Source organism: Chelmon rostratus, chromosome 12 (assembly GCF_017976325.1).
Source record: "Chelmon rostratus isolate fCheRos1 chromosome 12, fCheRos1.pri, whole genome shotgun sequence".
In the NCBI taxonomy this organism is placed as follows: Eukaryota; Metazoa; Chordata; class Actinopteri; order Chaetodontiformes; family Chaetodontidae; genus Chelmon; species Chelmon rostratus.
This window is the reverse complement of record NC_055669.1, coordinates 13524429-13583144: the sequence shown is the minus strand read 5'-3', so window position 1 is coordinate 13583144 and position 58716 is coordinate 13524429. Positions and strand designations below refer to the sequence as shown.

At 40.6% G+C, this 58716-nt stretch overlaps 2 protein-coding genes across 4 annotated transcripts; one reads left to right on the top strand and one right to left on the bottom strand.

Moving 5' to 3' along the window:
* Positions 1 to 1362: 1362 nt before the first annotated feature.
* On the bottom strand, positions 1363 to 40926 carry tnn (tenascin N). 3 transcript variants are annotated; one of them, XM_041948803.1, is made up of 19 exons: positions 40790 to 40926; positions 32960 to 33157; positions 32286 to 32486; positions 31621 to 31995; positions 25531 to 25664; positions 25300 to 25429; positions 23130 to 23312; positions 22573 to 22662; positions 14111 to 14374; positions 11719 to 11982; positions 11134 to 11397; positions 9033 to 9296; positions 6392 to 6522; positions 5522 to 5660; positions 5247 to 5398; positions 4745 to 4841; positions 4469 to 4633; positions 3405 to 3568; positions 1363 to 2100 (listed from the first exon to the last, which is right to left on the bottom strand). In XM_041948803.1, the coding sequence occupies exons 2-19, from the start codon at positions 33153 to 33155 to the stop codon at positions 1951 to 1953; spliced, it is 3363 nt and encodes a 1120-aa protein (XP_041804737.1). In that variant the 5' UTR covers positions 33156 to 33157; positions 40790 to 40926; the 3' UTR covers positions 1363 to 1950. The 3 variants fall into 3 exon arrangements, with proteins under 3 accessions (XP_041804737.1, XP_041804738.1, XP_041804739.1); XM_041948804.1 differs by lacking the exon at positions 11134 to 11397; XM_041948805.1 differs by lacking the exons at positions 9033 to 9296; positions 11134 to 11397; positions 11719 to 11982.
* A 15399-nt stretch (positions 40927 to 56325) lies between these two features.
* mrps14 (mitochondrial ribosomal protein S14) lies at positions 56326 to 58397 on the top strand. The gene is made up of 3 exons (XM_041949050.1): positions 56326 to 56424; positions 57179 to 57343; positions 57849 to 58397. The coding sequence occupies exons 1-3, from the start codon at positions 56356 to 56358 to the stop codon at positions 58029 to 58031; spliced, it is 417 nt and encodes a 138-aa protein (XP_041804984.1). The 5' UTR covers positions 56326 to 56355; the 3' UTR covers positions 58032 to 58397.
* The last annotated feature ends 319 nt before the right edge of the window (positions 58398 to 58716 follow it).

The following is a 58716-nucleotide window of genomic DNA, read 5'->3' as shown; positions in this document are numbered from 1 at the left end:
GCCGTAAAAGAGCAGTTGGCATGGCGCGCCATTTTTGGAGGTGGGATAACTCCGAGGATGAGGACGAAACTGGTGCGTCTTTGTTTCACAGTCTAACCAAGACAATACAGGTGTAGCTCACAGGTAAGAACACTAGTTGTTGCTGCCCTCTGGTGGCCGGGTATTTTAATAAGTCAGCGTTAATGGGTACAATTGGAGATAAACTCTTTTATGCCTGTCCCACACTGAGCCAAAGCAGCACTAAAACAACCCAGCTCGTTGTGCTTTAATAAGGAAACTGAAGCAGACATTTAAAAGCAATGCAAAGGTTAGTTTCCCTAATAACCAATTACCTTTATCTGCAGGAATTGGTAAATTGGTAAAAAAACAAACAAACAAACAAACAAAGTTATCATCATTATAGTCATCTGCAAGCATTTATTTGCCAAAAGACATTCAGGCAGTAGAAAAAAAACCTTCAAACTTCTAACATCAGCATGATGAGTTCGTCATCGTTAAAAATGTTTACCGGCTCTTTAAGAGATATCTTATGCATGCTGATGTTAGCATTTAGCTCAAAGCCTTACAGAGCTGCTAGCATGGCTGGAGACTTGTTAATTCTAGAAGGATCAACACAGTGATACGCTAACAAAGCACCACAGCTAAAATATATAAAACCTCTCCCATAGTAAACAACTTCCACTGCTTCTGTTTATTCATTGAGTGATTGTGTTGCATGAATATGAATGATAAGATAATACTGGTTTGACACATGACTGATAGAATTAGTTAAAAAGTAGTAAGTCATTTCTGACCTTGAAAACACAGATTGGGGCCTTGTTGGAATATGAAACCTTACGGGCCATGAAGGCTTAAAAAGACATTTCAGTGAATGCAAAATTTGTGAGGAGCAGGGGCTGCAAATCAATTCTGGCAGATTAGCAGAAAGGTTGATTGATGTGCTCTGTCCTTGTCACATAAAGCAACGGTTTGTAATAAAAGTGCAAAAAAAATGTAATTATGTAATAAAGTCAAAGTCAAAGCAGTATTAATAACCTTTGTCAGCTTTTGAGATTGAAAACAAGAGTTTGGTCATTAAGTTCCTGAGGACGAGGCAAACAAGCCTCACTCTGATTGGCATTCGATATGAGCACATCACAGTGATTGATATGCGCTGTCCGTTTCGTATGAATGTAAAGCAGGAGCAATATGGTGTTATTCTCTGGCTTGTCCCACACAAACTAATGTGATGTGACAGAGTTGGCAGCACACTGGCAACTTAATGTGACACAGCTTCAGCTTCATAATCAATAAACTCAGAGCACTAACAGAATGTCCACACTTGAGCTTAAAACAAAACACACTTGACACAAGCTTCTTTTTTAACATTTATGTTATTGTGACAGTACTACTATACACAAAACAGTTGCTACTCAAATTCTTCATAGGACATAAAATAAACAAATATAATACAAATAACCTCGGCTGCTGCCCTGAGGTTTTTTTTTTTTTTTTTAAAAGTTAAAATGAATGCAGTAATAGGAGAAAAACTGGATTTCTTGGTTCCAAATTAAATCTACTGTTTCCTGATTTATAATTAAGGTTACCAGAATCAGTGAAACAGGAGTTGTTAAAATTACAATTGCATTATATCTGATAGAGTAAACACGTTAATGTTCAACTTCAGTTCACTTCAAAACAACTCCAAGGCAGTTTTCTTCTCGCCGCTTTCCCACAATCACACTAAACCTCGCAATTTCTGATGAAACACATAATAAGTTACTATTGCATATGAGCTTTGCCCCAAAAGTGTACACGCTGTCCCAAAGTTGAGACACGAACAAGCATGTGGACCAGTGGGAAGCGTTGCACGGTCAAAGCACCAACACACGTGTGTGTACGTATGCAATCTAGCGTGACGGCGGGTAAATGGGACTGATGACTGCTGGGGTTTTAGCGGGGGCTGCTCCGTTACTTCTTCTGGAGGTTTGCGGTTCTGCTCTTCGGCCTGGCCATCAACGATCGCCTCTTCCTGCTGGACAGGGCTCCCAATGGCCGGATCTTCATCTCGGTGAAGTCGAGGGACGTCAGGTGGCCCTTCCACGGTTTCCAGTTCACTCCCTGACAGCAGGACAGCGAATTGAGCCAGAAAGATTGAGATTCAGCGAGGAACCAAGAAAAAAAGCAAAGCACGGTTGGAAGGAGATGTTGGGGGTGATGAGGGAGAGGGGAAATGAGGGAGGCAAGAAAAAGGGTGAGAGACAGAGAGGAGAGAGATGGAGTCAGAGAGGGCTCTTCTGGCGTGACAGACAGGTGGAATGACAAACACTAATAAATACCAGCCTCTGGCTTCATTTCATGTGAGTACAAACTTGTTTTGACTGTTATTGCATTTCGCCAACAAACATTGCGGGAGACATCTGCAGCAGCAAAATTATGGATGAAATCTCGACAAGAGCAGAGATCTCCCCTGGCATTTCCTTCAGTATCAGTCTCCCTTAGACATAATAACTGTTGTTGTTACTCTCTCAGCCTGGTAAAAAAAAACACTTATGGTTTATAGCTGGTGTGAGAAATGTGTTTTCTCATCACTGCTGATGGATTTAGGCCACTTCTGCTTCACCGCAACAATCCAAAACAAAACAACTTGAAGTGGGCTGGAGTGAAGCTGTCTTTGATTGCTGACTGGGGAACCGCCTCCTGGTCAGCGCTCTTTTTTTTTCTTTTTTCTTTTGGTGTATCGTCACATTGTGACAGGAGAAGCGGTTGGTCGCGAGAGGTCATTGTAGAACTACCTGTAATCGTTCTAAAAAGCAAAGAAAAAACAGCAAAACTCTTCCGAACTTTGAAACTAAAGCTGAGTGTTGAATCCTCCAATAACTGCTGAATTAATGAAGAACAACAGTGACATTCTGAGATGAAGGGGATTCAAGAAGGCAAACACAGAAAATAAAACAGGTTTTGGTTCAGGTGGAGTATGAAAGATCAATATTTGGACAGAGAATATAGCCTAACTTCATTTAGCAGATCTGAATGCTAGAACTTCACACAAAGTTGGAGAATAAAATCATTTACTGGGAAGGATGAAGTGAGGGCAAAATGTTCGACAGCCTCATTTTGGTAACTGGTAACTCAGGTTAGTATAAATCTCCCGTCTCATAGTACTGTCAGTGCCACCTGTTGGTGTGAAGGCACATTACAGAAGAAGACTTCAGTGCTTTGTCCTCTATGCTAAACCATCAAAACTTTTATGTTTGATCAGAGTGTAATGAACAGCGTGATTTAATACACAAATGTTTATTACTAATTTTGTGCATGTATGCAGAAGTTGGCAGATGTTTAACTTTCTGTTCTTTTTAATGCACGTTGGCAGGTTCAGAGGAATCACAGGACAATATGCACATATGATCCGGTGCAGAACTCACCATACTGTGCCTGTTGTCTCCCCAGTTTCCGTTGAGGTTGGCCAGGTGACAGTTTTTGTACCACCAGGCGCCACGGTGGGTCAGGGCACAGTTACTGAGGGCGATGTCATTGTCTGAGTCAACGGTAGTCCAGGGCCGGCCTTGATGGTAGGTCATAGCATCACCTGGGGATCATCAACAATAATTAACAAAATTATAGTTGTGGTAGTAGTAGTAGTTAATAATATAGTGTTTTTGTCATCCAGATGTGTATATGTTGTGATTTTTTGCTGATCTGTACACATCTGATCCCTCCTCTGTTGCAGCTCCTGAGATTTTTTGCCTTTTCTCCCTGTTAAAAGGTTTTTTGGGCAGTTTTTCCTTCTCCTGATCAGGGGTGTAAGGACAGAGGGTGCTGTATGCTGCACAGATTGTGAAGTCCCCTGAGGCAAATTGTGATTTGTGCTTCTGGGCTGTGTAAATAAAACTGACTTGACTTACAGACTAATTTATTTAAATTTCAAAAACTGTTTAAAGACAGGCTGTATTCAGTCCAACCTTCCTCTATCCACAATATATTCACACAGACTTTATGTTGCTCACTCTTCTTTCTTTCATGCGCTCCCTGAGGGAAGAAATTTAATAAAATGCCAAATATAGAGCGATACAGTATATGTTGTTTCGGCACACTGCGGTCTGTGTAGACACAGCGTCCCACTTGCTGTGTATCTGTCTGGCTTCAAAGCCCACTAAAACCCTGCCTTCGTCAGATACAGTCTTCCCTATATAGCTTCTGTCTATAACTCACTGAACAGGAGTTTCTGAAACAAATATCCCACCTACTGTTGGTGTGTATTTGCTTTCTCAGCACCCCACAGAAAGATGGGTCGGGGTGCCTACAGCTTGAAACCCCTGTATTCCCACCCTCTGTCTCATTGGCCTCTCCTCTTTTCTATGACTCCTTCTATTTGAGCAAAGTGTCAGAGTGAAAATTCAAGCTCTGAAAGGTGCTCCTGTTGTCTTCTCAGTGTCAGATCTTTATATTGTCGGTAGTTTGGAAAATATTTTTGAAGCAAAAGGCCCACCTGCTGTCCCGCTGTATTTGCCGACAGTGAGTTTGAACTTCTGCTTGACAGATGCAATCTTAAAGTTGTCATACACGGCGTAGACTCTCTCCGAGCCCAGGCCCAAGTCAAACCGCAGCTCATACTGAGTAGGAGTGTTGGTGAGCTCGTATATCTTTTCCAGACCTGTGGGAACAGCCAGGGAGAAAATGTGTAAGCAAAAAGAAATACTCGATTACTATTCAAACGTGCATGCATCAATGTCTGCAGAAAACAAACAGAACATTGGCAGCTCACCAATCCAGAACTCCTCTGTCATGTTGCCAAAACCTGCTATGTACTGCCTCCAGCGTTTCATAAAGTCCAGCCTGCCGATGGTACGTCGCTGGAGCACCTGGAAGCAGCGAGCGCACGAGTTTCACTGACAGCTGTTACACAAATGTCAGTTTGCTTTGGGTTGTTGGTCACCAGTCCCACCACTAAAATTCCAGCAGCAATAACCTTCAACTACTATCATCAAAGAGGAGAATTATTACAGCATTTCCATAAAGCTGGAGGACAGAAAGAAGCATTCAAAAAAGGTGGGTCAAAATAAAAGCATCTTGTTCTGAGATGTCTTGATTTAGGTCCAACATTACCCATAAGGCAACTCAACAGCATGTGAGTATCATCATGACGAGTGAGTTCAAATCTGTGGAATGCTCCTTTAATGTTTACTGGTATAAATTCTGTACACATAATGAACACTACCTTAAATGAAAAAATATTTTATCAATTATTTATTATCAATAATCTATACCAGCCAGCCGCCTCCGTCAGTGTCCATGTCGCAGTAAACCTCCAGTGGTTTGGAGCGGTCGTTGTTAATGTAGATGGTGTAGATACCACTCTTCTTATTGCCATTCTTCATGATCTGAAGGCAGTCCATGGGGAAGGGGTACAGGAGACCAACTAGGAAGGAGGATGTGACATTATTAATGCTTCATACTCACAATGTGATATGTCGCAAAAAACAAAACAAAACATATGAGGCCCTGCAGAAGACAGTAGTGACTCAGTAGGCGGAGTGCAGACCTGTTTTGAAGATGGTCTGCACCACCTTGCTCCTCTTGTTCCCCCTGTAGGCGATGATGGTGACGATGTATCTCTTCGACATCTCCAAACCAGATACAGAGAAACTGCTCTCGCCGGCTCCGAGCTGCTTTTCAACCGTCTGGCCACAATAAACAGCAATTACAGTTAATCTCACTGAACGCTACAATTAGAAAGTAATGTAGCTGTCCTGTAAAATGTGTGGCATATAATGTGGCCTTTAGATCAATTTCACCGTGTGAGTGATGGTGCTGTCTTGAGCATCAATTAGCGACAGGCATTAAATGGGATCTTCAATTCTTATAAAATCTTAAAAAGGTCTCAAAGAAAAGATGAATCACCTCATCCAAGTGCTTAAAATTGCTTTTAGTGGATTCATTTTATTTTTGACCACAAGAGGTCAGCGTTCTACAGAGCTTCAATTAAACACACACTTACTGTAGCCCCAGCCAGTTCCAAACAGTGAGGAAATTGTTTTCCATGTAGTATTTGCATGCTTGTAAAAACAGTAATAGGATTTAAAATCCAGCATTGTACAGCTCAACATTTGGCCACAGGATGCTCAAAGTAACTGCAGCTCTGCTTTTACCCACTGCAGAATAAAAGGCTTTTGCATCCTCTGACACACTCAAACTCAGTTTTCCATATGATGGCTTGCTCTTTGCAATTTAATGCTACAGTTGTTTATGAAAGAGATGTAAATGTACCCTAAAGTGCTTATATCTGTAGTTACAAACTGTGACAAAGACTTTAATACCTCACTTGTGGTATTATTATACTGCACTGGAAAAAGCCTGTGTGACTGGAAATTTTGGTGGCATCGCATTGTCAGTGCATGTCATGGCTTGGTACCTCCACGTTGCCATCCTCATCTCTGTAGGTGAGGATGTACCCCTCAATGTCAGCGAGAGGAGCAATCCAGGACAAAACAGCAGAGTCCAGCGTCACGTCTGTGGCCTTCAGGTCCGTAGGGCCATCAATGTCTGTGGATTGAAGTGCATGTCAAAGGGGATTACAGCGCAAGATCAATGTGATGTCTACTGTACGTCCATTAACACACTGTATAAACTCAGGTCTGGATTTCAATTCACTAAAACTGGGGAAAATAATCACCTGTGAGTGACATCAAGAGAAGAGGAGGTTTTCTTTGATTTAAAAGATGGTTTCAATGTTTTTAGTAAATCATAATTTTTATCGACTATCTAATATATGTACATTTTATTTTTGCTTCACTGTTTACAAACCGTTTCTCGTACTCACATGTGAATTGTTTCTCAAACACACAACTTTCTTCCTTTCTTCCCTCTATCTCCTGCAGTGATATGTGCAGCATTAATGTATGTGACACTGCAGCCTCTCCCCACCTGAAGCACAACACCAGAGATGACTACCATCCGCCTGCAGAGTTACAAATTGCCTCCGCAGATAAACTGGCACTTATCCTCCGCCTTATTTAAATGCCGTGGAGCTTTGACCTGAAGCAGGCGCTGAAAGAATCTGTCTGACATGAAGACACCAGCTGTAACAGTAGGAGCCTTAACCTCCTGTGGCTCAAGAGATTAGAGGAAGCGCATGTCACCATGACGTACAAAATCAGCCCCAACAATCCATTATTTATTCAAGTCAAGAGTCATAATTTCAGTCCTCTACTTCTTCTGTTTATATGAAGGAATCATCTAATTGTCAGTTTTACTATCACCGGAAAAAATTAAACTGCCTTCTTGGTAATTAAATTGTAATAGGAAAACCAGTGTGACAAATTCAGAAGCACAATTGGTATCATTAGCCTGTGAAACGCAGTGATGCTGGCTTGAGACAGTTTAAACTGACATATTAATGGTGCTTGTTACTAGGTTCAATAAAGCCACAAATGTAATAACACATGCTTTTATGTATCCCAGATGATATCTTTTGACACAATGGCTTTTTTAACTGAACCCAGCACCACGTTGGTCTGCAGCCACCGATGGTTTCTAATGAGTTACGACGAAGACAAGTTTATAATCCAAAACTCGGCCATTTGCTGCCTAATTGAAAAAGATCCAGCTTTCACTTAGAGGTCCCGGGTGATTTTACCGATCATCTGGCTCACACAAAGATGCCCCTGTTGTAACCCGTTCACCATGTGCTGCCTCTGCTATTTTTACCCCATACTAAGTTACGAGACATACCCAGTGACCTGGCCGGACCTGTGGGGGACATTTCCCTCCAGAGCACAAATTCTGGTGCTTCCTGGTAGTTCTGAAGTTCAGCGTAAACAAATGTAGACTTTTTAAAAAAGGTTAATAAATCAAAGGTCATACGGCGAGAGAGTTGATGGATTACTGTTTTGTGTGTGCATAAATCAAAAGCATCATTATTAGTGAATGACTAAATAAAGCAATTTCCTAGTTCACTTGGTTTGCAGACGTCTACAAAATGTGGTAGATTATTGTTGCTGTTTTTGAAACTATCAGCAATTTTAAAGGTTATACTGATATATTAAAAAGGCACAATTACAGTCTGATAGGTCTCACAGATGACGTAAGCAGTTCAGATTCCCTAAGAAACAACCCAGACGTATTCCCTGACTTCTCAAACCTAACCTTTGACCCCTGTGATCACCAGTGTATCCAGTATTATCACATAAAACATCACTAAAGAAGTAAAATACACCCACAATTGATGGAATCCACAACCCAATTCAGAGCTGCTTTTCTGCATAAATCCAAATATAACATTCTTATCAACTCTCCAGGGATGAAGTTACTGTAGTTATTGGCAGTGATTTTCCTTCAAATATATATACAGAAATATTGCTTGAAGTTACTGCTTTTGTAGAACCAATATTCCCCCAAACTAGGGCCACATGTAGCAGACCCTGACTGAGTGGAAATTCAATCAGCAATCTTTGACTAAGGCCTTTGTTTTTAACAGTAACAGAGCAGTAACCTGTTTGAGTTTGTATATGCAAAGAAACCTGGAAATGAAAGACAGCTTTGTGCTGTGATCACAGCACTTTTGAAGCATCACAGCTGTGGTGCCGTAAGAATATTTAAAAAAAACAATCCAGAATCTGTCTGTCTTCCTTTTGTCTGGTGTACCGGTGTACCCATATACGTGCTCCTCATTCATTGCTCAGACAGGCTACAGACAATGTGAGGTAACTTAAAAATCCATATTTTTAGATTTCATCCAGTTTCGTTTGAGTGTGTTTCAACCTCATGTGGATTAAAAAATCTAATTGATTGATTTAAGTATGAACAGGTGGCTCATAAAAGCATCAGATTAAGGCCTTCCTTAACTGGGGAGGACTATTTTGAGATAACATTCATTGGTAAATGTTTCTACATGTGAAGTGCTGCTTTGCTTGTGCGTATCAATATCTGTGAGAAGAGAAATCTAGACTGACAAAATTACCTTTTTTAAATGTTAAACGATGAAGTGGCATTTCAAGAGAAAGGGGAGCTTTTTATTACCAAGAGTAAACCCTGCCTGTTCGCAGCGTATTAACCTGTCTCAGCTGTTGTTGAAATCTTCCTGGTGGCTTTGTCCCCTTTGATGGCCCAGATGTAGACAGTGTAGAAGACCCCAGGCCTCAGGCCAGTCAGCATGTAAGTGGTGCTGCCAGACCCAACTGGGATTTCCTCACTTGAGCCCTCAGAAGAGCTGTAGGTTAGGATGTAGCCATCAATGTCTGCCTGGACCGGATCCCATGACACACTGAAGCTGGACTCTGTTTCATCTCGGGCTAAGAGGTTAGCAGGAGCATCCAGTTCTAGAGGGAGATGTTAGTGGTTGTGGTTAATACACTACTGATGCAAACTTCAAGAACTACTGATGCAAACTATGTTTTGTTTCATTTTTCACTCGAGGGTGAACAAATGAACTCCTTTGGCATGCATTGTACTAAAAATATTAGTAATATGCAGATAAAAAGGAGAAAAAAATACTCATACATTGCATCATAAAAAATAAGACACCCTTGATATATACATGAGACATGATATATGTTTAAACCTTCCTGCAAGTTTGTCCCCCTCACTGACCAAAAGTAGCTGATGTAACAACACGAGGACCGAGGCAGTAAGCTTGGAGGAGACAGCATGGGATCCCATAGGTGTCTCTGTACTACATCCACTCTTCATCAGAACTGTAGCTAAATGTATGTATACTGATTTTGGACTGTATCCTGTCTAACGACATGCTGATGATCGGCCAAGAGATTAGTTGGAGAGCCCAGTTATGCATATGGTGTCATGGTTCAAGCAACAATTAAGAGAACGCCAGGAGGCAGGCCTGCGGCTGAGTGATCCACGAAAGCAAATGGTGCAGACTGAGCACACTTTGGGAGTGTGAAACAGAAAGACTAAAGCTGACTCTTTGAATGTGCATCACTTCAGGAGAGACAGAGTCTGATCTAATGCTTCATCTAATTATCCATCCCATTCAGGAATTGGGTCTTTTCCTTGTTCATCTGCATGTTGCAGGGAGGAAAACCAAGGCCAGTCAGAACATTTGGCCTTCTGGGTTTGGTGGAAATGCCTGGTATCCATTCACAGGTGCTGCACATAATGCACTTTGTTCAACATCTCTATCATGGAAGCAGCTGCAAGGACCTGTGGTTAGAAGGTGAAAAGTGCTTGTCATTGGGACACCCAAGAAACTGGTAGAGGGCAGCTGGATTGAAGAAGGCTGTCAAACTGAGAAAGGAGTCCTTCAAGACCTTCCATTGTCCTCTTGTAGTAAAAGATGTCTTGTTCTATTCAGATAAGTAGGCAGCTGCTCCAAGGATCCAGGTAAATTGGGATTTTACACATGAGTTAGAACGCAGGAGAAAGACAAAACATTAGGAGGATTGGGTGTAGTGAAGCAGACATTATATCAGACCATGCTAGAAAAGAGACACCTGAGCCAAAAGAAATGAATTTCCAGAGTCTCAATCTTCAGTCTATTTATCTGTGGTCACAAACACTGGGTAGTGCAGTTCATGCAACTGAAATGATCATATTGTTGGATACAAGAGGCTGAGATGAGGTTCCCAAACATGTTGGCTGACCTTGGTCTCCATGAAAGATGAAAAGCTCTATTGATCTGAGAGGAACTATGAATAGCCTTGTTGCTTGTCCAGAGTAGCAGGTAGAGGTGTTTTGGTCGCTTGGAAAGAATGGGCCTGACTGCCTCCTTATGCTCCTTACATGACTGACTGAGAGGAGACTGCAGGGTAAGCCCAGGACACACTGGACAGACTGCACCTCTGAGCTGGCATGGAGCTGCTCAGGAAGAGATGAAGCAAGTTACTGGGGAAAATGATGTCTGGGCTGCTTTGTTCACCGTGACCCGCATAAGAAGTTGGCAAGTAGATGGATGAACTGATGGATGAATACATTGGAAAACTCCCTTAAACAAACAAGCGGATTCTGATTAGTCTACCATGTGAGAAGCAAATTTTTCTTTTGGGGTTTGCAAGGGAGTTGTTCTGTCAAAATAACTAAGATGAAGATATGATGAATTAAACATGGCCCACCGAAAGAATATGTGAGGTGAGCATTTCAATTGATGCATTGGCTTTAATTGTTGAGGTAATTGGGTTTAACAGAAAATAGATTTGAGACCTGTCTCAGCTTGTGTTGAGATCTTCTTGCTGGTTTTGCTTCCTTTCACGGCCCAGATGTAGACAGTGTAGAGGACCCCAGGCCTCAAGCTAGTCAGCATGTAAGAGGTGCTGCCAGACCCCAATGGGATCTCCCCACTAGAGCCCTCAGAGGAGCTGTAAGTTAGGATGTAACCATCAATTTCAGCCTGAGTTGGATCCCAGGACACGCTGAAGCTGGACTCTGTCACATCTCGAGCTGAGAGGTTAGCAGGAGCATCCAGTTCTAGAGAGAGACGTTAGTAGAGGATATTAATACCTTACTGATGTAAACTGCAAACTACAGATGAGCTGTAGCTCAGTCAGTATATCTTACTTATCCCAAGATCTGGTCTTGTGACATGCAGAACCATGCCTTTCACATTTCAGCACGTTTCACCTTTGGCCAAGAACTCAGTAGGATCTAGTTCTACACATAGAGCTGTGTATTTTATAATATACTGATTACATGTGTGCATGTAGATGAGCATTTAACATAAAAATGTGGCATTAGCTGGTCAGATGATTAAGAACTTTGGCTTTGAACAGAAAGTTGTAGATTTGAGACCTGTCTCAGCTTGTGTTGAGATCTTCCTGCTTGCTTTGCTCCCCTTGATGGCCCAGATGTAGACAGTGTAGAGGACCCCAGGCCTCAGGCCAGTCAGCAAGTATGAAGAGCTGTCAGACCCGACTGGGATTTCCTCACTCGAGCCCTCAGAGGAGCTGTAGGTTAGGATGTATCCGTCAATGTCTGCCCGGGTGTGGTCCCAGGACACCCTGAAGCTGGACTCTGTTTCATCTCGGGCCAAGATATTAGTAGGAGCATCCAGCTCTGCATGGGGAGTTCTGGTTAGTAGAGACTACTAAAAGACATCACTACATCTAGTGCAAACATAACAACTATAGCACAGCTGATGTGGACCAGCACAGCTGTTCCACATCAGTATAATATAGTTACCTCTTACACATAACCTTCTGTCACTGTGTAAGAGGTTAGAAACATCAAACTTGGATCAAGAGTTTGGAGGGGTTTGATTAAGGTTTGTATTTGTTTCGTGCTCTAAAACTTTTTTAGAAATGATGAATGATTTAGTTATTACCCAGGAAACCCTATGCCACACTCACTACACAGTTTTGGGTAAGGTTAAGGTTTTGAATCCAAGTTTGATGTCATATCACACTGTTAAGTAAGCAGGGATACTTTGAGTATACTATGAGCTATGTTAAATAAAGTACATGCAAACCACGATAGCAAACAATAGATGATGACAGAACACTGTTATAGTTAAGAGAAATCTGAAGCACTGAGGTGGTGTGATACAATGTCACTGGTTTCGTGTCTGCATGAATCCCATTTGTATCTTATCACGTTGCTGTTCCATATCATTCTGAATGTTTCTATTCTCCAAAAATAAGTAAAAAACTAAAAAAAAGCACAAGCCTTAACACTGGAGATGTAAACATTCAGTATGTATACACTGCATCTATCATTCACCGACAAAATAATAATAATTGCTTCCCCATATTGCTTATGTTATAGTTAACTGTTCACAATAGCTAGCATCACCAGCTAGCAAAGTGAGTTTCAAGCCACTTCAGATATTTGCATCCTTGTGCACTCCCGCTGGGTGATGTATGAGTGAGGTTAATGGAGCTAACATGTCTGCTTCCCTCATCAAAAGGCACCAGGGAAAACCTGACAACTGAGCATGAATGAAAACAAAAAACGTGTATAAAAACAGTAAAAAAATAGAAAAATCAGGTATATTCAGCAAATACAGCAACTCAAAGAAAAACAGTTTTTACTCATCTGACTAAAAGCAAAAGGAAAGTTTTCCTGCGTACACACACACACACACTCACACACACACACATATACCATACATCTACAGAAGCACATATGTGAAAATTAGAAATTCAACAAATTATTGATAAGAAACTAGTAACATTAAGTGTGAATTGGGCTGTGTGGATTTACATTTGCTGCTCTCATACTGTATTTCTGACTGTATCCAACATTTACACATGTGTGAACTCACTCCTCCTTCACTGCTGAGAGCTTACGAGTCCTAAATGTTTTTGGTCCCCGCGTTCAACTCAATTTTTTAGAGAGATTTGGATAGATGCCAGTCAGCACTTTAAAGTGTTCTTCTGTTGCCTTTCCTCAGAGACATAAAAGCAAGCAGACAGCAACAGCTGCTAAACGTCACAACTGCAAAGATTAAGAGACAGGAGAACAGAGGAGAAACAATCTAGCTGGCTTTATTGACTAAGCAAAATTGTCTCTTCTCAAACTTCTTTCAGACATTTAGCCCCGGGCTAAACTAAACTACCTTTAAATGAGGTGTCCTGCCCAATTATGTTAAATAGTCTTATTCATTGAGTGTTCAAGTTTCCCTCTTGGCAGTTGGGCAAAGAGGGGTTAATGTGCTAAGTGTGAAATGTCTACTGTGATGCTTTCTACTTCTTGCCACCACAAAATAGACAAGGAAATTGTGCAGAAAACCAGCAGACTGAAGATCAAAAGGAAATGATTGGTGCGTTGAACATAAGGGCTGTTTGAGGTAAGAGCGTCTTTCACAAAGGAGCTTAAGAAAAAGAGACACTTCAAACATTTCTCCCTCTGGTCACAGGCTGTGAAAAAGAAAGAAAAGAAGCACACTGCCTGGGAGCACTTGAGATACCTGAGAATCGCAGGTTATTGTGTGGACCCTCAGTCATTAGAAAGGATAAAAACGTTTGTTTTTATGTTGCATCTTCTTCTGTGTTCCAGCAAAAAAGAGCAATTTAGCTCTTATGTCTCGCCTTTGTGGAATATCACCCAGAGGGTCCTTTAAACCTATTTGTCCAGCATTTATATAAAGGTCATCTGTGAAGCTCTTTAATTGTTGTGGACACAGACAAAAGGTCAAGTACATCAATCACCCCTATAATGAACCAGAGTCCCATTCAAAGTTTACCTGTTTCGGCTTCTGTTGAACTCTTCTTGCTGACTTTGTCTCCCTTGAAGGCCCAGATGTAGACGGTGTGGAGAACTCCAGGCCTCAAGCCAATCAGCCTGTATGAGGTGATGTCACGTCCTACAGGGATCTCGGCACTGGACCCGTCAGCAGAGGTGTAGCTCAACATGTAGCCCTCTATTTCTGCCTGGACTCGATCCCATGAGACTGTTGCAGTGTCCTCTGTTACTTCAGTGGTGATCAGGTTGCCAGGAGCATCAATGTCTTAAGAGGGAGAGGTGAAAAGAAAAAGGACTAAGAGACAAGCAGATGAATAAAAAAAATGAGGAGTGCTTATTCTCCACTGGTTCACTGGTCCTTCTGGTCCATCCACACTGGTTGTAGAAACTCAGTTGAGCAAGAAGCATAATCTAACTGCACACTGAAAAACAACATAGAACAGGGGGAGGTTTGGGTAATAAGTGGAGAAATCCATACAACTGCCAACTGTACCTGTCAGCAAGAGTACCGACAGGTAAAGTCAGAGTAGGCAGCACAAGCTGTGAGAAACTAGGGGGACTATACTATAGACCCAAAATACCTCATACCTAAATGACAAAGGCTCATCAGTGCCTTCCATAATGACCAGTGTGACAGTTACAAAAATGATCCTGCCACCTCTTAAGGTTTGGACAAATACTACCAGGTGAAGTTTGGGAAAATATCATTGTAATGCCACAAATCTTGACTGTTGACAGGAGACAATATCTCCAGTGTCACAGAGTGTCACCTATCCCCAGGGAAGTTAAGCTGTACTTAGACATCGTCTCCACATGTTTGGAGGAGGTTTCCATCAAACCCCATAACAAAACAAACAAGACCTCCAAATGCGCTGTTTGTCCATGTTCTTTAGAACGACTCATGTAAGTATTATCTGATTGGGGTCCCCATAAGCAGGACGACCTCCTTGAAAATTAAATCAGTTTCTTGATGTGACGACGTTATGGTTCAGGTTTGGTTTAGGCACAGAAAGGGCTTGTTTAGGTTGAGGGGAAGAAAATGGTTTGGGTTCAAAAAGTACTTAGTCAAGGTTGGCAAACCTTGTGGTTTGGGTCTACTTTGTTAAGGTTAGGAAACCTTCATTCTCATGGTTACAAAAACAAACACATGGGTTAAGATTTGGAGTCAGCAATGGTGACCTTTTTTCAAACAAAACAAAAAAAAATGTTGTCAGTTGGTAACACCTAGCTACCTATCAATCAGACGTTTTCTTAAGATTAGAGTTAAAATAATCCTTTATTAATCCCACAGTGGGGAAATTTGCATTTACAGTAGCAAAGGGGATTGTGCAACAGTAAGAAGCATCAGTAAAAAAGCAAGACATGATAAAGAAGTAAACAATATGAAAAAGTAAAACAAGGCAATGGGTTGAGTTCAGGGATTGTTGACCCAGTCCTTCCTCCCTCTGTGGACTTTGCTTCACAATAACATGACCTGACTTGCTCTTTCGCTCCCTGACACTTGAATGCAAACATATGTCGCTTTGTTGTTTTTGCTGGTGTGACTGATGCTGTGTTTGGGTCTCAACAAAACAGGGATGAGTTTTACTTGAGTTGCATGAGGCAGGGTTAGCATATATAGAGCGGGTCGCCATAACAACATTGAATTGGCGCTGTGAGGAAGAAGCCAGCGAGGTAAGTAAAAAGCATAAGCAGCAACAACAGCATGTGGGAGGAGTGACTGCAGTCACTGCAGCTTCTGGTAAAAAGAGCACTTTGAAGAAATGTTGCTGATTATTTTGTGTGAGAGAGAAACTTTTGCTTGTCATCCGTATTCGCTTTTGCATGGACGCTGAAGATGACATATGCACCAAATGAGAGTTTGTACTCAAGGGAGGAGCTTCAAAAGAAGGTCACCAGCACATAACGTAACCAGTGGTCCCGTTGACTGAGCGCAGCAGGATGAGCTGCAGTGGGAGGAAGACGCAGCAGAACACAGAGCCTCTGTTCGTAAAGTCGGAGACATATGGAGGACGCAGGCGGAGCGGCTGGTGGCGCATGTGTGTGGACGGGTGTCGGCCTCTGTCGAGGGAATCTCGATGAAAGGGGAGAGAGAGAGAGGGAGCAGCGAGGAGAGGGAGGCAGACAGAAAATAAGAGTCACAGAGGCACAGTAAGAGAGACACAGAGGAAGCGAAGGGAAATGTAAAAGCAATCATCATTTAGGATTATTCCTCTGTGGCAGGGGCTCAGTCGAGGTCAGTCTTGTGTCAGTGCACAGTCTGCATCATGAAAACTGATTGATGATGCATCCAGGAGAAGAAAGGAGCCATGCAACTGTCTAACTCTATAAGCCCTCTTTGTCTCTCTCCTCTTCCTCCTGTTGTCACTTGTCCGTCCTTGTGGCTGCGCTGCTTGACAGTCAGTCAGGAGCTAAACCACAGGAGGAATTTATAATAGCTCCGTTTTATTAGGATTGAGTGTTTCCTCCAAGACCTGAAAGCGAGGGGTCATTCAGCAGTCTCAGTACCTGAAGCAGGGAGCAAAGCATCTATCCACTCATCGTGTAGAAAAACACATTCGTATACACTCAATAACAAGAATAGATACATTCACAGTGACTCAGCATGTAGTGTCTATCTAAAGGTTTGGTCCAGCTCCTTTGAACAATATGCTGGAAAACATTACAACAAATGAATCTAACATCATCGTGTTGGTGACCAAATATGTCTGGTTTGGTCTGTTCATAACACTGCCATGTGTTGCAAGTCTTTCACGGCATGCTGACGGACTGTACTCTTCACTATTATACTGAATAAATTCACACCACAACTGTGTGAGTGCGACCAGGCAGAAGAACAGACAGCAGGGGCCACCAGGCGCATTGTATTTGCATCTTGTAATTTGGCATCAACTGGGAATTGTTTGTTACACATACTAACATTCCGTTCCAGTGGCACTAGCAGTGGCTTTTCAATTAAATTAAAAAAAATTGCACATGTAGAAGTCCAATAGCCACATTGCTAATTTTGCCAAAGCAAAACTTGCTCACTGTGCAGTCAGCCTGAAGAGAACCAACCCTGTTTTTCTCAATTAAATATTACTCATTGTAAACAGTAAACTGATTAATGGGTTTTGAATTGATTCACAACAGTCAGACATCCCAGATGAGCAATAAAAGTTAAAACCAGTTGACAGGTTGAAGAGGAGGCAGCTGTTGCTTTTGATCTCTTACTAGAAATTATCTTAAATTGTTATTTGGTTGTAACCTCTTAAATAAAGCCTTCTCTCCTTTAAAACAAAGGTTTTCTTTTCTCTTTGGTGCTATGTCGTTACCCTCAGCAGTTTTTTTTTTTTTTTTTTGCTCTTCTGCTTTGCTGTCTCAGCTTCCTGACATATTCTAGATGTTATTAGATCTTTTTTTTTCCCAAGTACTACTACTTTCTGAGGGCGCCTTGCATTTGCTCTGAAGTTGCAGCGTATGATGGATTGAGTTTCTCCAGACGTTCTACCCCACTAGCTGCATAGCAACAGTGGCTACCGGGCCGCAGAACACGAGCTGTGGCTCTGGCCATTTGGAAAACAGCTTATCATTTATGGGTGGCATGTTCAGCAGAGGCATCGACCACAAGGCGCACAGTAACAGGCCGTCTTTCATCATTTACAGCCTCACGGCCTCACAGCCCGACTGCAGCGGAAGCCATACAGTACGTCTGCGGATGGAGCAGAGGGAAAGTATGTGTCAATAGGTGCCATTGTTTCAGAGACTTGTTGGTGAAACATGTGTTTTGTTGAGTCCCCTGGGTATGGCAGGTTTTTCATGTTTGTCTAACAATCTATTTGTCAGTAAGCAGCTCATAATTCTTTATGACAGAACTGACTATTTTGCCACATCTAGAAGTAGATGTAACATATGATGTGGTTGATATGAAAGGCCCCATTTTGCCATCATTAATAATTCTCTCATTATCATTATGCCACTGCACTAGCAGCCATACAATCTCACAGTTTTGACAGACACACCATATCAGACCAACAGAATTATTTTCCACTTTTCAGAACCACATTAACAGCATAGTTAAAACTGGATGTTGCCATTTAAGAAATATCACAAAGGTAAGAAGCTTAATATTGCAGGAAGACGCTGAAAAGCATGTTCATACGTGACTTTTCAGAAGCTATGAACCAGCAAGACCCCTCACGTCACCTGAGGCCGTCTGTTTATTCTGAAACTGGTGAAACTGCCTTTATCATCATTGTTCATGTCCCAAGCTGCTGGAATAATCTACCCAATCATGTTAGGTGTGCTCCAATGCTACCGTCGTTTAAACTAAACTGAAAAATCTTTTTGGCTGCACCTTTCAGGAGTTAACTGGTCTTTTTTTATTTGATCTTATTTTTACTTTTGTTACAGGTTTTAACTCACATGCCTTATTCTTTATTGGTCAACTGTTAGTCTCCATTATTTTGTTTAATCTTATTTTATTCCTGCTTTTTTGATGGTTTTAATTTACGTGTTTTATTATTTTTTACTGGTCTGTTGCTGGTCTTAATTATTTTCTTTTCAATAATATACACTCATATTGTTTTTATAATATGTGTTTTAATTGTGTTTACTTATGTCTAATGTTTTATCTTTACACTAACCACATTGTGCTTCTGCTAAAAATGAAATGTGCTATATAAATAAAGATTTTCTTTCTTTCTTTCTCTTGTCAAATTAAGGCCATACTAACACTGTCAAATCACTACAAAGTATCAATATGTTATTACTTCCAGCCTTCACAGCCACTACGGATCAGAGGGGAGGTGGTGGAGGAGGTGGAGGACTACAAATACCTTGGAGTGGTGATCAACAACAGACTGGACTGGAAGTCCAACACAGAGACTGTGTACAAGAAGGGGATGAGCAGACTCTACTTCTTGAAGAAACTGAGATCCTTCAACATGTGCAGCAAAATGTTGGAGATCTTCTACCAGTCTGTTGTTGCCAGTGCCATCTTGGACTCAGATTTGAGTCTTTTGAGACTGTGGTGGAGAGGAGGACGCTGAACAAACTGCTATCCATCATGGACAATGATCAGCACCCTCAGTGGACAGACAGCGGAGCACCTTCTCCCACAGGCTGCTACAGCTCCGCTGTCGAAGGGACAGATACAGGAAATCTTTCCTGCCACATGCCATTGCACTGTTCAATAACAGCTAAATAAATAAATATCTTTTGTACAATACTTCTTATCACTACTGTTTGCTATTTTTGCTATTTTATTATTATGTATATATTTTTTAGTACTTGCTATCTATCTATCTATCTATCTATCTATCTATCTATCTATCTATCTATCTATCTATCTATCTATCTATCTATCTATCTATCTATCTATCTATCTATCTATCTATAACTGGTGTTGTTGTTATCTCTGCCTCTTGGTGTGTTTATGTGTACTTCCCCCTTTAATCGTGTGAAATAATAAACAGGAAAAAAAAATACTAATCAGTTTCTATCCGATTTCCAGTTGTGCGATCCGAACCTAGCCTAGCACAAACAGCCTCAGTCCGGCCCATCGTAAACTATAACTGATGAAAAAACATAAACCTTTGAGGAGACGGTGCTGTATTACAGTATGTATCCATAACTAAGGGCTCAAATCTTCCTTAAGTTCCAAAACCACTGGAAGGTGCACGCAGTTTCTTAGCCTTGCTACAGACACATGTGTTTGCATTTATGTTCACACACACATGAACAGACCAGTGTGGTCTCTCACCACACCAATATAATGAAAAAACAAGGAGGGGTTACAGTACTTATCATTATCTATATAAAATGTCCCATTGCGTATTTTCACTTGTCATTTTTCTGACGTCTACTGTACAGAGCTGGCTCAGGAAACGCTAAAGGACAAGTCTGTGGAGACAGGGTACTCCCTCTGGGCCTCATGAGGTGCTATAGTGTGTCCAGATAACTTAAAGACTAAACATTCAGCTCCTCCACCAAAGCCAAGTCCATCTGCTTTTGGTTATACAGGCCTTGGTGGCGACTTTATTGAATCTGATTCAGCAGCGGCAGCAGCCATGGTATGTTATGCTTATGCGCCTTATAATCTTTTGGCAGGTTAGTGGCTATGAAACGTCTGCTCCAAGCAGAGATCCCTTTGGTTCTGGTGTTTTCCTTAATGTTAACTGTCATTGGATCATTTCACTATGGAACGAACTGGCAGTTAAAGGATGCCATACAGCCGCCCACAGAATCACATGTGCATGCACACACACACACACACACACACACACAGACCCACACAAACACATAGACTGTCACATGTTGCAACTCCAACATGATTCCAACATACCACAGGCTGAGAGAGGATGATTTATAGAGCCACTGTTGATGCACATGTGGAAGTCCAGTTACAAATATCAAGTACAGTAACATTCAGTAACTAAAAACAGCATATAGTTCACTTCAGTCTTCAGATTTAACAAGTTGCAAGGCCATACCAAATACCAGCTTCATGTTCAGCACCATTCACAGGGAAATCATATTTTTTAAAAGCATGTTTTCAGTTTTGGGGCTACTTCTGTCATCTTGTAACATATTCCCACAATGACTCATTAATACATTCATTCTGCATTTTATATTAGAGATGGCAAGTGAAGAAAGACTGAAAAAGAGTGAGGAACCACAAAGAAATATGGTTAAAAAAAAACTTGCTGTGAACTTTGCACGAGATTGAGAAAGAGAACAGTGAGAAAGAGAAAAGGAAGACAGATGGTAAAAATGAGGAGGAAACAGAATTGCTTCTGTGATGAAAGGAGTCAGCTATAGCCTCCCTGGACATAACAGCAGCTACAGAGTAATGCATTAAGTACTGCTACATAATGTCACTGAAATTGCCTCTTTGTGACTCATTATTTTAATACCCTGCCTTATTCTTGCTCTTGATATGCCTTGAAATGTCTTGATTTCTCATTGTGTCCTTATTGTCCCTACGTTCCCCTGTTATTCCTGCTCATTTTTTACCCTCATTTCTTACTGTAACCACAGCACTTCTTTTTCTTTATTGTTGTTGCTCTTGTGTTGTGTATTTTCTACATTTCCTCTTTATGTTCCTTTTATCTCTCGCTGCGTATAACCACTGCCGGCCCCAGTGCAAACCACATGTTCGGTGAGATAATAGGTGAGTGTGCTCTACGGTGCTGCATGCCAGCCTTCATGAAACCAGCACAGTCTTGCTGGCAAGCAGAGCTGAGGACTATCCTCCTCAATCACCTCTAAGCCTTTTCTGTGAAACACCTAAAATGAAGGATTGTAGCTGCTGGAGTGGAGACAAGCCACTGTCTGCCTGGTGTAGATTAGCACATTCACACACACACACACACACGCACGCACGCACGCACGCACGCACGCACACAAATACTACATAAGTAGGTGGCACACTCACACACAGAAAAAAAAGATTAGCAGTGACAGGGGCCCTTGAGCACCTGACTAGCTGCAAAAGAAGAGAGGTGAGTCTTGAGAGTACCTAGCTAACACTGATGAGTAAAAACCATTAAATTGGCTGCCTCAGGGTCTAAAAACCGAAGAGCCATCAACCTGGAGACTGCTTTTGAACCGAGTACACTCTTAGGGTGGATAAGAGCAAAGGTGAGGGAGGAAAGAAAGGAAGGGAAATTACAAAAGGCAGAAAAGTAGAAAATAACAAAGCACAAATGAGCATAATAACGGCTGTAACTGAAGACCTGTCGAGCCATTGTGGACTACTTGTCAGTCACTTAAATAATAAGTTCAAAGCAGATGAATGTCAGGGCCAGCTGTTGAAGTGAAACCGTAGAATGAATTCCTCCTCATGTCCTAAAACCAGTCCAGAACACAGTTAGACCAAATGTGTCGAACTCAGTGCCACACTGCTAAAATCCAACATTACCAGATGGACTCTGTAAATCATGGACCTTCTCACCTCAAACATCAGGGAGCATCTAGTGGTCGTTACACCGTTCATATTGTGTTTCCCCTTTGGTGACCAGGCTCACCACAGCCATTAGGGCCAGTCCAGATTATTAGGCTGTAAATTCCAGCCCTCCATCATTAACCCATAATTGTGCTCCTTGCTGGCTGCATTCATAATGCTATTACCTTTGGCTGTGTGTGGATCGTAATACCAGGTTGTATCACACAGCGTCAGTATTGTGTATGACAGATTATGTGTTTTTCCAATTAGGTTCTTACCACTGGTGAATTATAGGTGGACTGTCAAGAGCAAAGAGCTTCCTTTGATGGCACACCCAATTCAAAACGTGAAGTGGAATATGCGTTCACTTCCACAAGTGGCCGATCTATCATTTTAAGTGTCATCCAATTCAGACACAGTCAGTGGCGGCACAAACGCAAGATTTCCGTACAGCAGTGGTTCATTTGCTAAATCACTGGTCACTGAGTAACACGTTAGGTTAAATGGATGGTGAATGCTGATGCGTTGACACTGACCTGTGACACCAGTGACAGAAGAAGCTTTTCCTTCAGTGGCTCCTTTGATGGCCTGCACTGAGATGTGGTATTCTGTTCCTGGAAACAGACCTGCAGACAGACACATTTTTAAAACTCTAAAATGGGAAAGATGTAATAAACTGCGGTCTGTAGTACTCAGTACCATCATTATACCACATGATTATTTTTTCTGACTTTTCTTCATTGCAAATTATTGGATACTTTCATCTTGTCAGATCTAAATGTAACAATCCGAGGAGGAAATTCACTTTTTGGTTAACCTGATCATAACTGTCTACACTGATGGCCATAATTTATGGTGATGCTTCTCAAGCAGACACTGCTCTACACTATTACACGAATGTTATCTTCGATCATCTGGATTTAAATGCAACTGCTTGTGATGTAATGATATATGTGACGTAAATATATGACCAAATGTTTCTATGCACTTGGATTACATTTTAAAGAACAATTCAGAAGTGTGGGCTTCAGGGGTTTTTACATGTATCTGTGTCTCCAGTACATACTTGTGCTCTGTCTGTTACAACACTTACCCACAATCGTGTGTTTGGTGCGCGCCTCCTGGCTCATCCGTACGTTCTGCTCCTCCTCCTGACCTGCCGGGTCAGTGTGTGTGAGCCTGAAGTGATCCACCTCAGCTGGTGGGTTCTGCCAGTCCACCTGGATAGTCACTTCTGTCTGGCCAAGAACTCGGATATCATCAATAGCTGAGACATCTGGGAGGGATACAAGTGTTGGACGACAAGGTAGAACTGGGCGTACAGACATGACCCTTATTCTGGAAACCCTGCTTTAAAGCCCCTTTAATCACAAGCATCTGCCGTGTTCTGCTCCCATGTCCTTGGGCTAGACGATGAATCCCTTTCACCCTGAAATGTGACCTTCCCGGGAAGCGGGCCTTACAGGAATTTCCCTTTTTCATCAAGAAAATATCATCAAAATATCAACAAGTTACTCCTTGTCCTAGCACACAGTGTAGATAAAATCTTCACTGAAATGTGCTTATGTAACTTTTGAGAAAAGGAACAACACATTCTTACTCTCACAATGAAAAGTTAAATTCATAAACTACATGCAGCTACAGCATGTGCTACTGTCACAGTAAATCATTTCTACATCACGGTCAACGGTGGCCACAGTAGCCATCTATTGTATCGCTATAACTGTGAGAATACATGCAGCACAATTTGCTCGTCTTACATTATTTAAGAAATACTCTGGTATTCTTCAACAAAACTGCAACATAGCTGCATACACAGGGTAAATAACGCACTTAAATTACTGTTTTTCTGTTATGTTTTTGCCTCATGGCTCTACATTTAAGTAAGATGCCAAAAATATGCACATATTTTAAGCTTAATTGTTAGAACATAACCACTGGCCTAACCTATTACTATGATACCCTGAGTCAAAGGCATAAGTATTCAGGGGTAATTGGCAAAGATTAGAGGGATTAAAGGCTTTTTCACACATATAAGACAATAAATATATGAAATATATGTACCTATCTGCATGTTCAGTATGATTTAGAATATTAGCTGAGCCGTGAGGGATGTCAAGATTTGCAGCATATGGTGGAAAAAGACAGAACAAAACCATCAAACAAAACAAATGGTACCAAATGAAAAGGGTTAGCATTGTTTGATGCCAGCTACTGTGCTTTTCTATGGGAAAAAGAAAAACATTCACTTAATCCCTCTTTTGAAGTAGATCATCGTTTGAAGTTGAAAACTATGTAACCAGTGAAATGTCTGCCTCATGCTGTGTACTCCTCACACAACCATAAGCCAGATGATGGCGTGTTTTCTCATGCCCATATGTGAATGCCATGCTCTGTGAGGTTTTCCATGGCCAGCCAGGCTAACCACACATTAGGATCTTACTCAATCTCTGTCTGTCTCACTCACGCCCACCGATCCTGTCTAGTAATCTCTTCTCTTCACATCTGTCTCTACCACATCTGTGAGTGAGTCCGATTTCCATTAAACACATCCGTAGAGCCATTTCCTTGCAATTGCCTTTAAATTTAATGGTTAACAAACCAGCGCTTATGAAACACTTAGTAATGACAGACCTCAGCTTGTTCATCGCTTTTTAGCATAGCATATGTGTAAAAGACGTAAACGGCAGGTTTAAGTACAGGAAAAAACTCATCTTAAACAAGTAACTGCAAGCAATTAGCATAAGTGGAACAGACTGTTCATTCATGCATGAATATGCACCTTAAACATGTGAACCCACACAGTAAGATGCTATAGCAATAATTGTTATTGTTTAAATCGCAATATTTGAAACGAAGCGGCGACCTCAAACTCGGCTATCCTCGGGTGGTAAAATCTAGACTCCTAATCTTTAACTTCTCCTTCCTGTACACATTTAAGAGCTTGGCATTTCATGCTTCATCACACATGTACTTTTATTTGACCTCAAATTTGACCATCTAATCCTCGGAAAATCTAACTAAATCCCCCAGACCTGCAGGCCATACCTGGTCTTCCTGCCACAGTCTTTAATAGGTCACATCTGCCTTTGCCCAAAACAACCGACACATTTGAAGGCAACACGCTGCATCCAGCCCTATTCCGCTCCGGCAGTAATGAATCTTATCCTGTGTCATGCTCATTTAGTCAAAAGGGGCACAAATTACAAAGCCTCATTGTTGTCATTCAGTCATTCATTCTGATCACAGTGGTCTGTACTCACCTGTGGTAGCTTCAATCTTGTCTGCCTCACTTTGGATTTCTTTAATGACGGCATACACCTGGACAATGTAGGTGATCCCGGGAGAAAGTCCGGTGATGAGGTACGAGTTCTCTGTGTTGGGAACCTGAACCTAGGATACAGTGAGTTGAAACAAAGGTGTTTTAAAAATATGCTTCTCCTTTATTTGACATGCCTGCTAATATGACCAAAAAAGAAAAATAAAAACCCTACTTGCTGCAGTGCGCTTTCATCGCCTCTGGGATGATATGTCAAAATGTAATACTCTGCCCCACGAACTGACTCCCAGTCAACCAGAAGAGAGACATCTGTCACTCGGACCAACCTCAGACCCTGAGGGCCGAGAACTGAGAGAGAAAGAGACAGAGCGACAAAGTTTAATAGAGGTTATTGCAAATTTTAATACAATATTCTCTTACTTTAATTGCTTCCATGACTAACTGGAACCATCATTTCAGTCATTTTCTCACTGTCAGTCTTTAAGTCTTTCACCCCCAATTAGTACATTTACTAAAAGCCCTGGAAACCTATTTTTACACTGTCAGTTGCACTTTTAGTAGCAAATATGGAGAAATATTTTAAATTTGAAACAACTGTTTCAGGATCAGTACAGAATTGAAATGTATGATACTGTAGGTAATGCATCATAGCAAGTCTTTAGTCTCCAGCAACAGTTGCATTAAAGTGCCGTTTGGTAAAGCAGTGCAGACCATAAAAGTATATAGATAAGCACAAAGTGATTCCATTCATACAGTAAAAGTTATGCTTATCTATTTAAATAAAATAACATGAACAAAAACCATGTTGAAAACCTCTTCCATTCGCTACGCCCACACATGCTACATTTCCTTTATAATGGTGTTACACAAGGTGCATCAGCTGCTTTACATAGTCCAGTGCACATATTTTCTCAAACTCTTGTAAATAAATTAAAGCCCAACAATAAAAACAGGCTTGGTGTTCATTGTGACGGATTACTGAACTCATGCAGGTGTCAAGTCTCCGAACTTTACAGTGTACTCGATAAACAGACAGAAACCAAAGGCTGCCTGGTGACAAACACATACAGCGGCACTGTGGTGTTATGGTGTTATTGTTTAATAACCTGTTCTCGCTTTTATTGCCCTTTCTTCCCTTCTACCTGTCTGTCTCTAGTACACCGTGTGAGGATCATGAGCCAGGCATAATTTTGAACGCTGAGGTTTCTTCCCAGACCTGAGAGGGAAATTGGGGAAAAAAAATATTGCTTTTCAGTGGTTATACAAGGGCTTCAATGGAGATGGTGGAAAAGTATGGCAGAGGCGAATAAAAAGGTATATGACTATGGGGGAGTACAATAACAGAACAGCAGCCAAAAGACAGAAGACAGCAAGTCAGCAGTGTCGGGGAGTGAGGCTTTCCACAAATAAGAACGTTCTGTGGGCATGATAGAGGGAAATAAATGGTAGCTGGTGGTACATTTAGAGGAGCACAGGACGCACAAATGTAAGCATATTTCAAGAGGAAAAAGTGGAGGAGTTAGAGTGGTGAAGCAGTCTGCCATAACTTTGGCAGGGAAGGAATTCACATCAGGTTCAGACACTGTTCCGCAAGGCAAAGTCAGGAAGCTTAATGTTTTTTTTTCTCGAATGTAGCAATCATTTTCCATCCAGGAGCAGTTAATATCCCCCTGTTGCTACTCTAAGCACGACTGTCAACAATCTTTACCCCTGAATAATATTCAGAACAGCTGGGGTGAATACATTAACATATTAAGATTGGAAGCTAATAGTGATTTGTTTCTTCTCTGTTTGGAAATGACTGAAATACAATTGGAAGAAGGAAAATATGACTGAAATACTAACATGTTTGGACTTCTTAAAAAGACTATAAATCTATAAGCGAGTGAGCCTTAAGAAAGTGTCAATGTTGTTCGGGACAAATGAGATGGGAATTCAATCAGCTTATTTTTTGTTGTTCCTCTGTGTCCTATTATCTTACATAAGTTTGCCATCTGTTTATCAATATTTCAGAATTAGACATATGAATCTGTTCTCTCAGCCAGTTCACAAAAAAGCAGCCAAATATGGCTTTGAGGTGAAGACAAAATTCAAAGTTACATTATGTTGAACATAATCTCTTTAAATGCGTGTATAAATGAAAGGAAAAATCTTTGAGACATTAAAAGAAGCCACGATGAGAACGGTAAATCCAAACCATCTGTACAAGTCACTGTGTTCACTTTTAATATCTCACTCGCATTACGTCGAGATCACCTTGTTAGATGTGGGTGCTAAACTTAAATTCTTTTTTTTCCCCTATAATCTGAAGGATCGACAAGAGTTCAGGCTGCAACAATATTTTCATTGTGAAAGCGCCTCTGATTCTCTAAACCACATGGCAACATCAATTGAACTGCACTACAGTGGATGTACAGTGTATCTACAGTCATACTTCAAGAGTTGTGTTCCCATCATCACCCACTGAGCAGATTGACATCCATCATCCAGGTGCTGAAATGGCAAGTAGCCACATAAAACAAAGAACGGTGTCGACTGTTTTGCTTTTGTGCTCTTCTTCTCCCGGTGCATATTACCACTACCATTGCTAACACTTAAAATCAACACAGTGTATTTTTTCTTCTTACCTCCCACTTTCCCTTCCTCCCTGACTTTTCCTCTGACACGGTGCCGCTATTGATGTTGGAATCCATTCAACGGCACCTACACACGAAGCCGCAGATCTGTCTCTAGCTATTCTCTGCCTCTGCAGAGCAAGACACGGTCTGAAGAAACTAAATCGCCGTCAAGGCCCTCACAGCACTGACCTGCTACTGTGAAGTCTGAACCATTTTATGCTCCTATTCTAGTTTCTAAAACAGTGGTTCAGGATCTAAAAGTGATTGTGTAGCTTGTCGTAAATGTTAAAAATGCCCTATTTTAAAGTATGTGCTCTCTAGAGGTAGGATTACCGTATACACATATAGGCAGACGTTGCCATATATAGAACAAGTTTCTCTTGCAGAAGTGATGTTGCACATTGACAAGGACCAGTTTTGTGCCCGTCACCTGCAGCAAAATCTTCAAAATCTCCTTAGAAATGACTGCGTGTGAACGCAGTGAATTAAACTGTCCACGCCTGGCTGCTGCTGCTCACCTTTCTCCGTGTCAGACCTTAAATTGCCATAACATGCAATTTTGTACTCTGCACCTGAGGCAGTACAGTAATAGCGGTTTTGTGAGCAGTGCATTTAGCAGGAAAGGTGACGATTCGTCCAAGGGTTAGAGCTATGGAGCCTCAAAAGACTGATGTGTGTTCTTATATTCCTGTGGTATTACAGTATGTGACCTGACGTTGTCTACAGGGCATAGCTGTCGGCGGTCATGGAGCCAGTCCACTGAAAGGGCCCCATCAGCTGCTATATCTGAAATAACTGCTGAAGAGATGCTTTGAATTACACAACAGCAGGTCACTATGGCCATCATAATAACTGCCATAACTTTAGGTTTAGTCAGAGACAGTCGCGTCAATGCACTGACTATTTATTGCAAAAAGTTCTTTGAGGGAGCTGTTGGTCATAGTTATTTTCTCTAAGAAAATTCCACAGTATCAAAAGATAAGAACAAGTTTGTTGGCGTAGCTGCAGCAAGTGTTACTGGTGCCGTATGGTTCCAATAGCCAGTTTCAAAAATCAAAATACCCACTAAGCTTGGATGCTAGATTTTTTCAAATCTTTTATGACTTCTTGTTCTTTCTGATTTGCAAAGTGCAATGTACAAAACATTTAAGCTATGGAGCGTAGCAGCGCGTTTATATCAGCTGTTGCTAATTACCGTTGATTCCTGCTAGCCAACTTCTGATTGTTGACTGTGCTCTAGAAACCAGGTGCCCGAACACAATCAGAAGGTGTTTATGAGCAAAAATAAACACCATTCTTTAACATCACCCTATGACTGTGAGTGGATCGTGTGTTTTTGTAGTCCAACAACACAATCACACAGGCGAGTCTTCCCTTGAGAAATTATTTAGCTGATGGTGTCACATCAATTTCAGGAGAGTCTCCCAGTTTAGTTTATCATCTCACTTTCTTATTGCCGGGGGAGGGGGGTGTTTGTTCTTTTAATTGTTCTGCACCTTTAGTATTTAGTGCAAAATAGCTTATTCAAAAAATAAATAAATAAGCAGGCTACAGTCATTCAATGTGTCAGAAAGATTTAATCATCATTTGATATCTTATGCTCTTGCCTCCTTTTCAGGTTCTGTGTACAGGCTGTCAACATTGTAGTTATTCTTAATTTTAGCTACTGGCAAATGTTAAAAGTTAAACCTAGTTGAATTTAGAAAGGGATTTGAAAGGATTCTAATTTATTACTTGGTTCGATGATGCCGTTCAACCCAAAATGAAGTTATAACCCAGGTGTATCAATATACTCTGTTAGGACTTCTTCAATTTTGATATTTCACAATGGCACAATGTCATTGTTTACTGGGACACACAGAGTGAAGCCATGCTTAATGTTATCAGTAACACTTGTTTTTCCTACTGCTGTTCAAAAGGCCTATTGCCAATAAGTTCACGAGCCAAGGATGCTGCATCATAAATCTCAGATCAGCAGATAAGCTGGTACAAGCACGAATGGTTTGCTGTAAATCCTAAGAATTAATTCAGATACATCGTAAATTTCTTTACTAAATGATATAGTAAGGAAATTTACTTGAAGGTGGCCTGGGCTTTAGGGGTAAGTATTATATTCTAATGGTCCCAGAGCTCCTTGTAGCATCTGTGTTATCCATGAGATAGCAGTTAATATTCACAGCTTAATGTCAGCAGAGCCATGGAGGTGACTAAATAAAAAGGTGAAATGTGAATGTTAATTCTCACGAGAAACACAGAACGAACTACATGCAAGATCGGGTCATAAAAAGTTATGCTGCACCCGAGCTGTATCCATAAAAAGATCATGATGGAATATGCTTACTAAGACACCATTAATCTGTACGGGACAAATGTTGTTGCTTGTAGCTGGAATGAGAACTGCCCACAGCAACAAAACCTGTATGAATGATCTATGTCTGCTGGAGTCAAATCGACCGGAAAATATGCTCGTTAACAATTTTCTTGATGGATTTCTCACAAAAATTCTTATGTTATTCCACTTTTTTTCAGAACATTTCATGGTCAAATCAATGCATTTCAATGGAATTTGCTGCAATATTGTAGTTGGATTCACACGCAGGGATGAAGTGAATGTACATTTCATGTACAACACTAGTGAACTTTGACATGTAAATATGAACCAATAACAACCAATAACACAGTGTCCTCGGTACCTGTTGAGTGAATGGAGAGCCTGAGAGTCCAAAGTAAAGGATGCTATTTAACCTCCTTTGTCGGACTCCAAACTGTTCCACAAGAGCTTTGCTGACAGTTATGAGACAGGAGACAGTAAATGCTTTAGAATAAACAGTGTGAACTTTTCACTGGTGGACTGTAACTGAGTAAAATTACTCAAGTACTGCATTAAGTACAACCTTTAGGTGCTTGTTCTTTAATTGGGTATGTGCATTTTCTGCTACTTTATACTTCTCTTTCACTACATTTGGTGGCCAATATTGTACTTTGTACTCAGCTACATTCATCTGACAGCTTTAATTACTAGTTACTTTGCAGATTCTGATTATTAACACAAAATATAATTAACAGATAAATTGTAATGTATTCTTATTGATTAAACTATCCACCTGTATAAAGTAATTAAAATTAGCTCCATCGTTACCAGCTGCAACATTAATGCATCAATAATTCAATATTATTCAAAAATGGTCAATCCTGCATAATGGATACTTTCACTTTTGGTACTATAGGTATATATCGATGCTAATACTTTAGTATTGAGTACTTTTAAAGTAAAATTTTTACATTGTTGTATTGCTACTTTTAGCCAGAAAGCTAAGTATCTGAGTACATCTCATTAGCGACCGAGCTAACAAGTTTGCTAACGGAAATAAATAATCAGTTAGCAAATGCCTTGCTTATATTTCCCACTTTGATAAATCTATATTCAATGAAATGATGTACAGTCATGGAAACAAAGTGCCTGTAGGCTGTAAACAGCACTGTACAGAGAAATTATAAGATAACTGTCAACAGACTGGAACTGTATTGTGGTGCACTGCTGCTTGCATGTGTCCATCTTGCTAACGTGTTAACCGTTAGCTCGTCTGTGAGCACTCCTTGCATCACCAAACCTCTCACACCACCTATTTGCCAAGTCATTATGCATACAATGAAATAAAACCACAGAGTTTGTGTTGTTAGCTCACCTAATGAACAGTCTTCTCCATAGAAGCCCTCATCACAGATGCACCGGCCATCCACACACTGGCCGTTACCAATGCAGTCATTGGGACACTTCTGGATGCTGCAGTCCTCGCCGGTGAAGTGCGGGAAGCACACACATTTTCCATCCACGCAATGTCCCTTGTCATTGCAGTTGTCTGGACACATCAGCTGGCTGCAGTCGTGTCCTGTGTAGCCCTGATGGCACACACACTTCCCATCCACACATCGGCCGTTGTCATTGCACTCGTCGGGGCAGGAGGACACCGAACAATCTGGGCCTTCCCATCCCGGGTTACAGAGGCAGCTGCAGGTGTCGTGCTGGTAGGTACCATGGCCACTACAGCTTGTGTCCACTCCTTGAGAGAGGACGTTAAAAAGGAGTTACTGTATTGTTAAAGGTAAATCACTCATCAGTTACAGGTTAGAACTGCAGTTTCCAGGATTATTACCTGCAAATTTCTTTACTCACTCTTTATTGTTCCTTCTACATGTGCATGCTATATAATAAACAGAATACAATTTCAAGGATGTAAAATGAGATTGTTTGCAGCTTCTTCCCTCTCCTCTTTTCACATGTCTTTCCTGATTGTGCATCAAGAGTTGACTTCCCAGCTCAGCCTTTCTAATTGGTTGTGGCCCAGTTTACCTGCAGCACCACCTCTTCCACAGCATCCCTGAGAGCACTGAGTCTTTAGGTAGTTGACTTCCTCCTCCAGCCCGTTGACTCTGTACAAGAGTGACTTGAAGCTTTCCGACTCCTCACAGTCACACTTGGGTGTCTGCAGCCTGATGTTGTGTTTGAAGATGATGTCGTTCTCTCCATTCATAGTGTTGTCTGTCTGCAGACCTACAAAGTATGACAAAAACCAAACTTGTTAATTACTGTATGTTCTGTAACACTGCTCACACATGATGACACAGTATAGTGTAATTTTAATTGTCAGAAGAAAATCTGAATAAGCCTTATTTAAAAAATGAAGAGGCCAAAAAGATACCAAGAAAGGATGAGCCATAGTATTTACATTAATGTTCACCTGCAGCTCACATCCAGTATATGAGGTAATATATGTAACAGTGTAAGAATATCCATTACCAAACCATGTTCCTTTAACACAATGACCTTCCCAGTGACACACATGCAATATAATAACATGTCTTTGCGTTGAAAATGTGAAACAATCTCATTATTGTCATCTTTCTTAGATAAACAGTTTCTTGTTATTTACACATTTTATCCATTTTTCTGTATTTTTTCAGTACAAATAATTTTCCATCTCATTCTCAGTTGCATTCTCTCTCACTCATATTTTTGTTTATTACCTGTTCCATCCTGGGCTGGCAGGCGCTCGAGTTTACAACTGGAGCTCCCCGGGATGTCGATTTTATAGACGTGGCTGAAGGTGACTCCCTGCTCTGGCCCTGAGGGGTCCGGGTGGTTGTCGGCGGAGCTGAAGGGTGACATGGTGCAGAGCAGGGCCAGCAGACACAGGGCCCTCCACAGGAGTCTGGTGGTCATGGCTGGAGGACAAGATAAAAGCAGATAAAAGCAGTTAATTTTTCTGAACCTGAATTTCTTTTCTGAAACAAGACAGCCCTCCAGTTCGCACAGAATACACACAAGTTGACTGCTGATTGTAAGCTTAATTGTGCAGTCATCAGAAAGTATTGAGCTAGTTTTTCTTGAGTGTTTTTAATTTGAACAGCATCCGCGAGCATGCAGTTACTGGAAGGTAATCCTTTTAAAATAATGATAATTAGAATAAAGTAGGGATTGGCCCCTTCTGAACTAAAGACCATGAATGAATTGTTTCCATTGAATAGTAAAAAGGAAAAAAGGTTAGTTTGTGGTTTGAACAGCAGTTATTGTTCCAGGAAGGAAGACAAACATGCAAAAGCAGTTACTGTTATTATACCCATTGCAGTGCCAGCGTGCTATGGAGCATCATTAAGAGAATAGTTTAGCATTTTAATAAAAGCACTTGTTCATTAGCTCTCCAGGAGTAGGATGAGAAGAGAGATGCATCTGCCATGTCTGTGTAGCACTGAGCTGGAGTCAAAGACAATTAGCTTAACTTAGCTTAGCATAAAGACAGGAAGCAGCAGTGTTTCCTGTTATCACTGTCCCTATGCCAGCTGTTTGCCATGAAATAGCTACAACTCTACCAGACATGTAACTTCTCATGAAACTGTGAGAGTGAGTGCAGATTTAAAAAATGAGATACATGTTAATCATTGAGCTTTAAAGGGAGTAATTGGTGTGTTTTTTTTTACTTTTGAGAAAGCCACATGAGCCATTTCCCTCTGTTTACAGTCTTAGAGCTAAGCTTGGCTAATCCTCCTCTTGTTTCACTCTCAGGATGATTTCCCCTCTAAAGTAATAGTTTATCTTCAGGAGATTTTAAAAAACGGTGGTAGAAGATAAGATAACCTTGGCAAAAAAAAAAGGATTATTCATTTGAATAAAGCTGTTTTTACCGTACACAACGCACTTCAGATCTTCAGATTCACTTCCCAGCATCTCACAGTGCGTGACACAATGCTTCATATGGAGATGAAATCTATATTCCATCTGTTATTCTAGTGGGAGTTACAACGTTTCGCAGGGATTGTATCTTCGGCATGAACTGTGTGTAACAGACTTCTGAAACTGTAGATGTTTGTCGTCATGGCTGACTGGACCTGAGTCTCCCAGTCACATTTGTACTTTCAGTGTTTCATAGAGAACTGAGGACAGGAATACTCTGGACAACGCACAAGTTACATTAGATTCAGTGGGGCACGCTATCTCAGGAAACCTGAACCATTATGTCACTGTGGTGTGTGTGTGTTTGTGTGTGTGTGTGTGTGTGTGTGTGTGTGTGTGTTCGGCTCTCATTCCTCAGTAGCCAATGGCAGCAGAAAGTGAGCAGTCATCACTTTGCCAGAGATCTTTTTGCTCTAAACCATAAATTGTGCTCAGTCAGGCGTTTCGGAGCTTTCAGAAACTTGTCCTCAGTGATAATGTCATTGTGTCTAATGACAGTGATGTCATGTGAACTTAAAACCTCGCAGCGGCTTCCCCGGGTAGCCAAATTACATGCTTTCAAAATAGTAGGCCTGTTTTAACCTTCAGTTGGTCTTTTTTTGGACTTTGGTCTGAATTTAACATCCTGGTGTAAAAGTTTGAATTGCGGCAGGGGGAACATCTGATCTAACAGCGCTGAGCTTGTGTGGTCTATGGAAACACAAAACCTCTAATACAGTGGCTTAAAGCTCTGTAATAATGTGTTGTGGGCCCTGCTGTGACGCTTGACAACTGGAAAACGGCGTAGCAATACACACACGGTAGCATACACTCTTAAATAAATCTGTTGGATTTATTTGAAATGGTGACAGGGTTATTCAATGGAATATGCATGCACTGCAAAACCCCAGAGCTGTAACAATACTGCAAACAAGGTAACCATAGAAGACAGAAACAGGAGAGAGGGGCAGGAAAGTGTTATCACAGACTTCATGAGCAGGATATTGTGATGGAAGAAGAAATCCTTTTCCTCTTTGATTTTGGGACAAACAATGTTTCAGTGGTGACTGTAAACTTGTATTTTTGTGATTCTGTGAATTTATTCTGATGAGCATTTGCTCATTGAGTATCGAAGACTAAAAGCAGATGGAAAAGAAGAAAATGTGCAGAGAGAGAGAGAAGCAGATCTTAAAAATCCCACTGGACACTCTGCAAGTATTGGCCAGAACATTAAAATGTCAACAAGTGGACATAAAACCTGCCAATCCTCCATCCGCCACCATAATGATACCATTATCAGATTAGCAGAGATTCGGAGCAGGGAGATTACCTCACCTCTCGAGTGCCGTGTGGAGGTTTTATATTCGCAGAAGCTACGGTGGAGAGCTGCTATGCTTGTTTTCAGTAACATAAACTTTGGCTTATGAATCCTCCCGCTGATGATTTATACAGGATGTAACTCAAGCAGTTCTGTGACTTAAAATTCTCCAGTCCAGAAGGAATAGACGTGTAATTAACATGACCTGTTTCTAACTAGTCCAAACTCAATACGGCTGACCTTGTTTGGTTATTTTAGCTGTCTCTTTGATTGCTGCTGGTCAAAAGCTTGAGGTTGGAGAATGGTGCCAGTGCAAGAAATTCAAGCTATGACATCACTGGGAAATTGCTTTTTTGACCCTATGTGGTGGCCAAATCCCTGATGGGTGTTTTATCAATGGCCAAGACCAAAGATGAGGTAAAAGACACATTTAGAGAAGGAGATGGAGAGAGACTGGAAAGTAAGGGAAATAGAGATGAAAAAAGCTGAAGAGAGATTAAGTGAGTGAAAAGGAGTGAATGGGTGATAGCGGGAATGATGGAGAGAGTGTGTTTGAATCGGTGACAGCCGAGCAGTTAGCCACATTATAGACAGTATATTACAGCAGTGTGGAATGGCTCTGAGCACTGGTGCGCAGAAATGCTTAACAAGCATGTTTATAGCTCCTTGTCAAGGTTTTATTTGATGCTCTCAGTTTTCAGGCCCCTTTCTTACTTCATTTGGAGGAGATAGCACTGTGACCTTCCAAGCATAGCAGAGAGCCACTACTGACTGCTAAGAATGTCCCAGTGCGGGAAAGAAAGACAGATGGAGGGATTAATGGAGAGAGGAAATGGGGAATAGAGGGAGAAGTGGGGCAGTAACATTTTGGAATTATTGTTGCCGGAGAGATGGATGGATAGATGGATTAGAGGAAGGATGGATAGATGGAGTGAGGGATGGATGCATGCATGAATGGATGGATTAGAGGAAAGATGGATGGACTGAATAGCGAGTTGGATAAATGATAGATGGATAGAGAAACAGAAGGACATTTTGATTGATTGATGGATGGATGATGGATGTTTGTGTAGATAGATGGGTGGATGGATGGATGGACCGATGGATGGATGGTGATGGATGGATGAATGGGTGGATGTATGATCGATGTATGCACACATAGTTGAGTAGGTGGATGGATGAATAGATGGACACATGAATGGATTGATGGATGGATGAAGTGATGTGTAGATAGATTGAAGGATGGATAAATAAATCACTGATCAACTTGAATCAACTGGTCATTAATGAATAAGGTTCTTAATGACTAATGAAAGCGTAGATAGATGAATGAATGGATAGTTAAATAAATGAATGGATGGAGGGATGAATGGATGGATCATCACTACGCAACCATTTGCTTTAAAGTATCAGAGCAACAAGGATTGAGTTAACTAGTTCTTACATTGAGTGACGACAGTTAGCTGCTCAGAATCAGATATCTGTTTGAAAGAGAAATGCTGTGAACATCCCTATAAAAACACAAAAGGTCATAAAAATTCAGCACTTAATTTATTAATGTATACTCGAAGGATATCTACACATCACTTACACATCATGCTCCACTTGTGATTCTGAGAGAGGCTACTGGCAAGAGAGACAATTGGTAGAAGAGGGTGATTGTAAAAATGGATGGCAGAGATAGTATAATCACAGTCATTGGTGGACCATGTTTCTGCACCTCATATGCTTGCTGGCTCGCGTTGCCTTTCCCTCCATGGGATACACTAAAATCTGTGTCATATTTTACAAAAAGTGTGACTTAGCCCCCTCACATGTGGTGAGGTACTTGCACTTTCTTCTTCTTACTTTTCTTCTTCTTTTATTGGTGTTTGCCATTTGAGTGAACAACTCCTCAGAGTAGAGATAGATAGATAGATAGATAGATAGATAGATAGATAGATAGATAGATAGATAGATAGATAGATAGATAGATAGATAGATAGATAGATAGATAGATAGATAGATAGAATTATATCCTCGAGTACAGTATGCATTATATAGATTTCTTTGATGTATCCCAGTAGTTAAAAGATGAATGGAGCAGATGTTGGTTGGACAGTGTAGTGACAGGAAAGATTTGGTACCTCTGAATGAAATACTGGATGTAGCATTGAATGGCCGATGAAAAGCAGCACAGAAAGTTTTAGCTCGATTTTTGGAAAAGCGGAAGGGATTTACTGGATGCTCTCCAGCGGGCCAGTAACATAAAGATTTTGAACTGGTTTGGCATCAGCACCAGCACGTTCATAGTCTAAAGGCAGTTGACTGTCATTAGTCAAAATGCACACGACTGCAGGATACAGCAGGAAAACAGAATGGCTTCAGCCCAGTGGATCCTGTCACTCAGCAGATGGCCCATCCAGATAGCATTTCAGCCTGGCTTTCAAACCCTCTCAAGTAAAATTCAACATGTCCATAAACACAGTGAAAAATTCCTTCCCAACAGTAACTTCTCCATGTCAAAGCAGAGCTATGTCAATGGGCCTGTAAAATGTTTGTGGACTACCTGGTGGTGTGTGTTCACCCTTTTGTATGGGAGGAAGAAGCACATGGGAATCTGGCCATGTCTGTACAGTATGTGTGTGAAACTTGTCATTTAGAGCTTACAGAGACGAGGGGGGATTCCCTCCAAAGGAAACAGCAGCTTTAATCAGCTAGAGACAATAGCGTCTGGATCCACAGTTACCTTTCACTGAACGCTTCTTGACAAGCTGTGGGGATGCTTGTGTGTTTGTGGTGGTTTCTAAAAATCTCTGTATGCTCTCAGAGCTTTGGAAACAGCGGATGCGCTAAACACTGGGATTAACAGAGACAGGGAAGAGGAGACCACCAGTGAAACAAAGACCAACGGCTGTAGAGAAAACTTGTACTGGACACAGACAGACAGGCAGAAGAATGTGACTCGGTCAGTCTGTGCACATTTGCCCTGTCCTCTCTAGAGAACCATTAAGCCTCAGGCAAAAGGCTGTCTGTTTCCCCAAGTTTCAGCTCGAGACAAATCTCATTGGGCCAAACCTACAAGCCTGAGGATGACAAGAAGAGAGGTTTTAAAAAGCGGAGCCTGAAGATTGTGCCTTTATGTGCGGTTGCAAACTTGTGGACATTCCTTTCACTTCCTCCTTTCGTTCCTTCGCAGCAGCTCGCAGACCGAACAGGGAAACTAAAATGAATAAAACGAAGCTGAAAGCAATTATCGTCTGCGAGCGGAGCTCATATCTTCATGACTCTGTCTGCCTCCTGCTGCCACACAGACCACAAGTAGGCCTCGATAAGGACCTCGCTTCATCAGAGCCATAAAGGCTCCGTTCCCTTAGTGGGGTTGTCAGATAAAAACCGAACCAGCTGAAAAGAACACAACCAGCGCGTTATTAAAACAGCCTAAGTTCTAGGCAGAGATAAGTTTTTTAAATAATAAAGTGTGTTTGGAGTAGCTTTCCTGTGCCCAGGGGTCATTTTCAATCAGTGAAAGTAAATGAAAAAACTCAACTGGTGTCGTAAGGTCTCCATGAAAGGACTCACATTATGCAATCTGAACACATTTTATAAGCCACCCACTCTGGGTTCGCTCTCTCTCTCCCTCTCTCTCTCTCTCTTTCTGTCTCCCTCTCTCTATCATTTTGTGTGGCTGAGGGCCCACATCTGTAGCTCATTTAGGGAGGACTTCTGTGTATTCTGCGAGCCAGCACAGTAGCATTAAAGGTAAATCTACTGGATCGACAGCCCTGTGAGAATATCTATCACGCCGGCACATAGTTATTATCACTATTTATGTAGTTATTATGGGGAAAAATTAGTGCTGGCAGCTTTGTTGACAGACAATATAGCATTATCTACAGTACAATGTGGATATTAACTGGATATACAAATCGTAAATAATACCTCAAATACATTTTGGCAGATATTAAAGGCTGTTGCAGCTGCTCTAAAGGGAAAATAAGTGTGTTGATTCATACATATTGTCAGACTGGCTTTAACTGATGCAAATTTAAAATAAAAACCTTTAAAAATAGCTTTTGTGTTTGCATTTTTCTTATTAAACTACAAAAATAATATTACTGGTGCAGTATTCTGATCATTTGCTGTGTAAAAGTAGCAACACTACACAATTAAAATACTCAATTAACTAAAAGTTGTGCATTCAAAATGTTACTTTAGTAAAAGTACTCATTATGCAGAACGGTCCCCATCAGTGTAATATTATTATATTATAGGTTGATTTATTTTTGATGCAGTTACAGGTAATGTCGAAGGAGGTTGAGGTGAAGCTAATTCAAACTGCTTTATACTGTTGAATAGTTTATCTTTATTTTTTTTATAAGAATGCATCAAATTTTATAAAATCGTTCCATGTTTTGCTGGTAAAATCTCAATCTGTAAAGTAACTTGTAACTATAGCTGTTAAAGGAATATAGTGGAATAAAAAAAGACCTGAAAAGTTCCTCTGAAAAGAAGAGTAAAAAGTTTAAAGTAGCATAAAATAGAAATACTCAAATAGAGAAAAGGAACCTCAAATTTATTAGGTATATTTATAAATTTATACTTGAGTAAATGTACTTAGTTACTTTCTACCAGTGAACAATATATAGCACACAGAAAAATATGTCAGTCTTAACAACTACACACTGACCACCAACATTTTACAACAATGCTCATATAACTTCATTCAGTGTGTCAAACATCATTACATCTCAATATTTATCACTGACCAACAGACAAAGTGCTGCCATGCAAACCCAAACTAACATAAGAGCAGCTTCAGTCCTGGGACACTTGATAAATTCCAGGTGTCAAGTTAAACTGAGGGAAGTTTAGATGGATGGAGAGAAAGAAAGGGAGTCTGGAGAGAAAGACAAGCTGAGAAAGAGCTGAGACAGAGTTTGTCGGGTGAAAAAGATGGATGGACAGAGAGACAAGATTGGCAAAAGGGAAGAAACCATGTAATTGGTCCCCAGGGGATCTTGTAGAAGTAAACAAAGGTGCTCTCTGAGTGCAGCAGAATTAACACCTTAAACAACTGCTGTCAACGATTTTTTTCCTCATCAAATCATCAATCTTTTTTGTCTATTACCTGTTTAGAAATGTAATGAAATAAATTACCCACACTGAATTGAACCAAACTTACCAATAAAACCTCTCAAGTCCCCACACGCCTACCAGCTAATTGGACAAACGATGGCCATTAAACTAAATCCTTCCAATAAAACAAGACGTATTGAGCGCAGTAAAAATACAACGTTCTCTGCTTAAATCACTGAGGAAAAATGACCAAATGAAACAGTTGCCTTACCCTTGAGGGGTTTCTTTAACTTTCTTCTCCTTTACTCTCTTTCTTTCTCTCTTTTCTCTGAAGGACTGGATGTCACCAAGCTTCTCCCTATGCCACCTGTTGACGGGCCCGGGCCAATGATTCAAAGACCTCTACGCTGCCACTGACTTTTGCTCTCTCCCTCCCACTTCAATTGTTAAAATCTCTCCCAAAATGCCTATAGGCCAATGGGCAGCTAGTTTGGGAGTGTCTCCTCTCCTCCTCTCCTCAAGTGATTGACTGAAAAGGAAGAGGGGGAAGAGGAGGAGAGAGATAATGTGCAGCATTTACTACTTTTTCCCCTTTCGAATCACTCTCTACCTAAACATGCCTCGAGCCTTGCTTCGTCCTCATCTCAACACTGTTTTTATAAGCGTTTTTTTTTTCCTCCCTGTATGTGTTTGGTTACAGTAGCAGAGGAGGTTGAAATTAATCTCTTTAGCAGAAGGAGTAGGACCTTAAACACCACAGTAAATGGATAAAGGTTGGATTCAAGGGAGCGAGATCGAAGCCAAGAAAAACTTTGAGTCGACTTAGGACTGAAGGCACCACCGGGTTCCTTCAGAGGTTATATTTGACAAAATGCATCTTTAATCATCTAAACTGAATCAGAAGAATACACAAGAAGACTTAAGAAAAGGACAAATTTGGATTCAAATGACAGGAAACAGCAGTCGCATACAGATCCTATTAAAGATAGGGACAAAAAAAAAGAGCTCTAGGGGAATTTCTTGGAATAAAACATTCTGGGGGCATGTGTTCTTGAAAATGGTGATAATGATCACAAGAGTCATCTTGAACTTTTACTTTTGGTTGGATGATTGACAGCGAGACACCAAAAAGTCTTGTTTTGATTTCACATTTACGTACTATCCTCTCTGAAATGCCTCACGGGTTATTTGCGTGAGACCAGGCCACCGCTGAGCATGCTGTGAAGACACATAGCAAGCTAACTCCTTCAAGCCGACAGAAAGAAAACACAAGCGTCACGATCGAGAACTTACCCCCTCAGACTGCCTCATGACCACTTTAAAGCATGCAAAGAATGAATACTCTGTTGAGTTTGTGCATGGATGCAAACGGGGACAGAACACCCACCATGACCATTACCCAGGACCCCAGGTGTCAAGGTTGGCAATACTTTACGCTGACAGCGGCTCTTTGCCTCTAAATATATTAGTAAGGTTTCGGATTTCTGCGGGAACACAGAGGATGGTGGGATTGTTCAAGTGAAACTGGAGCTGAGAGGCAGGTGTGGTTGTTTGCACATAACAAATCCTCCTTGAACTTTAACTGTACTCTTTGACATGTTGGACAAGTATATGTTTTTGGTCCATCTGTCTTTTTCCTCAATATCTGTAAGATAAGACATAAATACCATAGCATTTAGCACACAAGAGGGCAATAAGCAATATGAAAACCATGGACAGTCTATCATGAAAACAGAGCTGTAGCACTGAACCTGTACAGCAGCTGAAAGGCTGGGTATAGTAAATTAATCCTATATAATAATAATATTAAAATAACATTTGTTGTTTACCCGTGTTGAAAGATGGATCTTTTCTAATGGCAGTGCTCAGTCAGAATCATTTAAACTTGCATTGATCAGTTTGACCACTTGGGGGCAGTGCAACAAGCTCTCATCACAATATTGACATAGTTTCACTTCATAAAGTTGATATATATTCCCCTCTTTTAGCTCTGTTTTCCTCTCCGCTGACTCTGCTACACTATGCTGACCACAGTTGCTAACATTATCTGTCTGCCCTGCTGGTGAGGTAGCGTGAGTTAATCAGAGCTTTTTCTGCTGAAAAAAATCTTCCTGCTGCATCTGGAAACAATGTGCATGAGAGCCGTCAGACTCAACCAAAACAAAGTGCGGGTAGTAAAACCAAAACAATTAGCTAAAATAATAGGACCTGCACAGTTGGATGAACATTTTCAGAGAACTTTCACCGTGAATGACACATTTCACATTACACACCGTCATTTAAAGAACTGTTAATATGACAATATTTACGAGAGCTGCTTTAAGGTGTGGTCATATTACACAGTATAGTGTGTATTGAGGATGCAGTGGTGATGATGGGTGAGTTATGGATGGATTATTATTTGCCAGGTTTTAGGACAAAGCACAATGAACGAAGGTGATATTGTTGCCACTGAGAGGCAACGTAACTCTTGAAAGATATTATCTGTCATTCTGCAGCAGTGTCTGCAGCATTTTCTAGAAGCAACCTGCTCCTCGGACCAGGAGTGGAGATGAATGAATCATCAGATGCTCCATAATGACACAGTCATTACAGAGAGTTTACATCGCCGCATGTAATATTCAGCCTCAGATTTGGTCGTCTAATTTCCATTATCAGAGAGCTATGAAGCTAAGACAGTTTCAATTATACTATGCCAAGAGAACAAAGACTACAAAGATTAATTAAGCTGCCTTCAATTTCATTTTATCATGTTGAAAGATCCTTTAAACAGAGTACAAGGCTCTTCAGTTTTTGTCGCTAGAAAGAGAAATCTGATGTAAATCTGGAGTCGTATTAATTAACTTTGACAGAACGGAGGCTAAAATCACCTGGAATCAAAGAAAGAAAGGCTGAGCTAACAGATTAGCACCCTCGCTATATTGGTTTTGTACTTCAGATATCAGTGACTAAAGAGTACTTTCCAGACCTCCTCCAGAGAATTTCCATGGAGAGTAACACTGTACATTAATAAACAACAGCAGTATTTCAAAAAATCTGTGACATACTACTGCTTCTACTACAACACAAACACTACTGCATGCAACAGGACGAGGTACACTGGCAGGCAGCAAGAGTCTGCATGTCCAGCACATGTGTATGTTCATGTCTTTGTGCCAATACTTGTGTCCTTCGTGTCCATGTGGGAGTGTGTGAGCGGATTGTGCATTGTTTATCTGAGATCTGCTTCAAATGTTTGGACCCAATTACTGAACACAGGCAAACTGATTCCAAACCATCACAGAGGAATGCCGTAACACACACACAAAAACACCCACACGCATACGCACACAAGACTGTGTGTTTGTGTGACAAGTTTGTCACAAATGTCAACAAGAATTAAGAGTCAATTTCAACTCCTCCACAAGTGCTTTTACTAATTTTGGGAACATTTGGTGCATCAAAAATATCGTCTTACTTTTGAGGCTCTTTGTGGTTTGGTTGTAAATATTGATCAACTTCATACTTGAAAAACATCTTTCATGTTGAATTACAACTTCCTGCATTCTTGCATTTGGCATTGTTGTAGCTCACCAGTTACTTTGCATGAAATTGTAAACATTTCAAAACCATTCACCATGATCGTTTCTAATAAAACAAGAGGGATCTTCAGCTTCAGTGAATACAGAGAATACACATAACATCAAATCGGCACATTGAACTCTGTTCATGCACTCGTCCGTTGCCGGGACATACAGCGTGGGAGGTGATGACATTTACAGCACTTCATGGGACAGTGAGGAAACATTTCATGCATGTCACTATACTTCCAGGGAAATGGGACTGTATTGTAAGTGCTTGTTGATTTCAGCCCAGTGCTGGGAAAGGCACCCCACACTAGCAGCAGATGTTACAGAAGTTCTCCACAGCAGGGTGAACTTTGTAATATGTTTCGTTTAATGTGATGCGTGTCTGTACTTTGTTTCCCTTCTCGGGGAGAGAGACAGTCTCCTAACTCTCATTGGAAGTGCTCAAACACCTGAAATGAATTTCCCTTCAATTTATCCTTGTCCTTTTGTGCCAGACCAGAATTTGACTGCAAATTTAAACCTGCTGAATGAAAGTTTTTTTTGACAAAGCAAAGGTTTTTCTTAATAAGCAGGAGTTTGTATCAACTATCTTCATTAGTCAGTTTAATTTACTGTTTTGCTGCTTGAGAGTCCTCATTAAAGCAGAGGAATAAGTATCAGCATATGGGACAGAGATAGATGTAGTTCCTGTGAGGGAGTCTTCCTCTCTTCTGTGATACTTTTCTCTATATTTTAAGCACTTAGTCCTTCACTACGTATCAGCAGCTTCTATTAATTAATTTTTACACACTTGCTGAGTGGAAAAATCTCCAAATAAATTAACACTTCCAGGAATAAAACTGCAATTTTTTACAGACAGATTTACATGTACACATTTGGGAAAAATGTCTGGAAATGACTGTACAATAACAATAACACATTATTATAATAAATGTCCTTGTTTTGTGCTCTCTTCATGACAGCAGAAAATGTTGGCCCAGACACTTTGGCATTTACTTTTCAATTATGTTGGGATCTGGTTAGCAGGGTTGGCCCTGTTATGTGGTTTGGTTTACTAGTTTCTCATGCTCTTTATTTTATTGCTCTTTATTTATAACACTGGGCCCAGACACAAGCTTTCAAAACACAGCGACAAACAGTGATCACCCTGAAGAGATCATCATCGGTCAGTGCAAGGATGTCCGTCACCATGGTTTTGTATTTATTATGTGATCAGTGACGTCAGTAAATGCAAAGCTGTATGTACACCGAAACCTTTACTGGCCCTTAAAATGCAGACTTCTCCCACTATGTTACAAAATAAATAAACTTTTCTAAATGCATTTATGAAGTTTTTCCCCAGTCAGATATTTTAGAAGATATTTCTTAGAATCTGACTTCAGATCAGTTATCAGTTGCTGTCTTGGTTGTAGTTGGTTGCCATGCAGGAGTTTTAAAAGCATCCTGCAAAGCTGGGTTAAGACATGGTGGTCGGCAAACAATAGTTACTGTGTTGCTCACTGAAGCTGAAAAACATTGTTAAAAACCTCAACATGCCACATTCTTTAGACAGAGAGGGAGAGAGAGGGAGAGAGATGAAGAGGATGAGAGAGGAAGAGGACAAGAGAGACAGAGAGAGAGAGAGAGAGAGAGAGAGAGAGAGAGAGAGAGACTGCTATTTTTAAATGATTTCTGTACTTTCTCCAAAACTTGTGTGCATTTCTGTCTCTTACTCAAATGTCTTTTATCAGAAATTCATCATAATGGGCTCTAATGAATTCCACTCTGAATGAGTCTAAAGTTATGTTGGACCACTCGTGAATTTTTCCATGTTTTCGAACTAATGGAGCGATGAGCATTGCTGACATGCCTCGATCGTCCCTCCTGACATGTTCTCTTCAGCTGATTTTGGATTTGAATGCTTCCTACACAGAGGAAGCAATTTCTGCTCTATGCCCGCTGCAGCTCCTTGTTATCATCTTGTTTTTTTCCCCCCAAGCCAAGATAAATAGCAGCCCTCCTGATGCTCATATATTTATAGTTATAACAACCATATGTGAGAACTTGCCAGCATCGTTTACAAAAGGAACTGAAGCTGCCTAATGTCCTGCCATAATAAACATGAAACTTGGAACATAACCAGATAAGCCAAAGATATCATTAACTGAGCTAATTACTGCATTTTTTATTTTACTGTGTGTGTGTTTTTTTAACAAGTTGGTGTTTTCATTATGAACTTTACCATAAAGAATGAAAGTTTGCGGCTCTTTCTTGTGAATATCTGCAGTAATACAGCAAGGTGGCTCAGCACCTGCTGTCAAGTCTTGGATTGTGGTGATCACAAACTAAACACAAAATTTAATCTTTGCAGTTTATTCACATATTTGCAAGATGCATGCACATGACACATGACAGGTTAGAAAAAAAAATGACATACATGATTCTGATATTTGTGGGTCTGGTGTCAATTCTCAAATATGCATATTGGCTCTCTTGTTTAGGGGAAATGAGAGATAAATGATCTTTATGGTAAATATGAATGTGCAGCCAGTTTCCGGTTGGCCTATCTTAGTGTAAAGATTGGAGATTGGAGCTTGCCTGCCTCTGCCCAAAGGTATTGCAACACAACCCAGCTACTGTCATGTCTGAAGCTCACTGATTAACATGTTGTAATATTTATAAGCAATGTAAGCAATCATTTTTGGTTTTACACGGGTTCATGTGTGCTCAATTATTTCTCTGTCAAGAGGAAGTAACTTTGTTCTGGCAAGGTTGCCAGGCCACTACCTCCAGTCTTTATGCTAAGCTTAGCTAACTGTAGCTAGCTGTAGCTTCATATTTAATGGGCAGGTATGAGTGGTATTGATCTTCTTCTCTAGGTCTCAGGAAGAACATGAATAAGTTAGCCTATAATTTAAAATAAAATTTAATGGCATCATGCCATTTACAGTATAACTAATATGTGTCTGTGCACAAACAAACTTTTTCAGCAACTTAAACCTGAATCCTCATCATACCCTTTAAAGTACAGATACAAAAACGCATTAACTCTTTTCTTTGAACCATATTTAATCATGCACAAGCTAACTATGGTGACTGAAAAATCGCTGATTGCATGTTTCCTTGCAGACCTTGAAACTGTTGATTGAGAGGGCTGATTTGACCTGAAGGGGAGCCACACTGTGAGGGGTTTTGTGCAAAATGGAAACTGACAGACCAAATAGCACCCGCAGATATCTAACACATGAGATATGTTTAAAGACTGACTACATTTCTGGCTCGTCTGGGGATTATTAGGCTAGGCCAACTCAAAGCTGACAATTTTCCGTCATTGTGGTAAAAAGTTGTTTTTTCCATTCCTGTCTAAACATTCAGAAATAGGGACAAAATGTTTTCCCATTGTTTACATGGAAATGACAAGATCAGATTAGAGGAAGCTGGGCCAAAGCCGGTATCAATGCCACATTCTGCATGTTTACTCTGAAACGACTCGGAGGCTGTTTTTATTTTCTGCCAGTGTAAACTGCGCGTGTGTGACTTCGGTGGAAAGCAGATCAGATTAGACGACGCAGTGTAGATAAAGCTGAAATCATTTAAGCGAAGACAAACTGGTGCCATATGGAGGTATGGTGAGTGTGTTCCTTTCAAAGCCCTTGTTGTGTGTTCAGCTTTCTTTGATGCTTACCACGCTGTGCACAAACAAACTTGCGGGCACACATAATGCTCATATGTTCATAAACTATAAGCTGCTGCTCTGTCACCGGTTATCTGTAATCCGCACCAAACTTGAGTTTTATGTTGTTTTGTCAACCACACATTATAACCGAGGCAACATAAGCACAGCAATTGTTCATCTACGATCACCTGGCTTTCAGATTGTTTTTAAGGAATATTTTTAATGTGGCTTCTGTTTTGCTAGACGGCATATGAGAAAAACCAACAGAAAATTATCAGACGATGATACGGCTGCGGTCTTGTCTCAGACCCGTGATGTCATAAGTACAACGCATAGCCTCTTGTGACACATCTGCTTCAGATCACAACTTCAACAGCTGGGAGCTGTTTGCGGAATACATTTGTTGTCTCCGCCATAGTACAGTAAAAGAATAAGGCACTTGTGCACACTATAGCTCAGAAAATAAGATGAACCTGCCATCAGAATGATAATTAATGAGCCCCTATTCATGTGCATGGAGTCAGTGAAGCACAGGAAGCGAGTTAATTGGAACACACAAGGCAGGTCAAGCAGCAGCCCGACTGATGAGCTGGTGTCGACAGCTGTTATGCAGCTTCCTGCACGGGCTGATGTGGATACCAGTCCTCAAGGTCCGGTCATCCTGTCAGAGACATCATATGAGGACCTGACCGCGGGTCCGCCGGCCGACATAACCCACCACCGCTCACAGTCTCAGGAACTCACTGGTGGTTTCTTTTTTGCTTCAGAGAGGACAAACAAGGTGAGACAAAGCTCAAGCAGGAGAGAATTGCATCACTGCCCAACAGCATTTGTGGCCGATGCTCATATTAGAGCGTTATAGGAACAGGCTATGTGGATTTGGAGACTTCCGTAAATGTAGATATCCATGGAATTTGGCCAGATTTGCACAAGAATGAAATCCTGCATAACTCATTTTGCATTTAGGACAAGTCTCTGCACTGAAACTGAGATTTTTTCCACATTATCTTTTTAGAAAAAAAAAAATCACCTCTGTGTGAGATATCAGATTTAAGTTGATGGTAAACACACAGTTAAGATAGCCTCTGACTGACAGGCCAGTGGAAAATAGAGGTACCCAGTTACAGAGTGACAGTGACAAATAACACACTATTCATCCAAACTTGCTCTTTCATACGGATCTCTAAATAATCTATTTCCTGCCTGTATTGATACGATTCAAACACAAACATGGAAAAAGTTAGGTCATGCGGATCAACGCTTCCTCAAACTCTGACAAAAAGGAAATTATTTCAGCTTTGTAAGGCGGCAGCAGGAGTTAACCTTCACCTGATTCTCTTGGGTCAAGAAAGATTTGTTTTCAGAGCTTGCGGACTACACTTCCTAGAGCATTGGTGGTCCCGTAACTAAGTATAATCACAGATGTGTCTGTATCCTCCTCCCTCCCTGCTTCTTTCTCTGCCCTCCAAAGCGACTGGACTCATTTGAATTCAGATCTGACACAAAACCAGCTTCTGTTTGTCTTTGAGGTTATGCATCAGACATTTTATTCACACAAATAATGGCACAGGTCTCGAATCTTAAAGAAAGGGCTGTTGCTTTTGTAAAATCCTCCCCTCAGCAGAGCGTAAGTGAATGCAGCATATCTGCAGATGGGACTCATCATTTTTACTTGACCCAAAAGGCTCAGTTCCAGGTCTTACAATATTGTGATTGATAATGTTAAGTAGGTATTCTTTCTGCCAGGATAATGATAAAACGATAAAACAGATGCTATGAGACCATCACACATAGAACTGATGCCCACACTGTCCTGCTTTAAAAAAACTGAACGTGTTGGATGGGCACAATTTTCTAGATTTTAAAAACGAAGACTCATTACTGCAGTCTGGGGAAAAAAGAAATGTAAATGTGTAGATAGCATAGACTGCATTTTTATAGCCTATCCATGAAACTTTGCTGTTTTGATGCTCTTATAACCTCAACAGAAACTTTTGAATGAAAGTGTCAATTATGCAATTTTGCGTATGTAATGATTCAGCTAAAAAAAAGGTTTTGTATTTCTCATCTGCTTAAAGCTTTCACCTGACATTGATATGATATGTGTCATGTATCTAAGTTAATTACTCATTGTCACCGTGCAATTTTGGTAATTCATATATTTTAGGTTTCAAGACATATGCCATGTTCACAAATGATACATTTACTTTGGAATTATAACAGTATTAATTCTAAGATTATAGGTATGATTACAAGCAAAGTCTCAGCAGACCTGATGATATTATTCATTTCCCCATTAATTCAATTAGCATCTAACCCCCAAATGTCATTTTTATTCATTCGTAAAGTGCTTATACATCAGGCGTAACAATCCTATTTCCAGGAAAGACCCTCTCCTTTACACCCTTAAATAAACATGCCTTTGGCTCAATGTATTGAAGTAAAGAGGATTTTCTCTGAAATTTGTGATAGCTCTGTATTTGTGCGCATGAACTTATTTGTTAAGGATGTGAGTGCACTTACGTGCTTGCATGCAGGCAATAAATCTGACCATGCTCTCTCTCTCTCGCTCGCTCTGTCTCTCTCTCCTGGGGGAATGCGAGACATTTCTGAGGTCTGGAAAGCAGAGACCTCTGAGTCAGTCGGGTCATGGCCTTGCACTAAATGAGCTGTATCTGCCTCAAATGGACACTGATTACGAAGAGGAGAAGGAGCTCCCCTGCTGACGTGTCAGTGAAGGTATCGCAGCAGCTAAAGACTGCTGATTCAGGGCCTGATACCTACCTCTAAAAATCTATCTGGAGACATCTTTTTGAATTAATAACAGAGATTTAAATGTAATATAAAAGCAAACGCTGCAGCAGTATTTGTTTCAGCAGTGTGTTTAGTTATGAAGTGCTGGAAGGCCTAAGAGCTCTTTTTCTCCCCTAATTTGCTGTCTCAATTTGTCCCAGGGCGCACTCGCACGGTGTTTAAATATACTTGCAGGACTGCATGAGTTTTCCATGATCAAAAATCCAGTCTGAATGGTTTGCTTTGTCAGTGATTTATTAAAGCACTTTTAAATACTGTAACATGTGCTCGCTTCTTTTCATTTGGCAAAAAAGTTCGTCAGAGACGTCCGGGATAAAATAATGGTCCGGTTGAAGGCCTGAAAGCTGTGGCTCCGCTTGTGAAGTTTACGACATCTCAAGGAGAGAGAGTTATTTATTTTACCCGGCGAGAGAAATACAGGAAATGGCTCGCTGCTACATTTTTCCTCTCTGCACCAGGTACTGTATACGTTCGATTGTGGCTCCATAGAAGGAGTGAAGTGCAAGAAGTGTAATCACTTCACCACACTTGTATAGACTGGTCTTTCAAGACATAACACTTCACCTGACTATAATGTGTTTGGTGTAGATAAAAATAGGCACACACTACACTAAAGAAACGTATCCAACATGAGAAAAATCCTTTCTACAACTTAAAGCTGGCTCATTCACAGTATTTAATAGTTTATCTGTCAGTGAGGTGTCCCCCCTGTTGTAGTTTCATTCTAATCTGGTTTATTATTTTTGGTTACAATAGAGCCCTTTAAAAAATAACTGATTGAATTAATTTGTTCCAACCAGAAGATTAAAAAGAGAAGAAAAATATGTTTAATGTGCAGCCTATATGGACATTATCTGGATAGTCATCAACTTACATTTATGAAAATATACAAAAATGTGCTTTGGATTTTTTAGACTATCCAGATCATTGCCAGGCTGTACAGCAAGGATTGTGTAATCCAAAGCAGCATGACACCTCTGTGCCCTGTTCCAAAATCCATCATATTATGAGCCAATATAATATTATGTTATAGAAATATAAGGAACATTTTGTTTTGGCAGCTGGAGATGTCTGCACTCACAACTGCTCTCAAATACTTGAACTACCAGAGGGCTCCATGCTGAGACGTGATGCTTATACTTTAACCACGGCACTCTCAATTGAGTTCACACTCTCTGCAAGATGCCAAAGTTTTACTCATATATATTTCACCTCTTTTTGGCTCCTGACTGACAGAGTGTGATTGTGCGGGCTGCGTGTGATTTACGTTCACGGGCCGGTCATGTTGTGCACAGTTAGGTGGAAGGTGGGGAAGCCCACCCACTTAGAAACACAACATCTTGTTTATTGTTTACAAGGTGAATTGTGTCTATAAGGATGTCAGCCTGAGGTGGCCATGTTTGGACTTGTTTCTGTGTGTCTTTGCCCACATCTGCACACTATTCATTAATACGTTCGTCATATAAGAAAAAAACAGCCACCTGTATGTGAGGAACAAATATGCCACTTCCCCCTTCTTCTGAAATCAAAGTTATGTCTGAATCAAACACACTTAAACGTATAGAAAACATACCGTACTTCATATTTCAGGGTAATCTTTGATCAGTCAGAGGATCCTTGTTTACTATAATGACCTTGTTTTGGGAGGGATGAAAGAATGTCTGAACTGCTACAGCAGAAGGTAAAGTTGATGAACACCAGAGAGGCTAGCGTGGTTGTCGGCCTGGTACTTATTAGAGCTGGGCTGCCCAAGGTGGGACCCAGGGGCGAAGAAAATGAAATTTTAGAAGAATACAATATAAATAAGTTTATGCTGTTTTATTTTTTGTGATGTAAGGATCCTACTACCATTTTGCATCTTAACAATGCAATGCAATACAATACAATACAATACAGGAGGTGCTTGCTTTGTGCCATGGCCGACCATGAGGATTACAGGACACCGCTGTAATAGAGGAAACAGAGAGCTTCTCCTGAGTTTGAATGTGTCACATCAGAGCTTTAAAAGGCCTCTACATGTTTTTTTCATGTGGTTTCAAATTCTGCATGGTGCCTCGATACTAAGCTGAAACCAATGCACTCAGTATTTCCAGCCTCAGTTACATCACGTATGTTGACCATGTTCACAGCACTGCAGTCATTTTTATGGATGAGGCCACTTGCCTGCTGTGTCTCTGAGTCATCTGAACTTATCCCGGTGACAGATCAGTTTCATACATCTTGCCTTTTTTCCCAAATCTCCCAAGTCTTTGCTATGATCCAGCCTGAGGTCTTGATCCCCCGTAAGACGCGCCAACTGCACTGCTGTTCAGACACCTGTCTACATGACACTTTTTTATTAGATCGCTCCTTTGGTGCGAGCTAACAAGAGACTGCTTTGTCACTGGGCTGTCGTTTGTATTATCCACTCGAAACGTCTAAGAGTCCAGGCATCAAAGATATGCACTCAGGGCTGCACACAGCAGCTCAAATGTTTCTGATTGTCATTGACACTGATTTGGCATTAGTCGCAGTAAGCTTCATACACCCGTTCTATGCATCGTTTAGCAGTCAGGCTGGAGAGCTCTTCATACTGAGATAGTCCCCTCATTCAAGGCAGTACTGGTGACACAGGACGCTGCCAATTAAGGATGCTTTTCCAGTTAACTGTTTATACATATTTTGTCTTTATGTGTGAAACAGTTGATCAGCATCAGATTTTCATGCATATGTTTGCTTGAACCATACACTAAAACACACATTTCCTTATGAAATTACAGTAAACTACTGGCAGCTTTCTAGTGTCACTCCTGTAATTTACATTAACAGTTTGTTACTATAACATTTATTACAGTATTCTACAGTAGAATATGATATTAATAATATTGTAGCTAGGCATGCCGGTAATAGACTGTATTTTTACTGTGTTGCTGTTGTAATCTACACAGTATCTTACTTATTTATTATGGTGAAGCACTGAAAAGTTTTCTTTATATTCTTATTAATAAAACCAACTGTAAAATGCAGATATATGCAATAAATAACAATGAGTCTTTAATCCCCCAGTATATTAAACGTGACGGACAGAGATTAAAACATTAGCTCAGTTTTAAAATGCATGATCCCTAAAACACCCAGCACAAAAGAGGATAAGACAAGTACCAGCTTTATAGAACTGAACATGGAGTCAAAGGCAGCACTGTATGAAAAACTGAATCATAGAAACCAAGGAAAATATAACATGCTTTGACTTAAGACTTCAAAAAGTAAAATCTTAAAGTGAGAAAAATGCTGCAAACACAGGAAACACAACCAAATACTGTAGACAAGAGCAGAAACTGAGCAAAGAGAGAGAGAAAAACAGAAGAGGACACCTGAATGACCTTTATAAAGCGCCACTCAAAACCCACAGAGTTCTTCAAAAGAGGGGCGACATGAGGATTCACTGTGGGACTCCTCTTTTTGGATGAGCCTGCCTGTCTTCTTACATACTGTTTTCCCTTCTTGGAATTAGTTCCAGTGATTCGCCTAAAAACAGCATGTAACACTTGCATGAGTAAACAAATGATATTGCCAGAAAATCACCTTTTTAATCCCAGCTTTTAGTGCACCTTATTGGCAACAAACTGCAAATGTCCTTGCAGCCACCTTCACCTTAAGAAACCCACTTAGGTCAAGCTAAGCTAAACTCTTTTAAACCAAATGATCTTGCAATACAATATAACCAGTAGGTATTTTGGGCCATTTTGGCTATTTGCATCAACTTCTATTGTCTGCTCAAGATAATATGAAATGCAACCTAATGTTAGTGTTCACTGACTCAATTGTAGACGTACTCAAGAGAAAGCATGTGATAATCTTTAAAACAATCAAACTGCCAAAGACACACTGTGTGGAAATGCTCTCCTGTGCCTGCCGGGTGATTGCAGGGATTATATCAATTCACTGTTTAAAACAAAAAATTGCACCTTGGTCAATAATTAGGTAACCACCTGCATAAATGTAATTTTCTCAGTATGATGTTTCAGACCGTTTTGTTTGACTCCAGGAGGGAAGATGAAGAATGATTATATGACGGTCGCTTGTGGCTTCTGTCCATTAGTGCTGTGATAATACTGCATTATGCCGTCAGATCTTACAGCAGCCTACTATAAATGTTTGTTCTGGCTCCAGAAAGCACCCAAATGAACAGTGTGTCCCTGTATTTTTGAGGAACGGTCCACTGCTGTTAGAATATGGGTGTATTTTTGCAGCATTTTATTATAGTAGGAGCCTCAGCCATACATCATTTAATGGGAAATGTGTTTACTCCAATCAAGATGTCTGATGACAGAATGCTTAAACTCCTTCAGCAGGAAGGTTTTTTTTTTCCAGCTGACACAAAGCTTTATTCTTGCTGGGAGAATCTGGCAGCCTGGCATTTATCATAAATTTTACAATATATGGAAATGTAGAAGGTCACCTTTCAGATCCTCTCAAGCCTTTGACATCTCTATGCTTTGGAGGTAAAAGAAATCACAAAGGAAATGATTTTGCCTGCCTGATGATCTTTGAGCAGCCACTTCAGGGGTTTGAACTATGAGCCAGAACCAACTGAGGGCCAAAAAGCAGTTTAACAGTGATATACTGCTGCTGTCAAATCTCACAAACTGAGCAAAAACATTTTTTTCCTAGCCGACAACCATGCAGTTTTACAATGACAGTGATTTGAAGATTTGTTGCCTACTAACCTAGAAAAAAAAGATTTTCTGTGTCATGCAACAACAAAAGTTCTTCAATACTCAATTATAGTGGTTGTTGTATTGTTCTAATGACTACTGATATATTCAATGCCAGGTTTAAAAATACTACTATCTGTGAAGTACACTGTGTACGGTCACGTTTAATTTAATTCAGTGCTAAGAGGCCTGTACAGATTCTCCAGCCTGCTTCATAATGTTGCTTTTTATAGAGGAAGCACTGCCTGCAGTTTGTCATGTGTTAATATTTATCCAAGAACGCATCCCCTCGAGGCTCCAAGATAATGGGGATTGTTTGAGAAAACTTAAATTGAATCTGCGGCTAGTGTTAAATGCTTTATCTATAAAAAATTTTTAAGACAGTGCCCTGCTGGACCATATGCTGAAAGAAGACCACAGTGCACGGTTTTATTTACAGTATGTGATCCCTTAAAAAGCAGCAGTTTCTCTGTTAGTGGTGTCAGGGGAGAAAACGTCTGAGTTTCAGAAGATTTAAGAATATGATTTCAGTCAGACATAAGGTTTAGATTCAGTGTGAGGAGGGACCCTAATCCAGTGGTGTGTGGTTTAAAAAAAAAGTATGATCTTAAACTCATAGAACAACACTGCCACCTGTTGTTTTTTGAGTAGTACCACAAGTGTCCAAAAATTAAATTCCCAACCTTGAATTTGCTCGTGTATGTCAAGTCAAAAGTTCGAAGTACTTTCAAAAACAGTTTTATAGTTTGTGTATGCATGTTTTATGTATTCCTATGATGTAGGTCACTTTAATCATCACCATGTCAACATGTATTTAAATGTCATGACAGAAGTTCAAAAGCACTTCGCTGTGTCAGCGTGGCACAGAATATTCCATGTTTTTTTTTTGTTATTTTTTTTTTACTATTTTAAAAAATATTATTAGTTAAAAGCTGATTGTGTCTTTGATTGGAAAAGGTTGATGGCACTGATCGTCCTCAAAACTTGCATATTTGTTTCCCACTGCCCCCATTTATCATTTCACACTCCTGGTCGATAGGAGGCGATATTTCCAGTATTTTATCATTCTCCCTCGGCGGTTTTGCAGACGCAATCAGCCAATATGGCGGCGCACAGGGTAGCATGTTTAGGGTTAAATGCCCTTTATTCAACTGTCTGTGCCCCAAAGCAGGTAAAGTTGTAATTTTGGATGAAGTGTTTTCATTGTGAGTGCACTGCATATATATGAGCGAGGAATAGAGGAAACACCTTCCTCAGTGTTAGCTATTGGTCTTACTATCTTTCTGACGTTAGCTTCGAAGCTAATGCTAGTTAGCCTGCTAAGGGACAAACGCCTTTTATATTTTTGCTAAAAAACGGTCTGTCTATCAGCCGTAATAGCTGACAACAGGAGAGTTGTCTGGTTGCCTGAAGTTTAAACTGGAACGTTTTGTCAGTGGCAGCTGATATAAGAGTTTAAGTCGTTTCTAAAGCTAACGGTGTCTTGAAATGCATTCTTACCTGTGTTACACCACTGGGTCTTCCCCACGTTAGTCACAGTACTGTCAGGCTGTTTTACAGGTCAGGTGAACCACCGAAGCAGATCTCAACAAATAGTTTAGACACACCTGTCTTGCCTTAGTCCAATAAATTACTCGTATATTGAAATGTTAATCCATGTGGACATGTTGTATAGTACTCTGAAGAGAAAACATGTCAGTGCAAGTTAAGGCTTCAGGGGTGGAATATGTGAAGGATAAAGGGAAATCAGAGGCTGACATATGGTTCCTTTTGTTAACAAAATGGTTGCTGGAAACTGTTATCAAGGCTGTCAAAAGGAAAGTGTGTAATACATGTATCAGTACAAGCCATTAATTCTCTGTGTGTTACACAGGAGTATAATATTATTTGTCAGTCAATAACAACTGCTGGAACACTGTGTGCAGGCCCTGAGGAGCTGCTGGGGGGCGGTGGAGCAGGTGAGGGGTTACTATGTTGACTGGAAAATGCTGAGGGACCTCAAGAGAAGACAGATGGCCTTTGAGTATGCTGATGAGAGGCTACGGATCAATGCACTGAGGAAGAACACCATCCTGCCCAAAGATATTCAGGTATAGTGCAGCATTTCTACTTTTTGTAAATCAGTTAAGAACTGAGCAATAATTCAATGAGACCATTTATCGGATTTCACCAGTCTTATTGTGGTGGATTTGTTAAACATATATGATGAGTTTGATCTCATGTAGTGCACAACAGTGGAAAACACTTGACTTTGATCACTGTATACATAATTTCTGGGATGTTTCTTTGCCAACACAGTACGAAATCCCACTTAATCTTCATGGTTAGGCAGTTGAAAAAAACAGAGCCTACATCTTTGTGCACATATTGAACTAGCTGAGCATTTCAGTCGTAGAAAATGTTTTTGTTTGCAACAAGAAGTGTGCAGAGTTTAAGAGTAAGTGCAGCAGACAACACAAGACATTCATGGTATACAGTTCAGCTGCGCAGTTGTGCATCTTTTGTGATCATTATGTGAGATGATTCATAACTTCAAGGGTGATTATTCAAAATACAAATAAATACTGAATTACTAAATAGTTCAAACTTTTGCAGGAAGTGGCAGACAAAGAAATTGCAGCATTACCTAAGGACAGCTGCCCTGTGAGAATACGCAACAGGTGTGTGATGACTTCCAGACCTCGGGGAGTGAAGCGAAGGTGGAGACTGAGTCGGATTGTCTTCCGTCAGTTAGCTGACCACAACCAGATGTCTGGAATTATGAGGGCAAGGTGGTGACCGGGAATCCATTGGACACTACAGTCGGATTGGATCTTAAAAAGTCAGAAGATCAGGACATTCGCCTTCAATACAGACTTATTTTGACCTTCTAGCATTTGGAGGAACTGAACAGTTCCACCTCTACAAAAGCCTGGAAGGTGTTAATGTTTAAAGTGAATCCACCATTTTTGTAAATGGTAAGGAGTACATGAATATATCCCTTCTGTAGATGATGTTTGTCTCGGTCAGGGTAATTGCTTTTCTTTTCTCACAAAAAAACAACAAAATGCATAATATTTAAAGAGAAGATGGTAATGTGACTCCTCAGTGGAGAAAATGTACATGTAACTTGCTGTACTCAGATATGGATGAATAAATATTGTTGTACCCTTTTTCGTACGTGTCTTCATTTATTGTAGAATGTAGATGCTGAATGTTTTTGAGTGTTTTTAGTATAAATATGATAAAGCAAATCAGTCCAAAGTTAAAAGTATTGACCAATATGAAGTCGACAATATTAAATCCAAGCCATGGTATGGAAAAAAAAAGTTGAATGACTTTCTTTGAAATACACTCTGTGGTTGTATATGGTTGGTTCAAGAGTATTTCAATAGAAGTGTCTTAGTTCAAATGTGGCAAAAACCAAATCACTCAAAAATCGTTTATAGACTGACAGAATGGGGAATTAATTTTAAATTTGACC

Coding starts and splice junctions, on each gene's coding strand:
- tnn (XM_041948803.1), bottom strand. CDS start 33,155: ATGACCACCAGACTCCTGTGGAGGGCCCTGTGTCTGCTGGCCCTGCTC. Junction 32,487..32,959: donor GCCAGCCCAGGATGGAACAG/GTAATAAACAAA, acceptor CATACTTTGTAG/GTCTGCAGACAGACAACACT. Junction 14,375..22,572: donor TTCTGTCACTGGTGTCACAG/GTCAGTGTCAAC, acceptor CTCCCTCTTAAG/ACATTGATGCTCCTGGCAAC.
- mrps14 (XM_041949050.1), top strand. CDS start 56,356: ATGGCGGCGCACAGGGTAGCATGTTTAGGGTTAAATGCCCTTTATTCA. Junction 56,425..57,178: donor CTGTCTGTGCCCCAAAGCAG/GTAAAGTTGTAA, acceptor CACTGTGTGCAG/GCCCTGAGGAGCTGCTGGGG. Junction 57,344..57,848: donor TCCTGCCCAAAGATATTCAG/GTATAGTGCAGC, acceptor AAACTTTTGCAG/GAAGTGGCAGACAAAGAAAT.